Source organism: Polypterus senegalus, chromosome 8 (assembly GCF_016835505.1).
Source record: "Polypterus senegalus isolate Bchr_013 chromosome 8, ASM1683550v1, whole genome shotgun sequence".
Taxonomy (NCBI): Eukaryota; Metazoa; Chordata; class Cladistia; order Polypteriformes; family Polypteridae; genus Polypterus; species Polypterus senegalus.
In genome coordinates, this window is record NC_053161.1 from 162,079,386 (window position 1) to 162,151,474 (window position 72,089).

At 41.9% G+C, this 72,089-nt stretch overlaps 1 protein-coding gene across 1 annotated transcript; it reads left to right on the forward strand.

Annotated features, from left to right (window-relative positions):
• Positions 1-23,025: 23,025 nt before the first annotated feature.
• Positions 23,026-49,048, forward strand: LOC120533265 (zinc finger protein OZF-like). The gene is made up of 3 exons (XM_039760070.1): positions 23,026-23,231; positions 34,212-34,679; positions 46,724-49,048. The coding sequence occupies exons 2-3, from the start codon at positions 34,280-34,282 to the stop codon at positions 48,040-48,042; spliced, it is 1,719 nt and encodes a 572-aa protein (XP_039616004.1). The 5' UTR covers positions 23,026-23,231; positions 34,212-34,279; the 3' UTR covers positions 48,043-49,048.
• Positions 49,049-72,089: the final 23,041 nt, after the last annotated feature.

A 72,089-nucleotide genomic window follows, 5' to 3' on the forward strand; every position in this document is an offset into this window, starting at 1 on the left:
ACTCCGTGTGCCTTCTTTGAGCAGCTTTTTTTTGCAACAACATAAAACTAGGAGATCAACTGACATGATAGAAGAGGGCCTAGTGCTGATCTGAAGGCTGGGACGAGGGTCCAGGAAAACTCACAGACAGTGGCCACCTTAACAGAGGGTAAGCGATACTTTTTTGCTGTGAAAATGTTTGTATTGGTTCCACATAGATCTTGCCCCTTCTTCTTCTAAAAAGAACAGCATAGTGTGGAGCAGGGGACTGGAACATAGAATTGAGGTAAAGCTGGCTGGACTGTGTGCTGTGAGATCATGTGATTGACTGAGTGTGTATGTGTATGTTAAAAAGCTCAGGCTTTAGGGACTGATGGATACTGCACTTCCCTGGTGAGGCAGGGGGCTGATTTGTTCAGTCAAAGACCTACGGTTAAATGCTCCACTGAGACGACAGTGGGGGCCCGGACAGGTAGGCAAATAATTCCTGGAATATCGCTCTTGGTAAAATCGGGTTGCTCTCTCAATGAGAGCAGCTGCACACCATATATTTGATTGGGTCCGCCTGATTCGGACTTCCTGGTAGGAAATGATCGATATCCAAGTCTCAGACACCTGCACAGGGTAAGGAGTAATGTTGGAAAGTTTCAGTCAGATAATGGACATAGAGGCAGGTGATGGGCATTAGGTAATGGTGAAGATCTGCCAAGTGTGCTTGATGAGCAGGTCCAAAGCTACAAGAGTCAGATGAAGATAAGTAATGGGTTCCATGATAAGAACTGTAATAAAAATATGGTATGCCCATCCTTGGGGGCTCATCTCACTTGATTTGAGTCCATGTATGCATCATGCAATAAAGCTTGATTCTGATGCCTTCCTGACACTCCGTGTGCCTTCCTTGAGCAGCGTGTTTTTGCCACAACACACACTTGTTGATCACCCCTACTGAATCTGGGCACCTTGGACCACCAGGGGGGCCTTCAGCAGTTAAAACTAGATTAGGGTGGACATTACAAGGCCCAGCTTGACTGCTTAAGGAACAGCTTCAACCACAATAATGCCATCATATTGCTCACATGCCTTCAGTGTTTGAGCTTTTTAGAAATGTTTAAAGACTAGACAAGATCAAGAGGCCATTGGTATAATGCTGGCAAAAGTGATAAAGGTAATGGTAGATGGTGTAAACCATTACGCCACTCTGCTGCTGCGGAAGGACATTCCTTGTCTGCAAACGTATCCAGAAGCCGTAATGCCTAGTTTGAGAAAAATTGAAAAGCCTATGTCAAAGGACTCTACAAAGGCCATTGCCTACACTGAAGAAATTAAAAAGCGGGAGGTGGCTCAATATGCTATTAAGCTGCAAACAGGGACAAACACCTCCTCTGAAGAGCTGTGGTTTACTCCTCACCATATGGTTAAGCTTAATGGGAAGAACTGGGTCATATTCAATTGCTCCTTTAAATACCATGGCCACAGCTTGAATGAATACCTGCTTCTTGGGCCAGCTCTAGGCCTATCCCTTCTAGAAGAGCTATACATCTTCAGCAATGTTCTGTAGCAGTAAGAGATGACATTAAAGGAATGTTTCACCAACTCTGACGTTTACCTGAAAATAAATATCTTCTCTGTTTTGTGTGGTATGATTTGGAAATTGGCACCTCTCCCAGGATCTATGAATGAATGGCAGGTACTTCTCTTTGGTGCCACTTGCAGTCCTTGCTGTGCAATTTTTGCTCTTCAGTGACATGTAATGGACAATACCTAACCAGAGGATGAGATTTGATCTTCAGTAGACAGGACCTTATTTGTAGATAACTATCTGCAGAGTCTACCATCAACCCAGAAGGCTAAGCATCTGATAGACAAGTTAAGAGATTTTCTGTCTAGTGGTGGATTTGACCTTCATCAATGGGCTAGTAATTTCCAGGGATAATAGAACATCTGCTGCAGGAAACTCATTCAAGCAGCACAGAACCCTGTTCATCCCAGGAGCAGTCAGATTCTACAAAATCCACTTTAGGCTTAACATGTCACTGTTCTTCAGACGCTTTCAGGTATAAGTATTGTCCTTTACAGAAGACTGCCATCATAATGTGCAAAATATATATATATATACTCTTTATAATTTTACAATGCATGTAAGAACATAGCTTGGATGATAAATGCCAATGGGCTTTCTTTCGATGCATTTTGCTTTCTGGCAGTTTAAAGGGTCTATGCTAGGACAGGAGCCCACCAGGGTTGAGCTAAGAAGGTCTTGAAGTAAGTTAGTGCATATTTCAGACTCATCCTCACACTTCTCATCATCTTAACCTTAACCCACCTCAACATCTCAGTCAAAACACGGTCTGAGTGATCAGAAAAGGCTGGCAGACGAAGCTTAATTCTAAAATATTCTTAAAAAGTATTACTGTGTATGCGCAAAAATCAATTGATTAATTAATTGCCCATGCATGTAATAATCACGTCATTGCCTAAGTAATGAATTAATGACATGTGGCTAATGCAAAGAAAGACTGTTTCTCATCTGTTCCAGAGCCATAAAATGCATTATTTTTATTTTTTATATGTAATTTTTCATCAAACGTCTGTCCACACTCTCTCACTTTTGCCCTTTCAATCCCGCGTCCATGTGTGCCCCAGTCCGACGCACACCTTTAATGCACATGGGCACATGTAATGATGTTCTTCGATGTGCTTGCCAGAAAATCAGACTCCATGTATTCTCTCTTACAGGTAATGCCTCTGGCCAAACCCGTGATGGAGCCCCGTGGACAATAAAGGGTGTCTTTTGGTTGCTAATTGACATAGTCTACAACATCCTGAATGATATCCTAGACAACAAAATTTATTCCAAGCTTACTGCGAAGCAGCAGCACCACCAATGTAACCACAAACATAAAATGTATATGACAATCATCATCAGGACTATCCTCAATTGCAAAATAGTTTTAATTTTTAATATATAAGTTTTTTTTTAAAATAAAGAGGTCGAATGCAATTAATTATTGAGGTGTGCAGTTGAATATATTTCATATGTTACTCTTTATAATTTTACAATGCACGTAAGAAAACGGCTTGGATGATAAATGCCAATAGACTTTCTTTCGATTCATTATGTTTTCTGGCGGTTTAAAGGGTCTACGCAAGGACAGGTGCCCACCGGGGTTGAGCTAAGAAAGTCTTGAAGTACGTTAGTGCAGATTTCAGACTCATCCTCACCCTCCTCACCATCCTAACCTTAACCCTCCTCAACATCGCAGTCAAAACACGGTGTGCGTGATCGGAAAAGGCTAGCAGGCGATACTTAATTCTAAAATGTTCTTAAAATGTATTACTGCATATGCGCTAAAATCAATTGATTAATTAATTGCCCATGCATGTAATAATCACGTCATTGCTTAAGTAATGAATTAATGACATGTGGCTAATCCATGTGTGTCCCAGTCCCACGCACACCTTTAATGCACATGGGTACATGTAATGACGTTCTTCGATGTGCTTGCCAGAAAATCAGACTCCATGTATTCTCTATTACAGGTAATGCCTCTGGCCAAACCCATGATGGAGCCCCGTGGACAATAAAGGGTGTCTTTTGGTTGCTAATTGACATAGTCTACAACATCCTGAATGAAACCCTAGACAACCAGATTCATTCTAAAGGCGGAAAAGAAGAAGGAAGCATGTCTTCAGTAAGGCCTGCGGAGGGAAATAAAGATGCCAATGCTAAAGTTTTCTTGCTCGTCAGCAATCTCACAAATTTGACAGCTGGGGCTCTTCGATCATGTCACCAGGAAGAACTGGCACAATGGCTGGAGCAGAGGACTGGCACTCGAGGTGAGAGGACACCATGGGGTGATTTAAACACCAATGCATTTATTTATTTATTACATGTGCCGTATTTTTAGAATTTCTATGTCATTATTGATAACATCCTACTCTGGAAGGAGGGTGTGGGAAGCACTAGAGTGGAGCAGAGATGTGTGCTGTCAGCTTACAGCTTCACAGACTAGTTACTATAATTTTTTTTTTTAATTTTCAATCTTAATTTTCCAGGTGTTCCCTTTTCTCCCAAATCCCAAAGAATGTGAGTATCAGTTTAATCATGGACACTGTTTTCTTTGATATGAGTAAGTGTGGGAGAATCAGAGGGTGACCACTGCTGTGTTGGTTCCTTGACCATGTGTCATGTCACCAGGATACACTCTTAAAAATAAAGGTGTCAGAGTGGACCTCCAGTGCAATGCCACAGGGGATCCATTTTGCAGAAAGAACCTTTATTTATGTAGATCAGTAACAAGATTCAGTAAATAACCATGAGTAGATGGTACCAGATTTGTGAAAGACCAATAGGTTGTGATTTCCAAAGGAGCCTCGCTCCTGCATAAAATAATTCAGGCTAAGTGCAGGTTATCTTAATCTATTAGTGTTCTGCAAGATAGCCTAACATGCTATAAAGATTTTTTTTTTCTGCATATCGGGATGTTTTTCAAAGCAAAAAGAACCAACTTCATATACGGAGAACCCTTCCCAGAATGTAATGGTTCATTGTCATGCAATAGTTCAACGAGGAGTCAGGCAACCCAGTAAAGAACTGAAAAGTGTAATTAAAAAAACAGGATTTTTAAAAGTGTACATCTGGCTGTAGATAGATAGATAGATAGATAGATAGATAGATAGATAGATAGATAGATAGATAGATAGATAGATAGATAGATAGATGTGAAAGGCACTATATCGGATAGATAGGCTGAGAGAGTGGTGGTGTTCTGTTGTTGCAAGTAAATATTTTGAGGTACATTGGAGTTATTTCTTTTTAAGAGCCACGTGTGATCTAGAAAACAAAGTATTTCTACTTTTCTTTGTATTTTAATTCTTGATAGGTGATCATCTTCTTCCCGACCCCAATGGAGAAAGCAGGTCAATGAAGGTGAAGCTTCAGATTGTAATCACTCTCATCAAATGTGTCGCAATCGTCTGCATTTACTGCTTGGAGAAGCTGCAGCTGTGGCCTTCATCCTCCCTTGCAAATGAAAGACATAGTCAAGGACACAGAGCCATGTAGCTACATTAAATTGTTATCCTCCTTCAGAGGTGGCTCCAACAAATGTTTTTCACTTTCCTACTCATTTACTGATGAGGAAAAAAAGAAAAATGTAAAAATTCCCTGCATTAGAAAATTCTCATTCCATCTTGATTTCAGCTCCTCTAACCTTTAGTCCAGTTGAGGCATTGCAGTTTTGCCCCAAAAGGTTTAAGTGAAATCAAAACTAATCAGGACATCTCTGGAAAGTAAATCAACTACAGTAGACAAAGCACCCATTTTGTTAGTTATCTGTGTATTCCAGAATGCCTGGAGTGGCACCAGAAATGCTCACAACTCCTAGACATTTGACTCTATAGTAGAGCAATGCCAGGCCACACACACACATTTCTGTTGTCATCACAGCTGTCCCAAAGATTGAATGCTGGTGTGCAGGTGTAAACCCCGATCCCCCAGTGCCCCTTTGGGATGCCCATCATCTGGAGATGTGGCCCTCTGTGTCAGAGTGGGAGAGTGACAGAGAGGAGCAGAGTTGAAGGATCATCGCTGGTTCAGTGCCCAGACGTGTCAGGCAGAGGTGGTCACACATGATACTGAAGAGCAGCCAGATGTCTTCTCTGCACATCCACAGTTGTTTTCATCATTGGATTCTATTCAAATAGATTTTAAAGATATTCTCCTTTACTTATTGTTATCACAATTTTTTTTTCCTCATCAGTATAATGTTATTATTTTAGAACTGGGCACTGTGGTGCAGTGGTTAGCACTGTAGCCTCACAGTTCAGTGTCCTGGGTTCAGATGATAGCCTGGGGGGCTGCCTGTGTGGAGTTTGCACGTTCTCCTTGTGTCTGTGTGGGTTTTTCTCCGGGCACTCGGTTTTCCTCCCAAATTGCAAAGATGTGCACATCAGGTTAATTGGAAGCTTTCAGTCTACGGTGCATGCGTAGTGGGCTCCTGGGAAAGGCACCCGCTACCAGAAACTCTGAACTGCAACAATTTTGCTTGTTTTTCATTGTCTAAAATCAATAAAGCCAAATTCTTCAAGCATTACTTCACTGTCTTCTTCTTTATTTTTGTTCATTACTTCAACTGTCAGAATAAGAAATTCATTTCTGGTCCATTCTTAGGTGCCTGATTGAAAATCTTCACTTATTTAATCAATTAGTCCATAATTAATACATGGTTGTTTTTAAAATATTTTAGAAAAATAAGGATTTAATGTTTACATAATATGCTAATTCGTCTACAGAAGACTATGGATGAGCTGCTAAACCTCATTGACAACAATACATGTAAGCCTTGGGTGGGATTCTGGCTCAGTTCGTGGAGCTGGGAGAAGTGTATCAAGTGATGTTCTACTGACCTCAGATGAGTGGTTCATAGGCTGGGCTGGTGGTGATTGTGAAGACTTGAGATGAGGCAGAACTTGGCGTGTGGAGCCACACAGCGTTAGAGAGGCTGAAGGAGACCATGGGCTTAACCATAAGGATACCGATAATCCTTTAAGGACCACCTAACACCATCGTTGTCAGAGTGCTTAATATGTTAAACCATCTCTCACACTCCTGGGTTGTTACACTATTATCATTTTATTTTTTATTCATAAAGGACATAAAATATATCATATGGAACAATATATTGATTATTGGTTAAGGTGAGAAGCTCAGAGATATGGAAGATCCTTAGAGTAGTGTTGCTGTTCCTCCAAATCAAGAGGAACCAATTAAGGTGCATGGTTTGGACATAACGTAAGGATGCTCCCCCAGAGCTCTGCTGGGCCCATCTCACTGGGTGGAGAACCAGTAGCAGACTCAGGACATATGGAAAGATTGTATCTCTTTGCTGCCCTTTGAATGCTTGGGAATTCCCCAGGAAGAGCTGGACTCTCTAGCTGGGGACAGAGAGGTTTAGGATGACCCGCTTGGCCTGCTGCCACCGTAGTCCTCGTTAGGATCAAAATGGTTAAGAAAATGAGATGAGATGATTTGAGATATTAGATATTGAGACCAGTAAAGATTTGGATTTTTATTAAGTCATTCATTTTCCACCATTCATCAAAATTTGGGTCATGGGGACAACAGTCTTAAGCAGTGAGATCCATCCCTTTCCCCACCCACATTTGCCAATTCATACTGTGAGATATTAAGGCATTCCCAGGCCAAATCTGAGATAAATACTGTATTGTTATAAATTTCCATTTCATAAACTGCTATGCCTTAGACAGAACTTTACATCCACATGAATATTTGATTGCCTGTAAGTTAGAAATCTTGCCAAAGGAAGCTTGTCCAGCCTTCCCTAAGTTTTATTTTCTGTCTACAGTTGTTCTTTATAGTTGGAGACATTACAAATATGGCCACTTTGTATACCATTACAATCGACCCTCGATATACGACCGGCCTGACATGTGAACAACTTGGTTTGCGACCAAAATTTTTGTTTTGAATTACGACCAACGTCTTGCGTTACGACCCGAATGCGGTCACGTGTATCCGCTTGTGCGATTGTAAACAAACAGCCGAGAGCATTCGTAAGCGTCAGTCAGAGTCCAGATACATGTGTTTGTGGATGTAATTTCGGTCAGTGCAGTAATTTATATAACTTATTTTGATAATTGCTAAGTAAGGAAGAGAAGGTAACGAAGGTAAAGAAAGCGATTACAATTGAAACAAAGAAGGAAATTGTGCGGAAATATGAGAGTGGTGTTTGTGTGACCAATCTTGCTAATATGTACAGAATGTTGAAATCCACCATCTCAACAATTTTACAATGAAAAGATTGGAATAAGGAGGCTCCTTCTAAACAATAACCACCTTCCATTTCATTCTCCTCCTCCTCACTTCCTGCAGCCCAAAGATGTCAAATTAAATGGCGAGTACAGTATGAAATTGTTGTTTCTGGTAGGCTAGGCACTTTTTATAACTTTTTGGTTAGTACATTAGAAAAATTATTGGTGTTTTTGGTAAATTATACACATTATACAACCCTTTTTTATTATGAAAAGGTTAAGTAAATGTTGATGTGGGAGGTTCGGAACGCATTGTTGATATTTCCATTATTTCTTATGGGAAAAATAGTCTTGAGTTACAACCAGCCCTTGTGAACGAATTGAGTTCGTAAGTCAAGGGTCTACTGTACTTTCAAAAGAGTACATATCTAGATCACAGTGTTGCAGCGAAAGGAATGGGATCTTTCACTTTAAATGTTCAGTTAATGAACTGAATCAGTCTTCAATAAAATCCACTCTTCCTCTAATGGTGTGAAACACGGTCTAATTTAAAACCAATCATGAAAAACGCCTGTCATTGTAAAATGGCAACATAGAAGACATGGATTTAGGTACACAATACAGAATACTGCAGACCCTTAGAGGAGACACTGGAAAGACTTCTGGGAAGATAATAATTGCATACAAAATGCAGAAAAAATATATATAAAATAAACCAATTGACTGTAAAACATTCCTGCATATTGAATTAACGATGTATTTTCATAATAAAAACTTACATTTACCTATTAAAAGGTAACTTTAAACAGGTGAATTCTTCTATATTTAAATTTAAGCACTGGCTTTTATATGTTGTTCATTCGCACATATTTTGAGCTCTGTTCTTTCAAAATAATCCTGTGATTTCTGCTGTTTTGCTCACCTGTTACTATGAAATGTGTACTGTAAACTGCTACCGGCGCATGCGCCCACTTTTTACTCTTTGCCTTAATCTGAAAGAATTCAAAAATACTCTATTTTAATTTGATTCCAAAATTTTCATAGCCACACACTCACTCGACTCCTGCCTCCATTTTACACAAGATGTATTATGGGACGCGGTCACTACAGCAACCACGAAAACCAAGGGGCTCGCCCAGTCTTCAGTCCAAATGCGCATGCTCCGTTCACCAAACGCACATGGTGTCGAATTCTTATATCCTCATTAAAGGAGAAACGTGAGCTGTGAAAGGTGTTAAGACATTTTAAGGAACATAGTCTGATTTATTTTAGACGCCATAGATCTGACATTAACATATGCTCACAAAAATACTAAAGCTGTGAGTAACTTTACAAGTTGTGTTATACAGTATTCAGTGTCGATTACATGCGATCTTTTCAAGTAATTCATGTAGCCTCTGTAAAGCCTTTTTCTTCCTTTATAAAATTCCGCATACTTTTTAAAATCCAGAATAAATTCACAATATGTAGTTCTGTGCTCACATTTTGTTGCAGTGGCTTACGTTTCAGGCTTCGGAGAAAAGCGAATGTCAAAGGGATTTGGGCACCAATCTGTGCTCCAGTTAAACATTGTTCCTGTTTGAAGCTTTGTAGGATCACTGTAATATTCCGAATTCTAAGTGGGCTTTTGTTACCTGTGAATTCCCAGTTTTAAAGTGATTATTTTAAAATAGGAAGTGTTTTTGTTAGAAGGGTAGCACCACTCGGAAAGCACACCTCATATTTCAGGGTTCACGTTGCAGCATGCAGGAGAGCACGTAGTATTATGGGATGTTAGCCAAGAGAAAGAGATGTACGTGTACTAGTTATTTACGCGTAGAGTAAAAGTAATTTGTAATAACTATGAGCCCGTATTATACCGAATCAATCAGAAAGTGTGAGTTTCATGACCGGCAGTAAGTTTATTTGTATTTATCTTGCACTGCCTGTTTGTTATACAGTTAAGATATAACGCTGTGTAAAGTGTACTGTTTAGCGTTTACGTATTATGAATATCTGCTTCAGTTTTATTTATTTATTTTTATTTTATTTTATTTACATACGGCATCTCTATCTATCTATCTATCTATCTATCTATCTATTTCAATACTCAATTTCATAATGATGACAATTTAGTAACTAGACGTATTGATGAGGATAGTGGTGACATCTAGTGGATTTTTTGTGTAAGTTTCTAATGGGCTGTTTTGTATTCTTTATTATAGACCATCCAATAAATTAGCCATATTTTCTTTCTGATCTGCTCTGTGGAATGCCCTGAATCTTTTACCAGTGTTCTGTCAGACACTGCGGACTGAACACTGCATGTCCTGAACTCCTCACAGATATGCAGTCCTCCTTTGCTATAAATATTTGGTCCTTTGAGTGAGAAGAGTGTTTACAATGGAAGAAGGATGTCAGACTATCAGTCCCACAGAGACCGCCCTCAGTGCTTGACCCATCTGCCAGTCTATCCTAAAGAATCGGAGGTTCAGTATCCTGGTCAGGTTCCTTTCGTACCAGTGGTTCATACAGCATGGACTTCACCTGAACAGGAAAGGTATCAACAGCATGCCAGCACATGCTACATCCCAATGAATTCAACAAGTAACCCTGCAGCCTCATTTCTTACCAGTAAGTTTAGTTCCTATAGAGGAGAGGAGAGACTGCATACCACCATGGATCTGTACGATATACAAGATTTGAAACACCTTTACTTCACTCATAAGAAGCTGACATTTTGGCACTGAGATACAAGTTAGTTATTCATGACCTAGAAATTTAGAATTAACACTTAAGGCAGTCTACTCAGTCCATGAGAAATGATATTAGATGCTTATAGGAGATGGAGGCAGACATTTAAGAAAAATTAAAAGCAAATCAGCAACTACCTTCAATCCACAAGCAACTAATCCAAGAATAAGTTCCATGGTTCCAGAACCCCCAGCCAGTCAACACCTGTATGAAGAATCTTCTCCTATGTATACATCTCTAGATCATTGCTCTCCACAACCAAGTTAACTGTTGCATACGCCTACTAGAAACTATCAAGATCTCAGAGCCACAAGCCTATTCAGCACCAGATGTACAACACTGTTCTTATCCTCCCATGGTGCATTCTGCTCAAATAGGGCAGCAGAATAGTATTATTAACCAAGAAATAACCTACTGGGGTCCAAAGATGACAATTCCAAATTTCATCCATAGGGACCCAAGCAGGTTTGACAATCTCTGATTAGCTCTGGTCAACCTACAGCCAGAAGATGCCACTCAGCTGTTTAAATATCAGGTGTCGTTGGAACATCTGAAGCTACAAGAGGCACGTCTAATATCTGATTCATTCCTGAACTCTGTCAGTCCCTAAACAGATACCATGGCAACACTTAAATGAAGATTTGGACAACCTCATCAACTAGCCTTTACTAAAACAGATGCAGTTATGGACTCACCTGATATTCAACTTGGTGACGCAGCAGAATTGGAAAGTTTTACCCTTTAGATACAAGTATTATTAGGCCTACTCTAAACCTTAGCTCCAGTTGGTGATATCAAAATACGTTACGGTTCCCATGTTGCTCACCTGCTTACCAAACTACCTTCAGAATTGAATTCATCTTTTAGAAGACAAACGAGCCACCAACCAATGACTATTTACAATCTCTTAGACATGATAAAATGGTTCAAATTTGATTCATCGTGCCAAACCTATGAGGGTCAGAGCATAAGCAAATTGCAAAAAGATCGACTGACACACAGTCCAGACATAAGAAGAGATCCAGGAGTGAAAACCCAATGCACCTCTATATTTTCTAGCACAGAGCAGTGTTCAGTTCTTGTTACATCAAGATCATCAGGACTGGTGCCTCCTAGTAAGAAGACTGAGAAGAGCAAGTTTTTCCGCATCCATTGTGAGAGCACTGAGCATTACCTGAGTCAATGCTCTGAATTTCAACAGCACAATAAAGAGCAGATAATCATCTGGAGTAAACTTAAGAACAGGTGCTGGAGGTGTGGATGAGCCAATCAACCTGCTCAGTGCACATTGAAGAAAACACATCATCTATGTAATGACCTGAAGGCTCCAGCTGTGTCTTCTTTTAAATAATCAAAGTTCACATGAAATACCAAGATAGAGTTTTAGACACATCTGCTACTCTTGGTGATGAGTCTGAGAGGACTATCCATTCATCTGCAGCCACCCAGAAGTTAAACCTTGAAGGAGGGCCTGAGGACCCAATTCTAAGACCATTAGGCAAGGCGTGAATCCTTTACAGCTGAACAGTTGAGCCTGGCAGAAAACTTGTACCCAATGGCAGATCTGCAGCAACAGTACAACCACTCGAAAGGCCTTCTACTGCAGTCTGCTCATAAAGCACACCCCCTCTTGTTGATTGGAGTGGATCATCCACATATAGAAAAATATATTCTTAAAGTTGATGGTTTGCATACAGGGTATATTCAAAGAGAATCATAAGCATATATGAAAAGAAGTATTATATGATAATTTAGTATAGTAAGGGTTAAACCATAAAAAACCCTCACCTGCATATTTTATTATTTTCCTCTTTTCAGCTGCAAATCCCGATATCTTGCTGTTAAGCTAATAATCTTTAGTTAAGGACACTGTGTACTTTGAGAGAGCTAAACAGGCCATTGTTTTAAGAAATGTAGCTACTGAGGCCTTAACCATTAGAGACTAAACCAGATAAGCCATTTGCTTCCACTTGCAGCAGCTGGGCATCTCCCTCCCTGTTTGCCTGCATGGACAGGTAATGCCAAGCCAAGGAAAGTGTGCTCTATAAGAAACAGCACCATTGTCTTAGAGAAGAAGCTGCCTAGACCTCTAGCCTTGAGGGATGTTTGTGCAGCAAGAAACCATTTATTTGATTGGGTCCGTCTGATTCAGACTTGCTGGTGGAAACTGATCGATAAACAGCTCTCAGACACCTGCACAGGATAAGGAATGATGATGGTGAAGACCGGCCAAGTGGGCATGATAAGCAGGTCCAAAGCTACAAGATGATTGGGGTTCAGATGAGGATAAGTAATGGGTTCTATGACAAGAACTGTAATAAAAAATATGGTTTGCCTATTTTTGGGCGCTCATCTCACTTGATTTGTGTCCGTGTATGCGTCACACAATAAAGTTTGATTCTGCTGCCTTCCTGAGACTCCGTGTGCCTTCTTTGAGCAGCTTTTTTTTGCAACAACATAAAACTAGGAGATCAACTGACATGATAGAAGAGGGCCTAGTGCTGATCTGAAGGCTGGGACGAGGGTCCAGGAAAACTCACAGACAGTGGCCACCTTAACAGAGGGTAAGCGATACTTTTTTGCTGTGAAAATGTTTGTATTGGTTCCACATAGATCTTGCCCCTTCTTCTTCTAAAAAGAACAGCATAGTGTGGAGCAGGGGACTGGAACATAGAATTGAGGTAAAGCTGGCTGGACTGTGTGCTGTGAGATCATGTGATTGACTGAGTGTGTATGTGTATGTTAAAAAGCTCAGGCTTTAGGGACTGATGGATACTGCACTTCCCTGGTGAGGCAGGGGGCTGATTTGTTCAGTCAAAGACCTACGGTTAAATGCTCCACTGAGACGACAGTGGGGGCCCGGACAGGTAGGCAAATAATTCCTGGAATATCGCTCTTGGTAAAATCGGGTTGCTCTCTCAATGAGAGCAGCTGCACACCATATATTTGATTGGGTCCGCCTGATTCGGACTTCCTGGTAGGAAATGATCGATATCCAAGTCTCAGACACCTGCACAGGGTAAGGAGTAATGTTGGAAAGTTTCAGTCAGATAATGGACATAGAGGCAGGTGATGGGCATTAGGTAATGGTGAAGATCTGCCAAGTGTGCTTGATGAGCAGGTCCAAAGCTACAAGAGTCAGATGAAGATAAGTAATGGGTTCCATGATAAGAACTGTAATAAAAATATGGTATGCCCATCCTTGGGGGCTCATCTCACTTGATTTGAGTCCATGTATGCATCATGCAATAAAGCTTGATTCTGATGCCTTCCTGACACTCCGTGTGCCTTCCTTGAGCAGCGTGTTTTTGCCACAACACACACTTGTTGATCACCCCTACTGAATCTGGGCACCTTGGACCACCAGGGGGGCCTTCAGCAGTTAAAACTAGATTAGGGTGGACATTACAAGGCCCAGCTTGACTGCTTAAGGAACAGCTTCAACCACAATAATGCCATCATATTGCTCACATGCCTTCAGTGTTTGAGCTTTTTAGAAATGTTTAAAGACTAGACAAGATCAAGAGGCCATTGGTATAATGCTGGCAAAAGTGATAAAGGTAATGGTAGATGGTGTAAACCATTACGCCACTCTGCTGCTGCGGAAGGACATTCCTTGTCTGCAAACGTATCCAGAAGCCGTAATGCCTAGTTTGAGAAAAATTGAAAAGCCTATGTCAAAGGACTCTACAAAGGCCATTGCCTACACTGAAGAAATTAAAAAGCGGGAGGTGGCTCAATATGCTATTAAGCTGCAAACAGGGACAAACACCTCCTCTGAAGAGCTGTGGTTTACTCCTCACCATATGGTTAAGCTTAATGGGAAGAACTGGGTCATATTCAATTGCTCCTTTAAATACCATGGCCACAGCTTGAATGAATACCTGCTTCTTGGGCCAGCTCTAGGCCTATCCCTTCTAGAAGAGCTATACATCTTCAGCAATGTTCTGTAGCAGTAAGAGATGACATTAAAGGAATGTTTCACCAACTCTGACGTTTACCTGAAAATAAATATCTTCTCTGTTTTGTGTGGTATGATTTGGAAATTGGCACCTCTCCCAGGATCTATGAATGAATGGCAGGTACTTCTCTTTGGTGCCACTTGCAGTCCTTGCTGTGCAATTTTTGCTCTTCAGTGACATGTAATGGACAATACCTAACCAGAGGATGAGATTTGATCTTCAGTAGACAGGACCTTATTTGTAGATAACTATCTGCAGAGTCTACCATCAACCCAGAAGGCTAAGCATCTGATAGACAAGTTAAGAGATTTTCTGTCTAGTGGTGGATTTGACCTTCATCAATGGGCTAGTAATTTCCAGGGATAATAGAACATCTGCTGCAGGAAACTCATTCAAGCAGCACAGAACCCTGTTCATCCCAGGAGCAGTCAGATTCTACAAAATCCACTTTAGGCTTAACATGTCACTGTTCTTCAGACGCTTTCAGGTATAAGTATTGTCCTTTACAGAAGACTGCCATCATAATGTGCAAAATATACAAAGTACTCACCAGTCAGTTTGATTCCTTGGGGTGTATTCTTCCTTTTAATCATACATGCCAAGATCCTGATCCAAAGACTATGGGCTAAACAGAGAGACTGGGATGATCCTATGTTACCTGAAGAACTATTAAGAGGCAGGAATGATTGGGAGAGAGAACTCCCCACACTGACTAATATTAGTATCCCAAGATCTTATACACCAGTAGATGTGGATCTGTTTTCCCTTAACAGACAGAATCCCATATTCAGTGATGATTCTGAGCAAGCTTATGGGTCTGACTCCTAGCTAAGGACAGAAGACAAAAACAGCATCTTACCTTCATTATGGCCCAATCTAGAGTGGCATCAAACCATACCCATACTAGAGTTGCATCATCAGGTTATCCAATTGTTTCATATCTTCACCATTTAGTAACTAAATTAGTTATTCCAGAATATGATGTCAAACTTCGCCATCCAGGTCCTGAGAGAGAAACAGAGAAACTAATTGCAAATTACAACATAAATTGCATTGATTACTGTAAGTGAAAGACAAAGCCTTTTGGCCCTAAAATGGCTGACCTACCTCCAGCAAGATTGATGCTTCACAAACCAGCCTTTAACAGTACTGCCATGGACTGCTTTGGACCATTTCAGGTTAAAATAGGTAGGCGCTGTGAGAAGAGGTGAGGCATTATCTCTACTCGATGTGTCCATCTGGATGATCTCACTAGTATCAACATGAATTCCTTCATAATTCCTTCATAGTGCAGAGAAGGTTTATAGTTTGAAGGGGCACACCTTGTGAGCTACAGTCTGACCAAGGCATGAATTTCCGTAGTGGAGAAAGGGAGCTTTCAGCTTTAATTTAAGGGGTTTACCAAAAATATTCTATGAGCTGTTTAGGAACGACAGACATTTACAGTTAGGTCCATAAATATTTGGACAGAGAATATGTTTTTCTAATTTTGGTTCTGTACATTACCACAATGAATTTTAAATGAAACAACTCAGATGCAGTTGAAATGCAGACTTTCAGCTTTAATTCAGTGGGTTGAACAAAACGATTGCATAAAAATGTGAGGCAACTTAAGCATTTTTTAACACAATCCCTTCATTTCAGGGGCTCAAAAGTAATTGGACAATTGACTCAAAGGCTATTTCATGGGCAGGTGTGGGCAAGTCCGTCGTTACATCCTTATCAATTAAGCAGATAAAAGGCCTGGAGTTGATTTGAGGTGTGGTGCTTGCATGTGGAAGGTTTTGCTGTAAACAGACAACATGCGGTCAAAGGAGTTCTCCATGCAGGTGAAAGAAGCCATCCTTAAGCTGTGAAAACAGAAAAAAACCATCCAAGAAATTGCTACAATATTACGAGTGGCAAAATCTACAGTTTGGTACATCCTGAGAAAGAAAGCAAGCACTGGTGAACTCAGTAGCGCAAAAAGACCTGGACGTCCATGGAAGACAACAGTGGTGGATGATCGCAGAATCATTTCCATGGTGAAGAGAAACCCTTCACAACAGCCAACCAAGTGAACAACACTCTCCAGGGGGTCGGTGTATCGATATCCAAGTCTACCATCAAGAGAAGACTGCATGAAAGTAAATACAGAGGGTGCACTGCAAGGTACAAGCCACTCATAAGCCTCAAGAATTGAAAGGCTAGATTGGACTTTGCTAAAGAACATCTAAAAAAGCCAGCACAGTTCTGGAAAAACATTCTTTGGACAGATGAAACCAAAATCAACCTCTACCAGAATGAAGGCATGAAAAAAGTATGGAGAAGGCATGGAACAGCTTATTATCCAAAGCATACCACATCATCAGTAAAACACAATGGAGGCACAGTGTGATGGCTTGGGCGTGCATGGCTGCCAGTGGCACTGGGACACTAGTGTTTATTGATGATGTGACACAGGACAGAAGCAGCCGAATGAATTCTGAGGTGTTCAGAGACATACTGTCTGCTCAAATCCAGCTAAATACAGTCAGCTTGATTGGGCGGCGTTTCATGATACAGGTGGACAATAACCCAAAACATGCAGCCAAAGCAACCAAGGAGTTTATTAAAGCAACCCAATTGAGCATGCATTTCACTTGTTGAAGACTAAACTTCGGACAGAAAGGCCCACAAACAAACAGCAGCTGAAAGCTGCTGCAGTTAAAGGCCTGGCAGAGCATTAAAAAGGAGGAAACCCAGCATCTGGTGATGTCTATGAGTTCAAGACTTCAGGCTGTCATTGCCAGCAAAGGGTTTTCAACCAAGTATTAGAAATGAACATTTTATTTCCAGTTATTTAATTTAATTACTTTTGAGCCCCTGAAATGAAGGGATTGTGTTAAAAAAAATGCTTTAGTTGCCTCACATTTTTATGCAATCGTTTTGTTCAACCCACTGAATTGAAGCTGAAAGTCTGCACTTCAACTGCATCTGAGTTGTTTCTTTTAAAATTCATTGTGGTAATGTACAGAACCAAAATTAGAAAAAACTTGTCTCTGTCCAAATATTTATGGACCTAACAGTGTATACATGACCCCCCTATTTTCTGGGGCTCAAACGTATTTGTTCAAACTAACAATCATAAGCATAACAATCATTTTCAATATTTGGTCAAACCTCCTTTACATTCAATGACTGTGTGATGTCTGAACCCACGGCCATCTCTAAATATTGAGTTTCCACCCTACTGATGTTGTGCCAGGCCTTTACTGCTGCTGTCTTCAGGTGCTGCTTGTTTGTTGGACTTTCTGCCATCAGTTTTGTCTTCAGCAAGTGAAATGAATGTCCAGTTAGGTTGAGGTCAGTGGATTGAGTTTGTCATTGAAGAATATTCCACTTCTTTGCATTGAAAAGCACTTGGTTTGCTTTCGTAGTATGCTCTGGTTCATTGTCTATCTGTACTGTGAAATGTCGTCCTATCAGTTTTATCTGAGTCTGAGCTGACAGTACAGCCCTGTGCACTTCAGAATGTATCCTGCTACCTCTGGAGTCATATCATCAACAAACACCAGTGACCCATTGGAGGTCATGCATGCCCATGCCATAACCCAGCCTCTACCCTGTTTCACAGTGATGTGGTATTCTTTAGATCATGAGACATTTCTTCTCTTCTCCATACTGTTATCTTGCCATCATTCTGGTTCAAATTGATCTTTGTTTCCTTTGTCCTAAATGTTGTGAAGGTGTTCTTCTGCACCAAGTACAGAATTCTACGATCATTGAGTACAGTTGTCTTCTGTGGTTTACCAGACCTTCTAGTGTTGTTGAGCTCACCAGTGTGCTCCTTCCTTTTTATTTATTTTATTGATTTTATTGAAATCGCACAACATTCCATACAAATAGATCAATTTTGCAAGAATAGAATTGAAAACAAATCAACCACCACCCCTGAGAAAGAGAGCATGTGCAGCAGAATGAAACTTAAACCTAGTAAAAATAAGTAAATAGATAAATTAATAAGTGAATGTAGATGAATGGAGAAGAAAAAGAAAGAACAGGGAGAGAATCTGCTTCCTCAGTGCTTTAAAAGCTTATTCTAAAATGTTATTGATTAGATCCTGCCAAGTTTTGAAACATTTCTGCACAGATCCTCTAAGTGAGAGTTAGATTTTTTCCAATTTCAAATAGTATAAAACATCAGTTACCCACTGACTTAGAATAGGAGAGTTAGGATTCTTCCAGTTGAGCAGGATAAGTCTGTGTGCCAATAGTGAAGTAAAGGCAATTACAGTTTGTTTGTACTTCTCAGTCCAGGCCTCTCTGAATCCTGTCCTCTCTTCGGAGCCTTCACTCCTCTCCTCCGAGCTTTGTCCTCTTCCACCCGACTCCAGTGACAAATGGAGGGAGGCGGCCCCTTTTATGGTCACCAGGACGTGCTCCAGGTGCCTCCTGATGAGCTTTCTATGGCACTTCCTGGTGTAGCAGAAGAGCCACATGAGCACCTGGAAGCACTTCGGGTGTCCCTGGTAATCCTTCCACCAGCACCTCCAGGTGTGGCGGAAGTGCTGACGTCCAGGGCTGCAAAGTGTTCAGGGAACCCACTGGTGGTGGCCACAGGTCCGTATAGGGTTGAGCTTCCATGCTCAATTCCCGTGGCCCCCATACAAACCAGGGTGGCTGCCCTCTCGTGCTCCGGGGGAGGCATAGTCCCTCTCCCAGTCCTTCTTGGCGTCCCAGCTGGGCACAGCGCCCAGCCACCTGCCACTATATATATATTTATTGTCACACATGTGAAAATAGGAGGCAGCTGAAGGGCTTAAAGACTAATGGCAACAAATCTGCCCAGGGGGAGGCGGGGTACACTAACTCTCTTTCTAAGTCACCTGCAGACCTTTCCCGGGAAATCCCACCAGGAACCAAGGTAATTCCAAATATTGTTTTTACTGAAGTGTTACGGTAAAAGTTTAAAAAAGTATTTGTGTGTTAATTTCAAAGCCAAAATAAAAAACAAAAACATGTAACGCAATGAATACCTCTAACGTAACATGAAACGTAAATCCAGAGCAGGTTAGAGATTATGAAAGTACTAAAATTCAAGTCTCAAAAAACTGACAGAAAAATCTCATTAGCACTAACAAATAGAAATTATTACTCAGTGAAATAACAGAACAGCGAAAAGAGATTGAATATATAGACACGTGACATGACAGAAGTATGCAGATATTGTTTGGCTTTAAACTTTAGGTCAGAGACTTGTAGATCATCTAATTCATGTCGCCATCAAGGAAAAATAGTGTTTCTTCCCAATAAAGAGGCGTATCCACGAGAATTAAAAGATTTGTTGTTTGGTGAAAGTGAAATCCACATACGCAAGCGGCAGAGATGCAAAGCAGCTGGAGTGAGCACAGGCAGGGGGGTTGGCAAACGAAACGAGCAGGGGGAAAAGCCCCCTAGTATATATATATATAAATGTCTATGCGTGGAAGTGTGTCTGTCTGTCCGGCCTGGAAGTGAGGGGTGGAGTCGGGGTAAGGGCTCCAACTCTGAGGATACACAAGCAAGGTGAACACATTGACAAAACGAAACCTCTGAAGAAAGAGTCACTCGCTTACCGGTTAATACGGAAGTGAGGTGAGCACATCGGCAAAAAAAAACATCTGAAGAAAGACATTGGCTTAGTTGCTAATACACAAGCTAGGTGAGCATGTCAGCACAACGAAACCTAGGAGAGAGATGCCCAGAGGAGTTCCTTCCAATTACCTGACATCTCGATATTTCAATTTTTGTTTCTAACGATTTCAATAGTTTCTAGGACCCTGGGCTTTTTATAGCACAGGCTTACACACACATAAACATATATATATATATATATATATATATATATATATATATATATATATATATATATATATATATATATATATATATATATATATATATATACAGTGGTGTGAAAAACTATTTGCCCCCTTCCTGATTTCTTATTCTTTTGCATGTTTGTCACATAAAATGTTTCTAATCATCAAACACATTTAACCATTAGTCAAATATAACACAAGTAAACACAAAATGCAGTTTTTAAATGATGGTTTTTATTGTTTAGGGAGAAAAAAAATCCAAACCTGTCCTGTGCCTCTCTTTCTCCTGGCTGCCTCCAGTCCTCACTCCAGCTCCGTCCTCTTCCACCCGACTTCCGCTCATGACTGGAGGGAGGCGGCCCCTTTTATAGGAACCCGGATGGGCTCCAGCTGCTTTCCGGCAATCTCCCGCGGACACACCCCCGTGTGGCGGAAGTGCCGGGCTCCCGGGATAATCAGGCACTGGGGCGCCACCTGGCGGTGGCCACGGGTCCCTACAGGGCTGGGCTTCCAAGCCCTCTACCCGAGGCCTCCAGCATAACCAGGACGGACGCCCCCTCTTGGTCTGGAGGAGGCACAAGCCCTCTCTCGTCCTCCTGGGGTATATATATATATATATATAAAGCATCTATACACATATCCAATGTAATTTTACAACCATGTAAAAAATCTAATTTACATAATTGGTAAGTTACTTCCTTTATCAGAAATCACCAGAAATAATAGCAAATTTACATGGAGTCACAGAAATATAAAATTTCTTCAAAAATTCTGTGTAAAAAATATACTGCATCATCTTTATCTTTATTTAACAGTTGTAGTATTTTGCAAAATAATATCACTACCATTTCAAATATAGTATCTGGTGAAAAGCATATGAGTTCAAAGAAATAAGTACAGTATATGTTTATAAAAGCTAGACAGCTTTAAATATTCTTTTACTAGTGATGATATTTTTAATACAATATATGATAAAAAAATAAACAATTGGTTTAACTTTGTTTTATTTGTAATAGCATGGGTTTTTATTTTGTCAAAATAAAATTATACAGTATTTTGTGAAAATTGTTTACAATAAAATTAGAAACATTCAAAATGAGGCATATGCAGTGCAGCACATAACAAATCAAACAATGGCCTCTGCTTTTGATGCTGCATCAGCAATTTATTTTTTCCTAATTTTCCTTAAATTGGAATAACATTCAATCCAGTTGTTTTCTTTCTGATATTAGCATAATGTTATCAATTTATTTACAGGGAAACCACATGCTAGGACTGTTCTATCGCAAAATCAGAACCTTTGATTGAAAACAATTCAGGCTAATTTGTGCTTATGGTCTAAACTCATTAAGTTAAAAAGTATATTTATAAAATTAATGGCTGTAGCAATCCGTAATATTAGAGGCAGCTGCCTTTGAATGTAAATGTAAATCACACAAAAGCGTGTGCACAATAAATTTTGATTTATAAGCTTAGTAGGCTGACCAAAACATTTTTTTATGTTTCTGACCTTCTTGACGAGCAAAAAATTCTTTACACATTTTAATGATTTTTGTAGTTTTACTTTTTAAAAAAAAAAAAAAAAGATTACATAAGATTGACAAAGAGCATTCCTGCTCGATTAAGAGTGTTATTTAAAGCCCTCTTGAGTTGTAACACTTTGTCTAATGAAACTCCACAACTTTTCACTAATGGCGTTAATATTATGGACCAGAAATGTAATAATGTAATATAAATGTAATAATTCTGACTTTATCAGAAAAGTTTTAATCTCAAATCACAGCACCTCAAGAGGGTGTTTTAAGAGGAAAGTAATATGTGGATTATCTCACACAAATTTCTTGCTCCCAACAAAATCAAGGAAGTGAATTTCAAAATCATTTGCTCTTGTAATCCTTGTAACAGGTGGCTGAATATACGTTGTCACGCTGTGTCTCCTTTGTGTTCATTTCTGTTAAAAAAGACGATGAAACCATTAATCATTTATTTTACAGCTGTGCCCACTCAAAAGCATTTTGGTCAGAAGTTGCTTCTCTGTTGTTTGTATTTTTTGTAAGATAAATATTTTGGATACTCAAAAGAGTTATATTAAATGACATTTTAAGCAGCTTTGCCTCCTGGGGAAATGTATAGGGTTGTCCAGATCTAACTATGCAATTTTCATTACGCTATAACTTATTAAGTTTATTACATAGAAAATCACCCGAAAAATGCAGGGCCATCGAGAAGTGTGCGAACTGACGACATGAAGAATCGTCTTTGCGCCGAACTGGAATCGTCCTCTCAAAAATTAAAGTCATCCAGACGATCTGGATCTGCATAATTAGATCTGGACCACTCTGTATTCACAAAGCAAGAGCCATAAACTCAAAACCTAACTTTAAATTGTTTTCCCATGATGTGGAATCTCTTTTTAGGTCTATAAAAAGAATTTCAAGGCCAGTAAACAGCAAAGCTGTTAAAACGTATCAATTACTTAATCGCTGCTGATAAGTTAGTTATTTGAATTTTAAATAATGTATTTCTTTGTATACATAATGTCTATGCATCATTCAGTCTAGGTTCATTTGTGTTTAATTATTTTTTTCGATAACTGGTAGTTAATTCTTATTATATATATATACACTTACATAATTGTCAATAAAGAATTAATGGGGGAAAAGCGCGTGCCTGTTAATGCCTACGTAGTTTGCGTCGGGTACGCGCCTAATCCAACGGCTAGAGCGCGCGCGAGGTCGACGAGGCCTGACGCTGGCGGTTCAAATCTCGATTCACTGTAAACAGTGCGACGTCATCAAGAGAGGCAGAAACTGGAGTTGAGGTGTGAAAGTGTGGCTGCTGTCACTGTCGAGTTCCGGATTGTGCCCGACTTTTCAGCTCTTATGACCGTTGGTTGCGTCTGCGTGAGCGGAGGTCGTAGCGCGGGGGTCCTAACGGAGAGTTACGTCGCCGAGACAGAGCAGTAAGTGACCGAGTTTGGACTGTTTGCTTTGTTAACGTAACGGCGAAGCACACGCGAGACGCATCTTCTTGTTCATCGCCCGCCCCTTCGCTCTGTCGGCACAGGCCTCTTTTGCAGCTTTCGGACTGCGATATCTGAAGACTCTGAACTCGCGCTTTAGACAAATCCTCACAGAAAGTGTGTTGTAGCGTCGAGCCCAGCACCGTTAGCGGTGTTTGTCCATTTCACATAACGCCCGCTACAGAGCGCAGCACCATAAGCCGAATTATCATTTTTTTTTTTTTTTGGTTAATATTTTATTGGTAAATCATCCTGTAGAGCTTGCTGTATACGTCAGAAGTTTTTTGTTCATTTTATATAGCGCCTGCCACAGATCACAGCATCATTCACCGTATTATCACGTCTTGTGTTTTTTCTTCCTGCTTAATTTAATTATCGCAAAACTGTCCTGTAAAAGTTATTACTTTTTGTGTGGAGCATAACCCGAAAAATAAGAATATGTATATTGAAACTGCCAAAGCAGTCTGAACTCTATTTTAAAATGTTATTAAAGCGACATAACAGCCTGGAAAAAATTGCCTTTTCCTTTGGGTAAAATGCATAATTACAAGCATTTGATTTTTAATGTCCTAATTTATTTAAGATGCAGCAATTATAACATAGCTTGTATTTATTTTCCTTTTAATCTGCTCTGCATCTATAATGTTTGGGACAAAGGCACATTTTTCCTTGATGAACCCCTCAGCTCTACAATTTAAAATTATAAATCAAACAATTCAGACATGATTAAAGTTCACATTGCGGACTTTCATTTAAGGGTATTTACATACATTTTGGTCACACTATGTAGAAACAACAATACTTTTTTTCCACGGTCCCCCCATTTCAGGACACCATAATGTTCGGACACAGCAATGGCAGGTCTATTAAAGCTGTTATCATATTTGGCACTTTGTTTCATATCCCTTGCATGCAATGATTGCTTGAAAGCTCCAATTCATAGACATCATCAGGTGCTGGTCTGCCAGTTCTCTAATGCTGCCATCTTCAGCTCCTGCTTATTTCGGGAGCTCTTAAGTTTTCTACTCTGTATATAGAAGGCCTGCTCAAGTGAATTTAAATCAGGTGACTGGTTTTGTTATTAAAGAATTTTCTATATTTTAACTCCTGTGTTGCCTTAGCAGAATATTTGGATCACTGTCTTGTAAGATGAAGTGCCATCCAGTGTGTTTGAAGGCCTTTACTGGAACTTGATCAGATGTTTCTACACAGCTCAGAATTCATTGTGCCACTGCCATCAGCAGTTCCTTCATCAATGAAGAGAAGTATGCCAGGACCTGTGGCAGTCATACATGCCCAAGTCATAACACCCACACCACCATGTTTAACAGTTGAGGTGGTCTGCTTTGGATCTTGAGCATTTCCTTTTCATCTCCCCGCTTTGCTCCTGCCATCACTCTGATCAGGTTCATCTTTGTCTCATCTGTTCACAAGACCTTTTCCCAGAATTCTGCAGGCTCCTTCAAGTACTTTTTCACAAACTGATTTAGGTCATCCTAAGGTTTTATTGATGTCTGTAATGGTTTTATTCTTGTTTTCAGCGTCATAATGGCTTCTTTGTCTTTCATTGGCATAGCTCTTGTCCTCATGTTGAACAATGACAACAACAGACTGCAATGGGTAGAGGCGAGCCGAGGTATCTTTTGAATTAATGAAACCCACCCGAGGAGTCACAAACATCTGTGATGCCAGTTTTCCTCAACGTTATGGTGCCCTAAAATAGGGGACCATGTATAGAAAATGTTGTAGTTTCTACACGGTGTGATGGAAATGTAGTACAGTGCATCCCGAAAGTATTCACAGCGCATCACTGTTTCCACATTTTGTTATGTTACAGCCTTATTCCAAAATGGATTAAATTAAAGTTTTTCCTCAGAATTCTACACACAGCACCCCATAATGACAATGTGAAAAAAGTTTACTTGAGGTTTTTGCAAATTTATTAAAAACAAAAAAAAACTGAGAAAGCACATGTACGTAAGTATTCACAGCCTTTGCTCAATACTTTGTCGATGCACCTTTGGCAGCAATTCCAGCCTCAAGTCTTTTTGAATATGATGCCACAAGCTTGGCACACCTATCCTTGGCCAGTTTCGCCCATTCCGCTTTGCAGCACCTCTCAAGCTCCATCAGGTTGAATGGGAAGCATCGGTGCACAGCCATTTTAAGATCTCTCCAGAGATGTTCAATCAGGTTCAAGTCTGGGCTCTGGCTGGGCCACTCAAGGACATTCACAGAGTTGTCCTGAAGCCACTCCTTTGATATCTTGGCTGTGTCCTTAGGGTTGTTGTCCTGCTGAAAGATGAACCATCGCCCCAGTCTGAGGTCAAGAGCGCTCTGGAGCAGGTTTTCATCCAGGATGTCTCTGTACGTTGCTGCAGTCATCTTTCCCTTTATCCTGACTAGTCTCCCAGTTCCTGCCCTGAAAAACACCCCCACAACATTATGCTGCCACCACCATGCTTCACTGTAGGGATGGTATTGGCCTGCTGATGAGCGGTACCTGGTTTCCTCCAAACGTGACGCCTGGCATTCACACCAAAGAGTTCAATCTTTGTCTCATCAGACCAGAGAATTTTGTTTCTCATGATCTGAGAGTCCTTCAGGTGCCTTTTGGCAAACTCCAGGCGGGCTGCCATGTGCCTTTTACTAAGGAGTGGCTTCCATCTGGCCACTCTACCATACAGACCTGATTGGTGGATTGTGCAGAGATGGTTGTCCTCTCCACAGAGGACCACTGGAGCTCTGACAGAGTGACCATCGGGTTCTTGGTCACCTCCCTGACTAAGGCCCTTCTCCCCCGATCACTCAATTTAGATGGCCGGCCAGCTCTAGAAAGAGTCCTGATGGTTTCAAACTTCTTCCACTTACAGATGATGGAGGCCACTGTGCTCATTGGGATCTTCAAAGCAGCAGAAATGTTTCTGTAACCTTCCCCAGATTTGTGCCTCAAGACAATCCCGTCTCGGAGGTCTACAGACAATTCCTTTGACTTCATGCTTGGTTTGTGCTCTGACATGAACTGTCAACTGTGGGACCTTCTATAGACAGGTGTGTGCCTTTCCAAATCAGGTCCAATCAACTGAATTCACCACAGGTGGACTTCAATTAAGCTGCAGAAACATCTCAAGGATGATCAGGGGAAACAGGATGCACCTGAGCTCAATTTGGAGCTTAATGGCAAAGGCTGTGAATACTTATGTACATGTGCTTTCTGTTTTTTTATTTTCAATAAATTTACAAAAACCTCAAGTAAACTTTCTTCACGTTGTCATTATGGGGTGTTGTGTGTAGAATTCTGAGGAAAAAAATGAATTTAATCAATTTTGGAATAAGGCTGTAACATAACAAAATGTGGAAAAAGTGATGCGCTGTGAATACTTTCCGGATGCACTGTAAATCCCATTATGTGAAAGTCTGCAATGTGCACTTTAATCACGATGTCTGAATTGTTTGATTTATAAATTTAAACAGTGGAGCACAGGGGTTAATCAATGACAAAGGGATCTTTGTCCCAAATGTTATGGTGCGCGCTTTATAACCTCTTTTCCAGAAGTATAGGTTTCTATGCTGAAGTGAAAAGTGCTTGTGAAGGAACATTTCAGCTGTGCTAACCTGGCGGTGCACTGATAATTGCTCCAGGAGATTGAATTTGAATCCTGACCTGATTGCCGTCTGGGAGGAATTTGCAGTTCCCTCCATATCTCATATTGGTGCATTTTCTCTTTTATATTGTGCTCTCTGTTAAGTCGTGTTTCAGGTACCTGCCCTCCATGCGGCAGCAGTAGTGGGATTTGAACTCCGGTGTTCTGAGCTAGTGGAACTAAAGGAGAACTGCCTTTGGTCCAGTGGTCTGCCAGCTTTCTAACTGTTAGGTTGCCTCTTGCCCAACAGCTGTGTTTTGCCTTCCCAATACACAGAGAAGATTAAACCACATGTCATTTGCACACAAACTAGGTTGCCACACCACAAAAACTGAGTAATTTCAATTTGATTAACATGAATGAATTCTCCAATAAGAGGTCATGAGAATTATAATTGAGATCTCGGGGTGAATGTCTCCCTTATGTTTCATTCTCCCATATCTAAAAGACATGCAGTGCATCATGGGTTGATGGTGATCTGCATCTTCCCTTTTTGTTAGTGAGAGTGTCCTCCTGAGGTTTGCTCCTGCCCGGATAGGTTTTGATTTCCGGCAGCTCTGTTCCGGCCTGAGTGTATTCCATAAAGTTTAATGGACTTTCATGCAGTATTCTATCTGGATGATGTGTTCCCCTGTGAAACAACACCTGCCTCTATTTTGCCACAATGTAAAATTCTCAAATTTTGGTTCCTTTTTTTGTTAAATACTAAAATTCTAGTTAATGTTAGGCCTTGTTAGGACCAGTAAATATTTTGAACGTGTTGTAGGTTTTTTAGTAGGCAGAAGTTGTATTTCATGATATGAAGTTGATAAACAGGAAACCTTGGTTTGGGTTTTGAATTTTATTTACAGGCAATAATAAATGTATTAACCTTAAACCTAAACAAAATGGTTGTAATTTTTGGGTATATCATAACATTGACTTAATGCAACAGGCATTTTAAATGTTTGTGCTTGACATTATGAATCATTCAATATTTTGTATTGAAATATGAAAAAATATAGCCCAGTGTGGTAAATATACAGTGGAGGAAATAACTATTTGATCCCAGGCTGAATGTGTAAGTTTGCTCACTTACAAAGAAACAAACAGCCTCTAATTGTTATGTTATTTTCATTTTAATGGAAAGAGACAGAATATCAACCAAAAATCCAGAAAAAAAACACATTACATAAAAGTTCTAAATTGATTTGCATGTTATTGAGTGAAATAAGTATTTGATCCCCCTATAACCCAGCCAGAATTCTGGCTCCCACGGATTGGCTGCGTGCACAGATTACAATCAATCAATTGATCAATTCCAGATACTGATCTTAACTGGTTATGTATATAAAGCACACTTGTCCACAGAATCAATTTCTTCCATTGCAACCTCTTCACCACCATGGACAAGACCAAAGAGTGGTCAAAGGATATCAAGAACAAGACCTGCACAAGGCTGGAATGGGCTACAAGACCATCAGCAAGAAGCTTGGTGAGAAGGTGACAACTGTTGATGCCCGTCTTAAGTTTTCCAGTGAGCTTCTGAATCATCATGGGCCTGTATTTCAGCCTTCTTGAGCAGGGGGGCCTAGCGGGCGCTGCATGATTTCAATCCATTACAGTGTAGTGTGTTACCAATGGTGTTCTTGGTTACTGTGGTTGTCCCAACTGCCTTCAGATCATTAACAAGCTCCTCCCATGTAGTTTTGGGCTGATCCCTCACCTTTCTCATGATCTTCCTCACCCTTGAGGCAATATCTTGCATGGAGCTCCAGACCGAGGGCGCTTGACAGCCATTCTATATTTCTTCCATTTCTGAATAATCGCACCAACAGTTGTCACCTTCTCAACAAGCTTCTTGCTGATGATCTTGTAACCCATTCCAGCCTTGTGCAGGTCTTGTTCCTGATGTCCTTTGACCACTCTTTGGTCTTACCCATGGTGGTGGAGAGGTTGGAATATAAGAAATTGATCCTGTGGACAAGTGTGCTTTATGCACATAATAATAATAATAATAATAATAATAATTTTTATTTATATTGCTTTTTATATTTAACAATCTCAAAGTGCTACAAAATAAGAATAAATTAACAAACACATAACAACTTGAGATCAGGAGTATCTTGAATTGTTCGATTGATTGAAGTCTGTGTGCCACATGAGCACAGAGCCAATCTGTGGGAGCCAGGATTCTGGCTGGGTTGTAAGTGTTCAAATACTTATTTCTCTCAATGACATGCAAATCAATTTATAACTTTTATGTAATGTGGTTTTTCTGGATTTTAGTTTGATATTCTGCCTCTCTCCAATAAAATGAAACTACCATAACAATTAAAGACTGATTATTTCTTTGTAAATGAGCAAACGTACACATTCAGCATGGGATCAAATACTTCTACCCCCACTGTATGTAAGTTAATGCTGATAAGTAGGTAGTATCGCACCTCGGTGTACTTGGTATACGGAACTCTTTCTGTGCCAGTCAAGTACTTCAGACGTTCACCTTCATATGATTTGTTTTCTTGCTCCGTTGTTATATGATAGCTTGAAACGTTTGTTGAAAATATTGATCCCATCTGTGAATCTGGATTAACCCATTTGTTTTCTGTCAGGGTCAAAAGGAGCCAGTATCATTTTCAGACTGGCAGCAAGCCTGGACAGGGTGTCAGGTCATCATGCACACAGGTCTGGTCACTAATATTTGGAGTCGCCACCTAACCTTACCTGTACATTTTTAAAATGTGGTAGGAAGATTCTCACAGATGTGGCGGGAATGTGAAAATTCCACTGTGCTGCTGTCTGGACTGGTAAAGGAAGCCAAAACTCTGGCATTTTTGAAGGAGCAAACTTGGACAAATTGCCACTATGCTGGCCTCACAGCTGGAATACCAAGTCAAAATCTTTGTCCTTGAAATTGTACTAAAGGATTTTAGGCCATCACAGGACTGGCACCATCACTTTTTAAGAGTACTGGGACTTTCTTTTAAAATATGTATCATTTAGCTCAGGGGTGCCCACACTTTTTCGGCTTGCGAGCTACTTTCAAAATAACCAGGTTGAAATGATCTATCCATCCATTTTCTAACCCGCTGAATCCGAACAGGGTCACGGGGGTCTGCCGGAGCCAATCCCAGCCAACACAGGGCACAAGGCAGGAACCAATCCTGGGCAGGGTGCCAACCCACCGCAGGACACACACAAACACACCCACACACCAAGCACACACTATGGCCAATTTAGAATCACCAATCCACCCAACCTGCACGTCTTTGGATTGTGGGAGGAAACCGGAGCGCCCGGAGGAAACCCACGCAGACACGGGAGAACATGCAAACTCCACGCAGGGAGGACCCGGGAAGCGAACCCGGGTCTCCTAACTGCGAGGCAGCAGCGCTACCACTGCGCCACCGTGCCGCCCTGAAATGATCTACATGCATTAAAAATTATATAATTATATATCATTCGAAGTCTGAATCACAATCTGATTTTATGGGTGTTTACCTATCAGGTAACGCGTGTGTTTGGTCTGCAAGTCGGCAGACATGCGTCACAGGTGCCCTCTCAGTTGAGAGAAGCAGATCATAGAATGTTACATAGTTTACTGTCAAATAATACAAAGAGTACGCGACACGTGTTTCGCCCTATTTTGGGCTCATCAGGCATACACACTCCACTGCACCCCTCATCGGGGATTGAACCTCGGATGTCAGACAAATGCACTTCGATTGTGAAATTGTGAGAAAAAAAATCCTCTTCCAATTCCACATCCTGCCCATACCCTCCCTAAAATTTTTTTTTAATCCCTTCTTTAGTCGATAGAAATTGGAAGGCTAACTAGATCACAGCCGGAGTTTTGCAGTAGCTCACACGTTTGATTGTGCGTGAGGCATGACCAGTATGTGAGAAGAAGAGAGATCTCAGACTGGCCTGTATGTCAGTCAATTGTCAAATAGCATAGGGAGGATATATGATAAACTAACGTTTAAAAAAAACATTTTTTTTAATGCAACGCGATCTACTTGCACTACCTTTGCGATCTACCGGTCGATCGCGATCGACGCATTGGGCACCCCTGATTTAGCTGCTGTACCCTTTCCAGTAGGTAAAACCTTCTTGTGACCTCTAAGGTCTCTACTCTACTCCATGTAAAATGTGCTAGGGGTTATAAGGTTAAAGCTGCTGGCATCACTGCAGAAGCCACCAACTCATATTTAAGATGAGAATGAGGCAGAAGTTCAAAATGTCTTATTTTTGGCAGTTTCTGTATAATATTTAGTCTCATCTTTGGTGATGGGGAGGTGGGGTGGCTGGTCATTTGTCAGGGATAAACTTTTAATTATTGGTGATAAAGTGCAAGTGCACTTTATCCTTGTTTTACTTCCCAGATACTGAAAACACTGTTTGTGGACTGTTGAGTGGGACCTTATTTTAAAATGTTTGCTTTATGGGACCATAAGCCACTCTTCAAAGTTTAGCAAAGTAGAGTCTGCAGTGCTTTTAAGTGCTTATCTTAAATTGCATAGTCATAGCAGTTGTCAACGCCCATGTAGTAGGTGAGCAGCCACATCATTAATGTGTTAGGTGAACGCGACACAGATATTCAAAATGCCAGTCCCTCTGTTGGTTTGATTTGTAAAATTCCTTTGGATGTTCATGTGATCTGGCACCACTTTGGTCAGTCTGTCTGTCTGTCTAGACCAGAGGTGTCAAACTCCAGTCCTGGAGGGCCGCAGTGGCTGCAGGTTTTCATTCTGACCATCTTCATCATTAGTGACCAGTTTTGGCTGCTAATTAACTTCTTTTGCTTTAGTTTTAATTAACTTGACTCGGGCCTCTTAGTTGTCTGTTTTTCCTTAATTAGCAGCCAAACAATAATGAGACACAAAACGAGCCACCATATGACCAGCTCACCTGTGCCCATCACACAATATCTAAAAATAAAGAAAGGTGAAGGTCTCGGTAAGGTTGATCTCTCAGGTCACCAAAACATCTTGACAGTGTTCTTAGAAAAAACAGAAAAATCAACAGCTTTGGAAATGTCTGCAGTGGCAGAATGAGAGCAGCAACAAAGTGTGGAATTAAATAACAGGTCTAATTAACTGCAAGAATCAGTTTCTCATTAAGAGATTGGTTGAAGTTTGAAATCCCAGTTTAGCTGGTCATCTGTTTGGCTGTCATTTAATGAAGAAAGAAATCAATTCAGAGAATCCTCCAAAACAGGGCTATTAAAATTAAGGAGTGAATTAGCAGTGAAAACTGCTCGCTGATTAGGAAATGGGTTAGAATGAAAACCATCCACTGCGGCCTTCCAGACCTGGAGCTCGACACCTCTGGTCTAGAATGTACAAGTGCACAGCAGCTTGTCAGAACTACCAACCCACTTTAATGTTATAGCATTTTTCTGTTATGTTTTACCTAAATATTTAACACATAACAAATAATTTATACAAAGCAATGTTCTCAGATCTACGTATACCACATGTATATAATCTATATTGACCAGCGGTGCCCAAACTTTTGCTGTTCACAGCACACTTAATGTTTCAAGATTTTTCCATGGTGCCCCATGCTAAAACGTAGCATAGACATAGTGATTAATAAACGAGTACAAACACCAATAACAAAACACAGATTTCGACCATGTGACTCCTTTCACACACATTGATTGGCCCTGACTAGTTAATGCACCACAAATGGAATTAGCCTGTTATATTTCCATGATTCATACACATCTATGCTTGTTGCCTGACATCTGGATGAGTTCATTCGGGTCTGTCCTCAATGCAATACTGTTCTGTCTCCTCAGCGGACGTTTATTATGATTAAACCGATCATAGCACTGGAGAAACACTTAACTTATAAAATGGGTTGGATATTGTTACTATAACGGTGTTATGATTTCAATATGCTGTATTTTGAATTATTTTTGGATTTGCTATGGTTGCAGAAGGTGTCTAATACTGGAATATTTTACAGCACCCATGTAGGACAGTTGGGCACTGCGGCGCACATTTTGGGAACTGCTGATATAGACAATGTTGGTGGTTGGTGGCTCTTTCACAGGTTTGATTATTTGAACCCACGTTTGACCAGAGCCCTCGCCAGGTTCCTGCTGTTGCGGTCTACAGAGACACCAAGTCCCAGTACTACTCCCCTTGTTGAAGTTTGGGAGATGCCTTACTGATAATACTTCTCTGATTGTTGTGGCCTCAGGTAACATAGTTACTTATGGAGTCTCCCTTCAGTGGCACTGCTTCCCAACATTTGCAACGCTCCTTCTCTCCCATTGCTCTTTTTCATCCACTCTCTAGTCCCACCTTGCCACACGGTTTACTGTAGCTCCTTCATTTGCCAGTCTCTCTTCATGACTCTGCTCCTCTTTGCCAGTCGCTTGATGTTATTTGAGTGGCTTCCACTCAGATCCAGATGACCAGATAACATTTAATCATTTAATTCCATCCATTAATGTTAATCTGTGTGCTTCTTAATCAGGTCCAAGTAGTGATATCAAGTGTGTATAAACTGTAAAGAACAAATGACAGAACTCCTCACCAATTCATTTTTAAATTTCCAAAGTATCATTCAACACATTTTTACAGCTATTTGACGTGTTGCCTCTATAAACGGTTTTCCAGGTATGGCGAGTTTTTGCCTTTCTCCATTCTGTCCTAGAACAACAAGCACCAAACACTGGACAGACAAGCCTCGGTTCTGTTGGTGCAGTCCAAAACTCCCATGTTGACCACAGATAAAGAAAACTGCACGCATCACACTTCCATCTGATCACTTATTGCTTTTCAGCTCTCACACACACTTAAGCCTACCTAAATGATGAAGTTGGACCTGTTTAATTTGACTTGGCCTATCACAGGAGCTATGACTGAGGTTACTGGGATGGTACACTCACTACATGACTGCAGACCATGACTGTTATTCTTGGCCTTCACAAAGTAAACAAGATAATATATTAACTGTATATCTGAGAAAGTAAAAAACTAAAGAAACACTCCTACACATTTTGTAACATGCTTCAAAAAAAGAAAACAAACAAAAAAAAAACCGAATATGTATTGTGGTTGTGGTAATGTTGTGAATGTGCACCATATGCTTGCTGATTTAAAACTTGCTAAACTCTTTGTGATTTGATGTCAGGAGTAATGAGTTGCTCTCAACCTGCTGATACTGTAAACTGTTTAACTTCACTTACACATTAACTGAAGAGTGTCTGTCCTATAAAGACATGTGTTTGAATGTTTCGATGTTCTCATGAAACTGAATCTTGTTCTTTCTACAGGGAGGAAGTCGGAACCTACCTTTCATTGTAAAGCTTAGGTGGATGCCGCAAAGAAGTGCCAAGCTGACATGAATACCTTGGAGGAAAGGGCCGTATATATTAAACAGGAGGACTGTGAGTGGGAGTGTGCCCGCCCTGAACTCGTTAAAGGGGAGGATTGTGAACTGGGATCCATAGCTATTAAAGAGGAGCCTGAAGAGAGGTCTTTCATTAAAATTACAGACCACATCAAGGAAGAAGAGCTCCATTCAGAGTTTGTCTTTCATTATGGGTGTCAAGATACAGCAGTGACTGGGTTAATGTCCTCTTTCAGTGGACCCTCCTCATTTCAAGAGTCCTCCATCAATGTCAAGTCTGAATCATTAGTAGCTGGTACAATTGGGAATGTGGATATATTGAAGAATACAACTGAAGATCAGCCATCATCTGTGAATTGCTCTGAAGAAAGTAAATATAAAGTAAAATTAAGTAAGTGTAAAAATGAAATTCAAGTAGGTACGGGGGCAAGTGGTATTTAACAGACAAAGAGAGCTTATTATTTCTTTTTATCCTCTTCCACTTATCCGAGGTCGGGTCATGGGGGCAGCAGCTTAAGCAGAGAGGCCCAGACTTCCCTCTCCCCGGCCACTTTTTCCAGCTCTTCCCTCGGGAATCCCGAGGCGTTCCCAGACCAACTGGGAGACATAGTCCCACCAGCGTGTCCTGGGTCTTCCCCGGGGCCTCCTCCCGGTTTGACGTGCCTGGAACACCTCACCAGGGAGGCGTCCAGGAGGCATCCTGATCAGTTGCCCGAGCCACCTCATCTGACTCCTCGAGATGCGGAGGAGCAGCGGCTCTACTCTGAGCCCGTCCCGGATGACTGAGCTTCTCACCCTATCTTTAAGGGAAAGTCCAGACACCCTGCGGAGGAAACTCATTTCAGCCGCTTGTATTCGCGATCTCGTTCTTTCGGTCACTACCCATAGCTCATGACCATAGGTGAGGGTAGGAGCGTAGATCGACTGGTAAATTGAGAGCTTTGCCTTACGGCTCAACTCCTTTTTCACCACGACAGACCGATGCAGAGCCCGCATCACTGCGGATGCCACACCGATTTCTTTTTAGCGAAATTAATTATTTTGGGCAATTTAAACTCATTACATGTAAAGTATTACACATGGAAAGTTAAAGTGTTAGGTTTGAATACGCAATGGGAGGTCTGAAAATCGAGAGCACACATTATGAGAAGAATTTAGGAGTCATAGTGGACTCTAAGCTATTGACTTCCCGATAGTGTTCAGAAGCCATTAAGAAAGCTAACAGAATGTCAGGTTATATAGTGTTCTGATGTGTGGAGAACAAATCACAGGAGGTTCTGCTCCAGCTTTATAACACACTGGTGAGGCCTCATCTGGAGTACTAGGTGCAGTTGTGGTCTCCAGGCTACAAAAAGGACATAGCAGCACTGGAAAAGGTCCAGAGAAGAGCGACTAGGCTGATACAGGGCTACAAGGGAAGAGTTATGAGGAAAGATTAAAAGAGCTGAGCCTTTACAGTTTAAGCAAAAGAATAATAAGAGGTGACATGACTGGAGTGTTTAAAATTAAGAGGGGAATTAGTCCAGTGGATCGAGACTTTAAAATGAGTTCATCAAGAACAAGAGGACACACATTCAGAAACTTAAGGATAACTTGCTACGAAGTTTGTCTTTGCACAGAGAACCACAGACAGTTGGAATAAGTGACCGAGTGGTGTGGTAGACAGGAGGACTTTAGGGACTTCAGCTTTGTTGGGCTGAATGGCCTGTTCTCATCTAGATTGTTCTAATGTTCTAATTCCCTTTTATTTCCCCCAAATGCTGCATCTGGCACATTGTTTACCACAATGAAGCACTAGTAGTAACAATAGTAGCAGCAGTACTAAAGTGCCAGCAGTTCTTCAGACAGAGTTTAATTTTTCCTTTACTGTCTAACTGTTGTGTTGATGAAGTTAACTAGTCAAGTGTATTGCCGTGTATACTCAGTTCTGTGATATTCTTTCTTGCTTGTCTCATCAGAACACTTGGCAATAAGACAATTCTAACAGAAGACACACATGCAGTATGCGTAGCATGCAACATACTTCCTAGAGTAAAAAAAAACGGCCACAGTGCATTGGATAGGCAGCCATTTTTGTTCCAGTAAATTTTGTGTTCAGTCATCTGAATTGAAAATGGAAACTCAACTGTTTAATCCAAACAAGCTTTAATAGTTTAAATATTAAAAAAAAATGCTAATGGCCACTTGAATGATTCAGGGGCAGATCTTACCAGGCTGTAAAACAGTGAGAGAGTTTAAGAGAAAGGGGAGACTGAAATACTGGCTTTCACATTAAAGAAAGTGCAATAATAAAGTGAAAACTAGGACTTTAAGGAAGGGCAGATGAATACGTTGTGTGTCTGAACTGTGTTGTGTGTTGGTGCGGGGAGCGCTGACAGAAAGATGCGTCGTCTTTTAAAATTTAAAGAGAAGCTGCTTTCATGAGGTCAAACCTTTTCATTTTACCCTTCAACTTTTAACAGGCACTCCTTGTGGGAATGTGGATAGCGAGTGAACTTCTAATCAGTACCGCAGCTCACATTTTGAATTAGAGGAACAGAGAGACTTCAAAAGTACAGACGCTTGTGTTGACGAGTTAGTATCTGCCATCACTGCCTCGCTGGCTGTAGGCTTGTTAGTTCAAGAGCCAAGTGTGGCTGGTTTACTTGAGAAACTTAATACATAACTAGACTAGCACCCTATGATTTCAGCGATGTGGAAAACACGGACGGAATCACGGAATTATCGTATAAAAATGGTTTTCAGATTTAAAAACGGAAATGTGTGGAATTTAGAGGCTGAAGAGGTGACTCTCATATAATTCGTCTATAATTCACATATATATTGTAGGTATATTAAATTTAAATTTTGCGAAGTCAAAATTATGTTTAGACAATGCAAACGGAAGATAAAAAAATGGATGAAAAGAGTTGGAAATCCAAGCATGAGGACCCACGTAATGTTGATGGTTGTCAGTGAGATAAATGGAATTGGCCCACCCTCTGCTAGCACGACTTTAGAATTACAAGAATTTTAGAGTTGCTGGAACTTCATCCTTTCACTTGTCAGTTCTTGTGAGCAAAGAAGATTGTTTGTGCCAAACTGAAGTGTAATCCAACTTGTTACTTACATTGCAATGTAATGCTTATGCACGTGGTTTTTTTTCTCATTGTCATGGGTTTTATCGTGTCATAATTAAAAACATAGCCACCAAATACATGATCTGTTGCTTTTCATGTCTGTTTGAAGTTAATCAAATTGCATTTTAATCCATGACCATACATTACAGGTCATAAGTAAAGGTTAAGCAAACATATTGCATGTCCCTTAGTGGCTGCTCTGAGTGAACTGCATTTCGAATTGAAAACTATGCATTAATCGTGCCAACACTGAATGTAATTACCAAGGGGGGTCAACATTTGGAGTAAGGGGCATTTCACTTCTAAACATTTCTGTGTTGTGGAGGCTATCATAAGCTTCGTCGATGTGGATTGATTAACTGAGATGGTGAGAAGTCTGTTTTAGGTCTCATTGAAAAAACATACTCTTATGCTAAGTTGTCTAAATAACGTGTATGCTTGTCTTATAACATATTGCTCTATTCTACTTCTTATAGTCCTGACCGATACGTCAAGACGTTTAGCAATAGCTGGTAGAGTCATCCCTATCTGCAGGCACTTATATACCATATTCGGGAAAATATTAGTGTATGGATGCCCCAGGTGATGATCGTATGCTGCAGCTTTTCAGGATATTCGCTCTTGAATGCATTTGAAGGATGTTACTGTAGCAGCTGGAAATTCTTCTCCTGTTGCCACTTTTATGACGCCGTCCATTTTCCACAACCAGTAAACATAGAAGAGAATGATATCGTCATTTACATCACCAGCTTCCATCTGTTCAATGAGATGGTGGTTCCCCTGCCTTATCTTTAGTACTGGGTGAACACGCTTGTGATTGACGAAACGTATGCTTACCACCAGAAAACAGAAATGTGGAGAAGGGAAAGCCTCTGACCTCAACTGTTGACGCAAATTATCACACCTTTGGATGCTGACTGATCGTTTGATGACATTTAGTTTTGGCTTGATTTAATGTGGGGTCTTAAATCGAAATGCAGTACACTTGGAGAAGCTGCTAAGAGAAATTCAACGTGTTTGCTTTGCTTTTAGTGATGACACACAATGAATTAAAAGGCCATACAGTTTGAAACGGACATGAACATTGCGTGCCGTTGTGAAAATCAATCATTTGGTTGATATGTTTTTGATTATGGAACAATAAACCCATTCTAATCAAGTTCACCACATACATCTGCATTGCATTGCAATATAGCTACCACTTTGATTTGGGTGTGAATGATCTTCCACAAAATGTCATCCACTTGCTTTAATCTTGCAAAAGTCGGAGGAGGAGCAGAAGTGACGCCAACAACATTTATTTCTATAGCACATTTTCATACAAAAGATGTAGCTCAAAGTGCTTTACAAGATGAAGAAAGAAAAAAAAGACAAAATATAAAAATAAAATTAGGCAATAGCAATCAACATGGAATAACAGTAAGAGAGGACAGAAAAAAACAAAATCTGCAGGGGTCCCGAGGCCACGAGACCGCCCTGTTAGGCATTCTACCCAACATAATTGATCTCAAGGCTTCTTCTTGATTCTGCTCCTCCATTCCATAGAGGGAACATAAAAAACATGTGAATAATCCATTCCACTCCCCTCCTACAACATGGGTGCACTATTAAAAAATGGTCTCCATATGAACCTCGACAGCCTTACTTGTTCAATAACACCTAAGGTGCCACCATGCTGGCGATGCACTTCACTTTTTATTTTGTGGATGACATTCCCACAGCAAGGTATGGAGGAAGTTTCTAGGGTCTGGGAGGCTTGAGATTCAAATGTTGTATAGTCACAAAGTAATTATTGAGGACTGGAGGCTGGTCAGTGAGTGGGTCGCTAGTGAACTTCTTTTTAGTACCCACAAGGTTTCTTTTTTTTTTTTTTTTTTTTAAACTGTCAAAACTCAGGGCCTGTTAAAGCCTACTGAGGCATTCCTTGTGTGATTTTTGGGCTTGTATGAATTAAATTAAATGTAGTGATTTTTTTGAGTACGTATAAGTCTAATTAGGTTAAAGGTATACAGTATCTTAAAGTGCCATACCATAAGAATAGAAATAGTGAAAGTGCAAGCATCCTTAGAAAGAGACAACAGTTAAGGGTGGCAGCTGATAGTAAAGGTGAGGACTGCTGTAACGACAATGAATGCAGTGGGAGAAAATTAAAATCCGCGGTCTGCCGACCTCAAAGCAGATTGAATCAAACCCTTCACTTAAACGTTCGTCAACAGTCTATGGCTTCTTTGTTTTCATCTTCCTAGAAATGTCAAATTTGATTACCAGTTTGGTTGGAAGAGCAACAATTTCTTCACTGTACTAACATTTTATGTTATTTCTTTTAACATTTTCCTGTTGCTGTGATCCACCATATTAATCTCCTTCATGATTCCGAACACTTCACAATCATGTTTGTCTCTTCTTCTTATTTACTTTTATTTGTATGAAGATCGTTTACTTAAAAAGTAGAATTCACAACCGTATTCCTCAATTTTTAAAAATACAGTCTTGAACTGATTTATGACCGACTAAACAGGCTTCACTCCCTCTACCCAAAGAGATAACAACAACAACATCTCCATCCATCCATTCATCCATTTTCCAACCTACTGAAGCCGAACATAGGGTCACGGGGGGTCTGCTGGAGCCAATCCCAGCCAACACAGGGCACAAGGCAGGAACCAATCTCGGGCAGGGTGCCAACCCACTGCAGACAACATCTCTCTATTATAAAAAAAAAAAAAATCCTGGGATGAGACGTGACTTTTTCAGAGAGATACTTTCACATCCCGCGAGATGAGATTTTGTGCCAAGAGATTTAACCATGCCTGGGGCCGGAAATAAAAGACAAAGAGTAGATGACAAAGTAGAAGGTTGTAAAGAATTCAAAACCGTTGGCACGATACACATGCAGAGCAGGTTAGAGATAATTAAAGTACGAAAATTCGAAAGTCTCAAAAAAGTGCTAGTAAAGATCACATTGGTGCAAACAAACGGAGATTATTACTCTGTGAAAGTACGGAACAGCAAAAAGAGATTGAATATATTGTACGGATTTAAACTTGAAGTCAGAGACTTGTAGATCGTCTAATTCGTGTTGCCATCGGGGAAAAGTAGTGTTTCTTCCCAATGAGGAGGCGTATCCGCGAGAATTAAAAGATTTGTTGTTTGGTGAAAGTGAAATCCACATACGCGAGCAGCAGAGATGCGAAATGTAGCCCAGGCCAGGGGGTTGGCGAGCAAAGCGAGCAGGGGGCAAACCCCCCTAGTTATTTATATAGCACATTTTCATACAAATGATGTAGCTCAAAGTGCTTTACAACATGAAGAAAGAAAAATATATATATATATATATAAAAATAAGATTAGGCAATACTAAGTAATAAAGAATAAAGTTAGGTCCAATGGCCAGGAGGACAGAAAAAACAATAACAACAAAAAAAAAAAACCTCTGGAGGGCTGTAGAAATAAAATTAAAATAAAATTTGCAGGGGTTCCGTGGCCCATTGTTCAGCAAAGGTGCAATCCTGCAGCAGAGCATTTGACCTTGGCTTCAACCCGACTAACAGCAGAGCGCCATGCTGTGCTTGTTCCAGCTACCCATAAGCCATCACACAAGCGTTCTGTTGCGTCAGCTTCTATCCATCGTGCTAACTCTGTACTTCTCAAATTGCCTTTATTTTCTGATGTAATCATTAGGTTTATAGTGGAAAATATGCCACGCATGGCACCTGGGAAGGATATCATGATTGGGTCAAAAAAGCCCCGTAAGGTAAGGTAGAGCATTGAGTCGGAATTTGTAAGGGATAAAATTAAGACAAAGGAGAGACATTTCTTCAAGTTGTAAAGCGTATGCTAGAGCACTTTAGTGCATTCAAAATAAGAGAAGCAAATATTCCAGCTAATTAAACAAACAGATTTATGAAACTGGTTGGAAAAAAAAAAACAGCAGCCGCAGGATTACCTCAGGCCTCAACTTGTGAAGCACTCAGATTAATCTTACAATTTAGTACCAAGACCTGTTGCTTTTTAGGAAAATATAATTTTAGAGCTCATTTTTGTAGGATATCATAGTGAAGTAAATAAATGTTTTCACTTTTTCACTTTTCAAAAAACAACGATTAATCAAAATAGTAATTGACCGACTAATCAAATGACTAGGAAACCATTTGTTAGTTTCAGCCCTAGTGCAGAATTCTTTTAAAGAATGAAAATGGGGTGTTGTGTGAGGATATGTGGGTAGTGAATACAGTGCATTTATGTAATAACTAATTATATAATGCAAAGTTGACTCACTCACTCATCGTCAGAAACATTATTTCATTTTTAGTTAAAAATCTGACATGTGGCAGGACTGAACATCTAGGGTAGTAGGCATCCTCTAAGAAAGACCTTTCAATATACCAATATTAAGGTGTTACAAAGCTTACAATAGGACAACTAAATACCCCCAAAATCTCAAAAATGCTTTGACTGATTTGATTAAGACTTGGTGACATTATACAAAAGGGACACTTTGTTTTTATTTGTTGATATTTATTAATTTAATGTGAACTTCCAAGCTCTGTTCTGCCCTTCGAGGTGGCTTTATGCAAGCTAAGGATGCAGCAGAAGTGATTGACAGCAGCACTAACCAATAAGGTGGACAGATGACTGAAGAGGAGGCGGTGTTCTATGCAAGAAAGAGAGACGTAATCACGTATGCCGTCAGGTGTGAAATGGAAAGTGAGAGTTTAGTGACGCTCAATGGTTAGCCAGCACTATAAAGCTCATGTGCGAGTGTCAGGTGCTTTGCCTGTGAGTGTTATTGTTGATTCACTAAAATCAAAAAGGGGCAGATAGAATAGCAGAGGCAGAAGTGACATCCTTGGATTCAAGACAAGGTAGACAGATGACATATTGGTTTCCCCAGGATCTACACTATTGTAATATACAGTCACATCTATGTAACTTGAAAGAGTTCCCCCACCTGCCCTCTGAAATGGTTTACATTTATATGTGTGTCAGCTTAGTTTGAGCAGCGCTGCTCCACCTCCCACCACCACTGTCCAAAACTCGACATCGTTTAAGAGGCCTCCAAAATATAGTACCATTCATTATTTTCTTCTCATTCAAACACTAGAGAAAACAACAACAACATTTATTTATATAGCACATTTTCATACAAAAAGTACCTCAAGGTGCTTTACATAATGAAGAATAGAAAAATAAAAATAAAATAAGTCAACATTAATTAACATAGAATAAGTCCAATGGCCAGGGTGGACAGAAAAAACAAAACAAAAAAAAAACTCCAGATGGCTGGAGAAAAAAAATAAAATCTGTAGGGATTCCAGACCATGAGACCACCCAGTCCCCTCTGGGCGAACAAGTCCAAAGGTAAAAACATTCAATTCATTGAGAGAAAGTATTTGCCCCATTCCTAATATCTCGTTTTTGCCTACAAAATAACAAATGGTCTCAGACCCAGAATGTAGTATTAGAGAACAGGAGATGTGAGTGAATACACAAATTGGTGGCAAAATTGTTAATTTCTTTATTCTTTAACCAACACCCTTATCTCTCATGTAAAAAAGTAATCACCACTGAAGATTCAGTACTTGGCTGCAGCATCTTTAACAGTAAAAATTACAACTAAATGTGTCCTATAATTTGATTTCAGTGCACAACATGTTTCTCATCATGCCTGCGATCCCCAAACTGCTCTTTGCATTCTTGATGATTTAACTCTTTCCGGGCTGATGTCGACTTTTGTCAAAATTCAGGAGTAGAGGATGGTAATCAGCTGTAAACTGCAACGAAACTCACCCTTATGTTTTAGTTCGACTCTCTTTACCAGAAGGAAAATGACGAGCTTTGTTGATTGAACCTCGATTCCCTACACGTGCCTGAGTAGCGAAGAGCAAACAACTTCTAAAATGGCGCCGACATCTGGCAAGAGACCAAAGCAAATGTGCACAGCAAAATACTCCATGGATGTTTTACGTAATTCCGGTGAACAGGATTCTGACTTGTCAGACTCCGAGTTTGATGCAAGTGATCTGGAGATTGATATCAAAAATGATAGTGAGGTACCAGCATCATCTGATTGGTCCCCAGCTGAACACTTTCGTGTAGCTGATGTGCCTACAACAGCGTTTGCCTGGGAGGACCACCACTTATGATGACAAGAGGTACAAACCTTATTGTGTCACACTGAGACCACTACTGCCACTCACTTGCTGTGCGAAGACAGCCAGGCAGCTGGTTCACCGTGCATTCCTACTGACTATCGAGGTGCCCCCATGCAGGCACTGCCACCAGAAATGCCGAACATGTGCCAACAGCAGCCACAACAAATAGCAACAGACATTTTATGTTGACTTATGTGTGAAACCATCGCTTTGTGTGCTTCTCAGAAAACTGAGTTTTTTGGAAAAGATATTCAGCCCTCAAAGAGTTAATTCTGATACATTGATAGGCTTGCCAGTGCCAACTGGCGCTTCCAAAGCACAGAGGTTCAAATACTTATGCAAGCACTAACTATAGAGTTTTTCTTCTTCAGTTCAATGACCACAGAAAATGGTTTTATTTTGACTTTGGAAATGTATTGTTACATCATAAGAGTTCACATAAAAAAAAAACGGAATGGATAAATGTATATACAGTTCGTTGGTCATGCAGAACATTAGAACAATCTAGATGAGAACAGGCCATTCAGGACAACAAACCTTGCCACTTAATTCTTCTAAAATAACATCAAGTGGAGTTTTTAAAAGTCCCTGAAAGTCTTACTGTCTACCTCACTACTTGGTCACTTATTCAAAGTGTCTGTGGCTCTCTGTGTAAGGAAAACTTCCTAATGTTTGTGCAAAATGTACCCTTCTTCTTTATGCTGCCTCCCCAGCACACCTCCGCGTAGAAGAGGGCACTCGCCACAACCGTCTGGTAGAACATCTGCAGCATCTTATTGCAGATGTTGAAGGACGCCAACCTTCTCAGAAAGTATAGTCGGCTCTGACCTTTCTGACACAGAGCATCAGTATTGGCAGTCCAGTCCAATTTGTCATCCAGCTGCACTCCCAGATATTTAAAAGTCTGCACCCTCTGCACACAGTCACCTCTGATGATCACAGGGTCCATGAGGGGTCTGGGCCTCCTAAAATCCACCACCAGCTCCTTGGCCTTGCTGGTGTTAAGGTGTAAGTGGTTTGAGTCGCACCATTTAACAAAGTCTTTTATTAGCTTCCTGTACTCCTCCTCCTGCCCACACCTGATGCAGCCCACAACAGCAGTGTCATCAGCGAACTTTTGCACGTGGCAGGACTCCGAGTCATATTGGAAGTCTGATGTATATAGATTGAACAGGACCGGAGAAAGTACAGTCCCCTGCGGCGCCCCTGTATTGCTGCACACAATGTCAGACCTGCAATTCCCAAGACACACATATTGAGGTCTGTCTGTAAGATAGTCCACGATAGTCTTCTTAGCCCCAGTAGTTTAAGTTGGAGGTAACTGTAATTCAGAAGGCAAAATTGGAAGGTTGTGTGACTTTTTCATACAGTGGGTATAGAAAAGAACCCCCCCCCCTTCAGAATATTCCCATTTTTATTGTTTTACAGCCTTAAATTAAAACAAACAAACCAATATTTTTTCCAGCTTTACTTTCTCAATGCAATCTATAACATCCAAGTGAAAGATATCACACCTACAGCTCAGAAGAATTATAAAAAATCAAAAACAAGAAATCCTGAGATGAATAAAGGATTAGCCCCTCCTAAACTCTATCAGGTGTAAGTGCCCACCATTTCTATTGCAGACCCTGGTTACTGGTGTCCTTCCACCTGTGATCAATTGTAATGAGTGTGATCAGTGAAGCTGTTCCTGGAGCATTCATTCCCTTGCTTGGTAGTGCAACTGACAGCAAACAACTGACTATGGGTGGCAAGCCAACTTCAAAAGATCTCGGGGGTAGAGTTGTGGACAGACATAAGGCAGGAGATGGATACAAACAAATCTCAAAGGCTTTATCAATCCCATGGATCACAGTAAAGTCCATAATAAAGAAGTGGCAAGTTTTTGATACTACTAAGACCCTCCCTGGATCCGGCCATCCCTCCAAACTGGATGGAAGAACAAGGAGGAAACTGGTAAGAATGGCCACCAAGAGGCCAAGGGCCACTTTGAATTAGTTACAGGATTTGATGGCAGCGAGTGATCATTGTGTGCATGTGACAACAATTTCACAAGCGCTCCACAATTGTGGCTTGTTCAGGAAGGTCGCAAGGAAAAAGCCACTTCTTAAGAAAGGCTACATTAAGGTTCGTTTGAGCTTTGCCAGAATGCACCCTGAAGATTCTGATGCCAAGTGGAAAAAGGTCTTATGGTCAGATGAGACCAAAATCGAACTATTTGATCCAAATACCAAATGGTACACCTGGCAGAAATCCAATGCAGCTCACCGTCCACAACACACCATACCTACAGTAAAGCATGGAGGGGGCAGCATCCTGTTGTTGGGGTGTTTCTCTGCCACAGGGCCTGGGGCAGAATGTTCACCCTTCTACGCAAGAACGACCCAAAGCACACAGCAAAATTGACCACACAGTGGCTGAAGGAGATAAAAGTGAATGTCCTGGTGTGGCCCAGTCAGAGCCCAGACCTAAATCCCATTGAAAATCTGTGGAAAGATTTGAAGATGGCAGTCCACCAACGCTCACCATCCAATTTGACAAACTTGAACAGTTAAGACTGTTAGACAGACTTAAGGCTGTCATTAAAGCAAAAGGAGGGTCAACAAAATATTGACATGGGGGTGATCCTTTATTAATATAAGTACGTCTTATTTTTAATTTTTTTTATAATTCTTCAGAACTGTAGCTGTGATATCTTTCACTTGATTTTACAGGTTGCATTGAGTAAGTAAAGCTGGGAAGAAATATTGGTTTGTGTGTGTTTTCATTTAAGGCTGTAAAGCAAAAAAAAAAATGGGAATATTTTGAAGAGGGCGATTCTTTTCTATACCCACTGTATATACATTTGTTCTCTGATTATTTTAACCATTTAAGAGATTTATATAATTTGAAAAAGCATTTTATTTTCATTAAGGATTGGAAAGCAATGGACAGGAAGTTGAATCCAAAACATCGTTCCCCACATTTTTGTTTAGTTCTCACTGTCACCTTAATGCATTCCAATTTTCTTTGTCTCTTAAGATTTTTCTGTGAAGCAGAAAAGTAGCGACACTGTCACCACCCAAATAAAAATTAGTATTGGCTTAGAGCATTGGTGTGAATTTGGTTTGTTTTGTTTTAGTCGGATTTCTTTCTAAAATTAATTTTGTGTCTTTCTGTAGATGTCCAAGAAAGCTGCAGTTTCTCCACACCTTTCTTTATCCAGACTTCCCTTCAGGACAGACTAGAACAGACTTCCTATGGTGACAAGTCAACACCACCTTTTCTGACACCGGAGTCTGTGCACCTTACCTCTCTCCCTGTTGTGAAACTGATAAGGATTGATGCTACTAACACTCAAAAAGAGTGCAATTCCGATTCAGAGGTTCTGCAAGTCTCCCAAGGGCAGGGAAAAAGTTTCAAGTGCAAATTTAAGGGCAAGGGTAATCAACAGAACCATTCCAACCAGACACCACACAGCTGTCCTGAATGTGGAAAATGCTTCTTAAAAGCAGCCCAACTTCAGAACCACAAGAGAGTACACAATGAAGTGAAGCCATATTCTTGTCCTGACTGTGAAATGAAATTTGCTCAGATGTGCCATCTTCAAATACACCGAAGAGCTCATACTGGTGAGAGACCGTATTGCTGTTCTGAATGTGGCAAACGATTCTCTTATAGTAATGATCTTCAGAACCATATAAGAATCCACACCGGTGAGAAGCCATACTGTTGTTTTGAATGTGGAAAAAGATTTTCGCAAAGTAGTCATTATAAAAGGCACACGCGAATTCACACTGAAGAGAAGCCATATGGTTGTTCTAAATGTGGCAAGCGATTCTCTGAAAAGAGCTGCCTTCATATCCACATAAGAATTCACACTGGAGAGAAGCCGTATTGCTGTACAGAATGTGGGAAACGATTCTCACAACTGAGTCATCTTAAAAAGCATATGAGGATTCACACTGAAGAAAAGCCATATTGTTGTTGTAAATGTGGCAAACAATTTTCTGACAGTAGCACTCTTCAGGTACACATGCGAATTCACACTGGAGAGAAGCCATATTCCTGTTCTGAATGTGGAAAACAGTTCTCACAAAGTAGCCATCTTAAAACGCACAGAAGAATTCACACTGATGAAAGGCCATACTGTTGTACCGAATGTGACAAGCGATTCTCTGACAGTAGCAGTCTTCAAGTGCACATGCGAATTCACACTGGGGAGAAGCCGTACAGCTGTGCAGACTGTGGTAGGCGATTCTCACAAATCAGCCATCTTCCGATACACCGCAGAATTCACACAGGAGAGAAGCCATACCGTTGCTCCGAATGTGGCAAGGGATTTTCTGACAAGGGCTCACTTCGGAGACATTGTAGAATTCACACTGGAGAGAAGCCATATTGCTGTTCTGAATGTGGCCAGCAGTTTTCTGACAAGGGCAAACTTCAGAGACACTCTAAAGTTCACACTGAAGAAAAGTCAACTTCCTGTTCTCAGTGAGGTGAAGGGTCTTCTGACAAGAAGAGTCTACAGAGTCTTACAGAAATTTGCTTTAAAGAGAAGGGTGTTGCAGATCAGACTGTGGGTTACAATTCTGTACTGAGGGTAGTTTGAGAAACCCAGGAATTCACACTGGAGAGTAACTGGATTGTACTCTGAAGGATTATATACCAAAAGGTGTGACGAAGTTGCTAAATCTATTGACTGTAAAATCTGACACCTATCAGCATCAGAGAGACATGCAATGAGGAGATAATGTTCACACCATTTCCAATGGGTAGAAAAATAACTGTCAGAAAATTGGACATTGTTTTTAAAGAGAACAAAAGAAAGAATGTTTCAGTCTCCAGTGATTACTCAGTAAGAAGAATGGAGAGACAAAATCAAATAATGGGAAATGCAGTCAGAGCTATACCACGCCTGGAGCAAACCACCACACGTGTACCAGTTTCTGGGATCCATATAACTCATTAAAAGGAACTTTCACATATCCATCTAGACACCCTGTGAGTCAATATCCCTATAAAAGGAATTGTGACTAAAGAGTGAAGTTCACAGCAGCCATTTTGGAGAATTCAACCCCAAAAGAAACAAGTAGACATAATCCACATAGCTAATCGGGTGGAACAAAGCCGCTCTGGATGGTACTCCAATTACCATCATCTCTTACAAGCAACTGGAGACAACATAGGGATTTTGCCAGACAATAAAGTTCATGACTCCTGAAGTGAAAGCACAAAGGAAATGAAAGTCAAGAAACCTCTATGCAACAAGAGGTTACGTTCATTAAAGCCTAAATTGAAGTAGTCCGATCTTATAAAGTGGCCATCCGTATGCAACAAGTGAAATCGCAATATTAACACAAAACCACAAAAATGAGCTGAAGTTCACAACAGCAAAAACATCCTGCCTGGAGAACACAAGAGAAGTGATTCAAGACTTTTCCCGAGACAGTCCACATAAGTTCTGTCAATCATTGGTAGGAGCCAGCTTGGATGAAACTGAAGCTTTCTGGAAAAAGACATACAGAGCACATTATAAAGATGCTGGGAGGCAAATACAGAAAATGAATTGTAACCTAAAGAAGGGTCATCAGAGCTAACTGGCTATGAATTTGACCATCTTAAAAGAATTTGGGTCCAACTGTCAAATCCTGAGCTCTGTGAAATGACCACAGCTCCAGTACTTTGACCTTTTTGCTCATGCCAAGGAAGTGAGGACAGATGATGGCAAGACAAATGTAAGTTACTGGAGGGCTCTGTTCCTGGTGGACACCAGAGTGGCAAAACATAGAAGTTGTTAGTGATCTGTCCTAGCACATGCTTTGGTTTTTGACCCCAAATTGTAAGGAATGGCACAGACAGACAAGCAGAGAAAACATACCATGAAGAAATGGAATAGCCTAAGGTAACAGCTTAATAAGACAAACCAATCTTTGAACCATTGCTAATTGAAAGACAGGATGTCATAATTAACTTTTTGATTGAACATCTAACACCCCTCCTCCAGGATATGGCTAAATGTAAGAGAATGTGAAAGTGTGTCAAACTACTCATTGTAGCATTTTGGTCCTCAGTGTTGCACGAATAACACCAAGACACCATTTTTTGGCAATCAAGGTTTTATTTCAGACAAAAACCAAGGAGAACATCTCCAGGATGGCTTAAAAGTGCCCTTCACAGCCCAGTAATTCTTCAGATGCAGGGAAGCACCACCAGAGTTTAACCACACAGTAGCCATCATCAGAATTGCTGTTCTGTAACGGAAAGGGTTGACTTAAATCACTGTCCATGGTATTTTGTAAGACATTATTCATTTCAGTAGCAGTGACTTTTACTGAGCCAAGACTTCATATAGCAGTGGATCTCATAAAAAGTTCAAAACAAGGTATGTTTTCTGAAAAGATGGTTTCCAAAAGGCAGTGTGGAGCTGTGTGACATTCACCAAAGCTTCCCAGAGCAAAAGCATTGGCCATCCAGTCGCAAAAGAGACAAATTACATACTTGATCCATCCCCTAGATCAACATGTGGCTATGGCACACCACCATGAAGAGAAAGGTCCCAAACCTCCTCTCTGTTGTACATAACTAAGAGTTGTTTTATACGATCTTTCAGTGATGTTTGTAGGCACTAGTTGTATTGTTAATGGCTCGGACTCTTTAAAGGCTTAGGTGACCTCAGTCTGCCTGTAGGGTCCTTGTCCATTCAGCATTTATCACTAGACCCATCTTTTTAATGGTTTATAATTTGTTTTGAGCATTTAAAACTAGTGCTAAACGCACATATTTCTAAACGTCTTTATCACTGTAAAAATGAGACTGTGCTTTTCTGAATACAGAACAAAAAATAGAAGGTGGTGGCCAACTAATTAAAGAAGAATCAGAGATAAAATGACCAACTTTGAATCGAGAGGATTATAAAGTGTTCAGGCCTGAATTGGAGAATCGTTTACTGCTGTGAAAGAAAAAAGGGGTTGACAGCACAACCTCATTTTAAGGCACTAATATATGTATAGGGTGGTCCAGATCTAATTATGCAATTTTCATTACGCTATAACTTATTAAGTTTATTACATAGAAAATCACCTGAAAAATCCTGGACCATTGAGAAGTGTGCGAACTGATGACATGAAGAATCGTCTTCGCGCCGAACTGGAATTGTCACCGCATAAATCAAAGTCATCCAGACGATCTGGATCTGCATAATTAGATCTGGACCACCCTGTGTATATATATACACTCACCTAAAGGATTATTAGGAGCACCATACTAATACGGTGTTTGACCCCCTTTCGCCTTCAGAACTGCCTTAATTCTACGTGGCATTGATTCAACAAGGTGCTGAAAGCATTCTTTAGAAATGTTGGCCCATATTAATAGGATAGCATCTTGCAGTTGATGGAGATTTGTGGGATGCACATCCAGGGCACGAAGCTCCTGTTCCACCACATCCCAAAGATGCTCTATTGGGTTGAGATCTGGTGACTGTGGGGGCCATTTTAGTACAGTGAAATCATTGTCATGTTCAAGAAACCAATTTGAAATGATTCGAGCTTTGTGACATGGTGCATTATCCTGCTGGAAGTAGCCATCAGAGGATGGGTACATGGTGGTCATGAAGGGATGGACATGGTCAGAAACAATGCTCAGGTAGCCCGTGGCATTTAAACAATGCCCAATTGGCACTAAGGGGCCTAAAGTGTGCCAAGAAAACATCCCCCACACCATTACACCACCACCACCAGCCTGCACAGTGGCAACAAGGCATGATGGATCCATGTTCTCATTCTGTTTACGCCAAATTCTGACTCTACCATTTGAATGTCTCAACAGAAATCGAGACTCATCAGACCAGGCAACATTTTTCCAGTCTTCAACTGTCCAATTTTGGTGAGCTCGTGCAAATTGTAGCCTCTTTTTCCTATTTGTAGTGAAGATGAGTGGTACCCGTGGGGTCTTCTGCTGTTGTAGCCCATCCGCCTCAAGGTTGTGCGTGTTGTGGCTTCACAAATGCTTTGCTGCATACCTCGGTTGTAGCGAGTGGTTATTTCAGTCAAAGTTACTCTTCTATCAGCTTGAATCAGTCGGCCCATTCTCCTCTGACCTCTAGCATCAACAAGGCATTTTCGCCCACAGGACTGCCGCATACTGGATGTTTTTCCCTTTTCACACCATTCTTTGTAAACCCTAGAAATGGTTGTGCGTGAAAATCCCAGTAACTGAGCAGATTGTGAAATACTCAGACCGCCCGTCTCGCACCAACAACCATACCACACTCAAAATTGCTTAAATCACCTTTCTTTCCCATTCTGACATTCAGTTTGGAGTTCAGGAGATTGTCTTGACCAGGACCACACCCCTAAATGCATTGAAGCAACTGCCATGTGATTGGTTGATTAGATAATTGCATTAATGAGAAATTGAACAGGTGTTCCTAATAATCCTTTAGGTGAGTGTATTGTAAAGGACCGAGAGAGACAGTAGCAAGGGTTGGGGTTTTTCCGGCCCCGTATATTGTACAGACAAAAAAAAAACAGGTCAAAATCATAAACTAAACAGTTCATAATGCGCGACGCCGACTCCTGGCGTCGCGGCCATTTTATTGGGGAGGAGCCGGAAGTGGAGGAATGTCGGGAAGGACCGCAAGGGAGGATGGGAAGGATGACGTCAGGGCAAGATGGCGGAGGAAGGGCGGAAGTATCGCACTGCGGTCATCCATGCCTATGGTGCAGGAAGGTCTTTTTCCTATGAGGAAGCAGAGGGAGAAAGTTAATACCCCACCATTCCCTGGCGAGTGGTTTCCCAGGTGCTGTCGAATCAATCCGCTGCCTCCTACTGCGCGCGTGACACGATCCCCCTTAGCCCAGGACCGTCAGGTCGGGCGGACCTAACCGAGAGGTCGTGAATACGAGAGAGGGCATCGGCATTGGCCTGAAGGGTGCCCGCCGATAAGTGACAGTGAACTTATACGGCTGTAAGTCCAGGAACCACCTGGTGACCCGCGGATTCGACTCTTTGTGCAGGGACATCCACTGAAGTGCAGCGTGATCAGTCACCAGAGCGAACTTCGCGACCCAGCAGGTAGTACCGGAGGTGGGTCACTGCCCACTTAATGGCCAAGGTCTCCCGGTCCATCAGTTTCCGGCTAAGGTACATCACAGGGTGCTCGACACCATCGACGCTTTGGCTCAGCACGGCACCCAGGCCTGTGTCCGAAGCGTCGGTCTGGAGAATAAACGGGAGCCCAAAATCGGGCGTCCGTAACACAGGTGCCGGCGTTAGGGCCTTCTTTAGGTCACTGAGCGCTGTTCTGCTTTGTCGGTCCACACCACGTATAGGGGCGCCCTTTTGTCAGGTCAGTCAAGGGTGCTGCTCTTCGGAGAAACGGGAACAAACCGGCGGTAGTAACCCGCAAGCCCCAAGAAAGCCTGCACCTGTTTCTTGGTACTCGGACGGGCCATTCTAAGATGTCTTTCACTTTGGAGCTCTGTGGCGCACCTGTCCTTGTCCCACGAGGTAGCCTAAATATTTGGCCTCCTTTAATCCAAAAACACTTCCGGGGTTTATGCGGAGGCGGCTTTAGCCAGTGTTCGGAGGACAGCTGCGACCTGCAGTAGATGCTCCTCCCAGGTGCCGGAATAGATGACAACGCCATCCAGGTAGGCGGCGCTATAGGACTGGTGGGCTTCAGCACTCTATCTACCAGACGTTGGAAGGTCGCCGGGCCCGTGCAGCCCAAATGGGAGGCCCTTGTACTTCCAGTGCCCGCTAGGGGTGCTAAAGGCCGTTTTCTCCTTTGCGGATGCCGTTAAAGGAATTTGCCAATACCCTTTTGTCATGTCAAGGGTAGTCAGATATCGAGCCGCACTCCAGCCGCCAAGGAGGTCGCCAATGCGGGCATGGGGTAGGCATCGAACTTGGAGATCTGATTCAGACGCCTAAAGTCATTACAGAACCTCCAGGAGCCGCCTGGCTTGGAGACGAGGACAATAGGGCTGGACCAGGGACTATGGCTCTCTTCAATTATGTCCATGTCCAACATACGTTTCACCTCCAGTTCGACCTCTGCGCGCTTTGCCTCCGGAGTCGGTAGGGCCTCCCGGACGATACCCCGGCCGTGACTATATCGTGCTCAATCAGCGGTCCGCCGGGTGACTCGCTCACTACCTCGGGATGGCTCGGAGTGTTTGGGCTAACTCCTGCCGCTGCTTGGGGTCAGCTCTTCGCCGAGGTTAAGGGCAGTTGTGCTTGCGAAAGGGAGAGTGACCTACGGGAGCTGGGAGCTCCTCTCTATCTCTCAGGGCTTTAACAGGTTGACATGATAGATCCTCTCACTTTCGGTCGACGTTGGGCTGTTTTACCAAATAGTCGACGAGTCCTTTCTCTCCTTAACCTCGTAAGGCCCTTGCCAGTGAGCGAGCAGCTTCGAGTGGGAGGTCGGGGCGAGCACCATAACTTCGGTCCCCGGCGGAACTCCCTGAGGACGGAGTTGCGGTTGTAACACCGGCCTGCGCTGCTTGCGCACGAGTCACGTGCTCTTTTAGGAGGGGCCTGATCTTTGTGAGTCGGTCGCGCAGTTGCGCCACGCATCAAAATATTAGAGGAGGGAAGAGCCTCGGCCTCCCAGCCTTCTTTTAGGATGTCGAGGATTCCCGGGGTTGTCGCCCGTATAGTAATTCAAAGGGGAGAAGCCCGTAGAGGCCTGGGGTACCTCCCGTAGGCAAAAGCACGGCGGGAGGAGCTGGTCCCAGTTCCTGCCGTCAGCGCTGACTACCTTGCGGAGCATCTGCTTAAGCGTCTGATTAAATCGTTCACCAACCCGTCAGTTTGCGGGTGATAGACTGACGCTTTCAGGTGCTTTATCTGCAGTAATTTGGCCACCTCCTTGAGCGTATCCGAAGTGAAGGGCGCACCTGGTCCGTGAGGACCTCCTTGGGTATGCCCAGCGTGAAAAAAGTTAACCAGTTCCGTGCGATGCTTTTAGTATTAGCGGGCGCAGGGGAACCGCCTCTGGGTACCGGGTGGCATAGTCCACCATGACTAGGATATACTTGTGGCCACGGGTTGAGGGCTCCAGGGTCCCACCAAATCGACCCCTATCCTTTCAAAGGGGATGTCCACGAGGGGAATAGGGACTAGAGGAGCACGGTCCCTCCTAGGAATCTGGCGGGTCTGGCACTCCGACAGGATTGACAGAACCGCCGGACCTCCTCATTGATCCCAGGCCAGTAAAAGCGGGCTTAATCCTCTCCAGTGTTTTTCGGCCCGAGGTGGGCCTAGGAGGTGAGCATGTGCCAACTCGCATATCTCCGCCCGGAAGGTACGCTGAATTAGCAACAACTTCCGCACCTCGCCCTCATGGGTAGCCACCGGTACAACAGATCATTTCAAGGACAAAGAAGGGTTCCCGCGTGTGGATCCGTCCGCTGTCGAGCTGTTAGGCAGAACAATCGCGTTCCGGGCAAAGCGCAGGGAGTCATCATTCCACTGCTCCCTCTTAAAGGAGGCGGTCGTGGACCGAAATTGATGGTCCGGGCCGCCGAGAGGGTCTTGGGGCCTGGGCCCGGGAAGAGTTCCTGGCTAGTCCCTTCTCCGCGGAATCTTCGGGTCAAGGTCCGTAGCCACGAAAGGTCCCCGAGACACCAGCGCCCATAGGGCCTGCCCTTGTGCACGGCGTGGAGGCCGCGGGAGGGTGCCTTTTCCCCTCATGACAAGATCCAACGAGGCCCCGGGCGCGAATGGCTTACCGCTGATTCTTTTAGACCAGTCTTGTCCCAGGATCACTGGGAAGGGGGTCAGGTAACACAGCGACCGTCATTTGATTGGTTCCCCTTCCAGGTAAGATAGCAGTGAGCGAACGATATGACCTAGTCCCCCATGTACACAGGTAACCAACAAATGTTGCTTTAACCACTGTTGCGGTAAGACAAACGGCGAGCAACAATGGTAATGTTGCTGCGGAATCAAACAAAGCCACCACGGCGTGCCCATTTAGCAACACCACTCCCGTGTTCGACTCGCCAAGGGATGCGGCGGGTACAATACCTCTCCGTGATGTCCAGCTGCAGTCCATAGGCTCCGGGCGATGTGATGGGGGCAGTTTGGCAGCAGGTGGCGGTCTCGCCACACTTGAAACAGCGCGCGGACCCGCCTCTCTTTGGCTCTGGCTGGCGCTTCTGCAGCGCGTCGAGGGGCTCGGGGTGCCGCCCGTCCCTGCGGTTCCCGCGAGCAGGCTTTTCTGACCCCCAAGTCGGAGGACCGCCAACTGACGCTCCAGGACGTCGAGGAGGCCCGACATGTTTTGATAGGCGTGCCCCCGGACCTGCTGGGCGAGGGAACTGGGCATTGCATTGACCAGGCCTTCACAGGCCACCCGCTCGACGACTTTCCGCCCGCCGGGCTCTCTGGCCGTAGCCAGCGCCCATCTTGCCCCAGAACTCAACGCCTGGGCGCGACGGGCTTTTCGGGGTCAAAGACCCAGTTCCGCCATTCGCCGCCTGCTGGCCCGGCTAATGCCGTAGCGGGCCAATATTTCGGGCTTGAGGAGGTCGTAATTAGCGGCCTCCTCCTCAGGGAGGTCATAATAGGCCCGCAGCGCGGGTCCCTTTAGGTATGGCGCCAAGATGGACGCCCACTGGACCGCTGCCACTCGTTCCGGGTGGCCGTCCTCTCAAACATGCCCAGGTAGGCATCGACGTCCTCCGAAGGGCCCATCGGTACCATAGGAGGAGGCGGCTGCCTGGGCGGGTCTGGTCTCGCCCGTTGGGCTTCCACTAACCTGGCCTTCGTGGCCTCCAGCTCCCGGTTGGTAGCGGCTTGCGCTTGCTGCAGGGCCTGGAGCTGGCGTTCATTCCCTGCAGCACGGTGTTCAGGTCCTGTCCCTCCGTCATTCCGGGATCTCTATCCTGCCGACTACGCCACTTGTAAAGGACCGAGAGAGACAGTAGCAAGGGTTGGGGTTTTTCCGGCCCCGTATATTGTACAGACAAAAAAAACAGGTCAAAATCATAAACTAAACAGTTCATATGCGCGCGCCGACTCCTGGCGTCGCGCCCATTTTATTGGGGAGGAGCGGAAGTGGAGGAATGTCGGGAAGGACCGCAAGGGAGGATGGGAAGGATGACGTCAGGGCAAGATGGCGGAGGAAGGGCGGAAGTATCGCACTGCGGTCATCCATGCCTATGGTGCAGGACGGTCTTTTTTCCTATGAGGAAGCAGAGGGAGAAAGTTAATACCCCACCATTCCCTGGCGGCGAGTGGTTTCCCAGGTGCTGTCGAATCAATCCATGCCTCCTACTCGCGTGCGTGACAGTATATATATATATATATATATACACTCAGCAAAAAAAGAAACGTCCTCTGACTTTCAGTAAACTTAATGTGTAAATATTTGTATGAACACTAAAAGAGTCAACACCATAAGACATAAACTCAAAATGTTTCACAATGTGTCCCTGAATGAAGGGAGGCTCAAAATCAAAAGTACCAGTCAGTATCTGGTGTGGCCACCAGCTGCTTGAAGTACTGCAGTGCATCTCCTCCTCATGGACTGGACCAGATTTGTCCGTTCTTGCTGTGAGATGTTACCCCACTCTTCCACCAAGGCACCTGCAAGTTTCTGGACATTTCTGGGGGGGAATGGCCCTAGCCATCGATCCAAATCGATCCCGGTCAAGGGTACAGGCCTCGGTGTAACGCCATTCCTTCGACGATAAACACGAATCCGGCCCATCACCCCTGGTGAGACAAAACCGTGACTCATCAGTGAAGAGCACTTTTTGCCACTCCTGTCTGGTCCAGCGAAGGTGGGTTTGTGCCCATAGGCGGCGTTGTTGCTGGTGATGTTTGGTAAGGACCTGCCTTACAACATCCCTACAAGCCCTCAGTCCAGCCTCTCTCAGCCTATTGCGGACAGTCTGAGCACTGATGGAGGGATTGTGTGTTCCTGGTGTGACTCGGGCAGTTGTTGTGGCCATCCTGTACCTGTCACGCAGGTGTGATATTCAGATGTACCGATCCTGTGCAGGTGTTGTTACATCGTGGTCTTCCACTGCGAGGATGATCAGCTGTCCTTCCTGTCTCCCTGTAGCGCTGTCTTAGGCGTCTCACAGTGCGGACATGGCAATTTATTGCCCTAGCCACATCAGCAGTCCTCATGCCTCCCTGCAGCATGCCTAATGCACGCTCACGAGATGAGCAGGGACCCTGGGCATCTTTCTTTGGGTGTTTTTCACAGTCGGTAGACAAGTCTCTTTAGTGTCCTGCGTTTTTAGAACTGTGACCTTAAATGCCTACTTTCTGTAAGCTGTTAAGGTCTTAACGACTATTCCACAGGTGCATGTTAATTAATTGATTATGGTTAATTGAACATGCATGGAAAACATTGTTTAAACCCTTTACAATGAAGATCTGTAAAGTTATTTGGATTTTTAAAACATTATTGTTGAAATACACAGTCCTGAAAAGGGACGTTTCTTTTTTTGCTGAGTATATATATATATATATATATATATATATACGAGGTGTGGCAGAAAAGTAATGAGACTGATTTTTTAAGTTTTTATTTTTTTCAAACATCAATGTTATCCCCTTCAAAGTAGTTCCCTTGGGCAGCTACACACCGATGGAGACGTTGTTCCCACTGTTGGTAGCAGCGCTGGAAGTCTTCAACCAGTATGGTCTTCAGCATGTCCGTTACACTCTTTTGGATGTTTTCTAAAGTCCAAATGACGTCCTTTGAGGACATTTTTCAGTTTAGGAAAAAGGAAAAGTCACACGGACTGAGGTCAGGTGAATAAGGGGGCTGGGGAACCACAGGAATGCCTTTTGAGGTCAAAAATTCTGTTATGGAGAGGGCAGTGTGACATGGGGCGTTGTCATGATGGAGCATCCATTAGTCTGCAATGTTTGGTCTCACGCGAATGACCCTTTTTCTGAGACTTTCAAGGACATCTTTATAAAAAACTTGGTTGACAGTTTGTCCTGGAGGAACAAATTCTTTGTGGACGATTCCCCTTTTGTCAAAAAAACAAATCAGCATTGATTTGATCTTCGATTTGCTCATTCGAGCTTTCTTTGGTCGAGGAGAGTTTGTAGTGTGCCACTCCTGACTTTGCCTCTTGGTCTCAGGATCGTATTCAAAAATCCATGATTCATCACCTGTGATCACACGACTAAAGAAATCTTGCTCATTAGCGATTCTGTCAAGAAGATCAAGACACTTGTTTTTTCGATTGTCCTTCTGCTCAATTGTGAGGTTTTTCGGCACCATTTTGGCATGGACCTTTCGCATGTGCAAATGTTCAATCAAAATTTGATGGAACGGTAAATCTGTTCAAATTTAATTGTTCACTCAACATTCTTAATGTTAAACGACGGTCTGACCTCACAAGAGTGTTCACACGTTCGATGTTTTCATTGGTTTTCGAAGTTGAAGGCCTCCCTGAAAAACTTGAGCTCGGGATAAAGAATGTTCCCCATAAGCCTGTTTTAACTTTTCAAACGTCACACTTGCCGATTCTCCAAGCTTAACACAAAATTTAATGGCACAACGTTGCTCCAAATTCCGCTGTTCCATTTTGCGTGACGCACAACCAAAAACACAACTTCGCTAATAGCAGTCACAAAAATCACGTAGTTAACGGAAGGAGTTGAAACTCGCACTGAGCTATGGGAGGGTACTTATGCACGTGCTCTATCAAGGACAACAGCGCAGCGTTGACAGATCGCTTGCAGTGTTGCCAGTCTCATTTCTTTTCTGCCACACCTCGTATATGTGTGTGTGTATGTCTATGTCAGTTATCGAACTTTACTTATGCCTCACAGTTTTTGATAGAATTTTTAGCAGTTACAAGAGAGGAGCCTCTTCAGCTGTTAGTGACGTCTCCACTTGAGTACGTTTATTGTGTATTCGTATCAGGGATACAGTAAATCGTCATTATTGTGATTGAGCTTTTATTATTTAATACATTTGTTACTGGTTTTATACAGTATTTGACTCGGTGCTTCATGTACTCAGTGGTGCTTGGTGCTAAAGGAAGGGATCAGCAAGGATGGGGTACATCACCTTACCTTAGACATGTTTCTTTTACTTCTCTTTCTCTTTTTTTTCCTCTTCTTGTGTGTTCCATTGAACAACACTTTGAGATCTGACGGGGAAATACTTGTAATTGCGAGGCTTGGATGATTTTTTTATTTTTAATTTATTGTGCAGACACCTTTATCCAAAGCGACTTACAAAGTAAATTACAATACTTACAAGAATCATTAAAAGGGGCAAGAATCATTAGCAACAGAGAACAAGATAAAATCCAAGTGAGAGGGGAGTACCACTGTTACTACTACGACTCATCTTATATATAAGCATCTTTGTGTGGAAGTGTGTGTCTGTCTGTCTGTCTGTCCAGCCTGGAAGTGAGAGGTGGAGTCGGGGTAAGGGCTCCATCTCTGAGGATACACAAGCGAGGCGAGCACGACAGCCAAACGAAACCTCCGATGAAAGACAAAGTCGCTTAGCTGCTAACACAGAAATGAGGCAAGCACATCGGCAAATGGTATCCCTTTTACTTTTCCTCCCGCCGCCAATGCACGAGCGATGTGAGAACATCGGCAAAATGAATCCTCCTAGGGGAGAGATGCCCAGAGTTGTTCCTTTCAATTACCTGACATATCTACATTTCAGTTTTTGTTTTTCTGATGATTTCAACAGTTTCTAGGACTCCAGGCTTTTTACAGCACAAGCTTACACAGCTTACTATATAATTGTAGTTCATTGTGAAACTATTCATCACGCCTCACTGTTTGTCCTGTTTTGTCACATTACAACCTAAATTAAAATGGGTTGTTGAGAGATTAGGACCATTTGATTTACACAATATGCCTACAACTTTGAAGGTGCAAAATATTTTTTTATTGGAACATAAACAATGCTTAAGACCATAAAACTGAACTCCTGAGTGGCTATTGGTATTCATCTCCCAAAATCAATACTTTGTAGAGCCGATATTTTCTGCAATTCCAGCTACTGTCGATTAGCTTAGCACATCTTGCCACTGGGATTTAGATAGATAGATACTTTATTATTCCCCTAGGGGAAATTCACATAGTCCAGCAGCAGCATATTTTCACCCACTCCTCAAAGTAAAACCCTTCCAACTCTTTCAAGTTTGATGGGTGGTGTTGGTGTCCGGCCATCTTCAAGTCATGCCACCGGATTTCCATTGGATTGAGGCCTGGGCTTTGACACGGCCATTCCAAGACATTTCCAGTGTTGCTTTAGCAGTGTGCTGAGGGTCATTCATAGCCCTGCTGGAAGGTGAACCTTCATCCCAGTCTCAAATCTCTGGCAGACTGAAACAGGTTTCTTCAAGAATTGCCCTCCATTTACTGCCATCCATCTTTCCTTCAATCCTGACTGGTTTTCCTGTCCCCACAGTATGATGTCACCACCACCACCTTCATGCTTCACTTTGAGAATGGTGTTCACCGGGTGATGGAAAGTGTTGGGTTTACACCACATGTGGTGTTTCCAATACTGCCCCAGACGTTCAATTTTAGTCTCATCTGGCCAGGAAACCTTCCATGTGTTTAGGGAGTCCACCACATGCTGTTGGGCAGACTCCAAATGTGTTTTCTTATTTTTGTTCTTTAAGCAATAGCTTTTTTTTCTGGCCACTCTTCCACTCACAAGCTTAAATGGTCCTATGGATAGATAATCCCATCTCCACTGTGAATCTCTGAAGATCCTTCAGCGTTATCCTTGGTGTCTTTGTTGCATCTTTAATTAATGCCCTCCTTGCCCCGTCTGTGCACCTTGGTGGGTGGCCTTCTCTTGTCAGATTTGTAGTTCCATTGTTCCAACAAAAACAATCTGTGGTTTCCCTAATCGGAAACTGTGGGTGGGCAAAACCACCCGGGACACGGTGTGTACCCACGGGTTACAATATGGGCTGGCAGACTGGAGACTACAGTGAGTGCAAGGTTGCCTGCTACTCTCTAAGGAAGGGTGTGAAGAAGGCAAAGAGATGGTACAAGGAGACTGTAGAGTCTGACATTCATCTGGGGGACAGCAGCCCATTATGGACTTTAGAGGTAAACCCACTGTGTATGTTGACTCTTGTCTGGTTCACAACCTGAATGCTTTTATGCACAGTTTGACATTAACGGAGCTAATATTAACTTGCCAGTTATTGAGGATAATAGCCCTGGCACTAGCACGGAGAAATGTAAAACTGCCAGAAAGGATCAGGTCCGGATGGAATCTCCGGGCAAATTCTTAAATCATGTGCCGATCAGCTAGCTGGAGTGTTTGCATCCATCCTCAATGACTCTTTAGCTCAGTCTGTGACTCCTACCCTTTTTTTTTAAATGGTCATTGTACCCATACAAAGAACAATAAATCCACATGCCTTAATGATTACCACCCTGGAGAACTCACATCTCTTCTCATGAAGTGCTTCGTGGGGATTATGAAAGACTCCTCCATCTGCTCTTTTCTTCCAAGGGACTTTGATTCACTCCAACCCTGATGTGTACATCTCCACAACTTTGTCTCTGACCTGTTTTCACTGCTCCTTAGTCTTCATGTCACCTGGTAGAGTCAGGGACCTTTCAGAACAGGTCTAGTTATACAGATATCAGGTGACAGATCACGTGACACTTCGACGACACACAGGTGGACCCTAATCAACTAATTATGTGACGTCTGAAGTTGCTTCATTGGAGCAGATCTTATTTAGGGGATGTGTGGGAAAGGGGATTAATACATATGAACTTACAACTTTTTAGTTTATATTTAAAAAAAAATATATATATATATATATATATATATATATATATATATATATATATACAACGTCAGTATGTCTCCTCACTTACGCGTCTGCCTGGGGGCGTAACTTAACTCGGCTTAGTTACTTCACGGATTTAGATCGGGAAAGACGCAGTGGGTCGAGGCCCTCCTCACTCACTTAGCGAATGAGGGAACTACTTAACGGATTTAGATCGGGCTTTTTTCTGTAAGTTGCTTGAATATTCCGTTTGATTTTGCGACTTCTCTAGTCGCGCTAAGTATCATAGTTCGTTTGCAGGAGCAATATAGTCACGCTATTCCGAGACAGACGCTGAGCGCCGAGGTGAGGGGAAAGAGTGACGTCAGGAGTGGGGAGTCGAGCAGATCCCTCCTCGCTGTCACGTTTCACTACTATGTGGACGGAGCCACGGGGGACGGATAGTAAAATCTAAATGAAAATTAATTTCAGATTGTAATGCAGTAGAACAGGACAAACACCGAGGGGAATGAATACTTTCACAAAGCTCTGTGAGTTTTTAAAAGAGAGCTGTAGACAAAATGATAAAGAACAGATGATCGGAAGCATTCCAGACTTGTTTGTTAAAGAGAGCGGCTCATTAGAGGCCCAGCAGTTAACAATGGGAAATATTTTCTACAAAAATAGGAAATGAAAATTAAGATTATAAAATGAAAATGCAATCTCTCTTTTGCCATTTTTTTTTGCAAAATGCATACGCAAGGATGATGCAAACATTTTAAAACAAAAGGAAATGACACTTATGAAAATTTTTAAAATAAAATTAAATCACCCTTTTCATCTTTTCATTTTCCATTTCATCTTTCCAATATTTCCATACCCGCCTTGCTGTGTCAGTGTCACAGGTAAAATGAAGATGCATTTCCCACTTTCGATTGGATTTTTTTTTCATGACATGCATAATAACCATCAGTCAGTCAGTCAGTCAGTCATTGTCCAACCCGCTATATTCCAACCCAGGGTCACAGGGTCTGCTGGAGTCAATCCCAGCCAGCACAGGGCGCAAGGCAGACATAAACCTCGGGCATGATGCCAACCCACCGCAGTGCATAATATCTGCTAAAATGAAAATTAAATTTTTCATTCATATATTTTTTTCCATTGAGTTTGCAGTATGTACGTAATAAAATTAAACTAAATACTCAAAATCAATAAATTAGTCATAAACTCCCCATTTTGATATTAATTTTCTGCCTGAACAGCGATGAAGCTGCAAAAATGAAAAGCCAAACGCAAATAAGCACTGGCGGCACCGGCTGCTCATTGATTTGTCATTTTCCACTTTCCTCTTTCATGCTGAAGTTCTCAACAGGCAAAAAATATTTCAATTACCGTGGGTCAGTGGGCGTGGCTATGACTCCAATATATGACTGACGCGTTTTTGGAAGGTACTGACGGAAAGTGATAGTCAAGAAACGACGAGAGAGTTCCTGGCGTTGGTAGGCTGTGTAAGATGTACATTTTACATTACTTCGATGCGAAGTGATTTTAGATGGCCTTGGAGATGACGACGTTTTCACCCACACGGAGGTAAATGATGTAGTGTGGTGGAATTTACGTGAGGCTGTACATCGCTTAAGCTCCGCATTAGCGGACACGGCAAACCGCGCAGGAGCATGTCGGCATTACCATAGAAGTTTTAAAGACTTGTCTGCTCCATGGAATAAAGGCCGAAGAACCGCCTCATCGAAAGTTCCGAAAGAATGAGAGAGTTTGGTCTCCGTTAAGAAAGAGCTTTTTTATAACTTTTATTTTTTTTCTCAACGCCTAACAAAAACAACAGCCGTTTTTCCTTTGACGACTGGGACTCAAACTTTGTTACAAGCGCTCCTAAACGGGCAAAGGGAAAGTGCATGGGGATTGCGTTTATCTCGCGGTCTTTATCGCCATCTAGCGGTTAAAATGAAACAATACCGTCTTGGTACTTCCAAACCCTCCAGCTTTTGTCAACGTCCGCCTTATTAAATTTTAAGATTATTACCAATATTAACGCGGTACTAACTAAAGGCAAGGTATAAGGGGAAATATCTAGCAAGGTGCAAAAACAGGCACTATTAACTAAAAACTGTTTAATGAGTGATGAGCTTGTTATAATACATTTTGCTTTAATATTTAGGTCACTATATCTGGACAACACGGTTAAAGTATCCATTCAGATGTGCATGCTAAGTTTGGCACACAGGGGCTCAGCATTTAGAATTGCTAGCCAAGCATAGACTAGATAGCCAAAGACAACTGGAGGATTGTATAGTCCGCTTAAACACAGTACAGTATTTCTGTCCTCTGTCAGTATAAAATCTTCTTTCTTTGTTGGGAGAATGAGAACCGGCATGTAAGCATTATGATATTTCTGTATTTTGTGGAGGAGTTCAGTCCCTACCTGCCCTTTTTTGAAGACAGAGAAGACCAGCACGTGAAGCAGACAGTATTAAAAGGCTTGGACAACAGCCAAACCCTTCGAAGCTGTGTCAGACCTTCGTCTGAAAACCCTCTCAGCGTGGTGACGAAAAAATGGCAGGCTGTGTAGATCCAGATTCCCATCTGGATAAAAGTCTGTCATATGCTTCCCGTCTGTAACCATGTCAACCGTCAGTAAATGTAAGCTAAAGTATATTTTTCTCATGTGATTTTTATACCGCCGTAATCACGATGGGAGGGATATCGCCTTTTCTGTGATATTACTATATTGTTTAGTTACTTAATGTGCAGCAATTTCAAAAGAACACATTTCCGGAGAGCTAATGCCTCTTAAGGAAACAGGGCTGTGGTATAGCAGAGAATATAGTCGAAGGATTTGAAAGGACAGAGAACCTAGGGATTACACAACTGCCTGAATCAGAAGATGCAGATGGAAGTATAAAGACAAAAAATCTAAATGATCTTAAAAAAACAAATAAATATCAAGTAGAAGAGTAGCGTCCTTATATACAATGTCATGATGTAAGTTTCTAAAAACGAGTGTAGTGATAAGGTCAGAAAAAACAACTCAGTTTAGACTGGAGGTTAAAAAACAAAATCTACAGGGGCTCCAAGGCCAAAAGCCCACCTAGCACTCCACTGAGAATTCTACCTAACATAAATGTTCTTAATTCATTCCTCTTTGTTTTCAGGATTAGATGAAGTCGGTCTTGTGGACAGCTGGGGCACCCGCCTTTATTCTTTCATTACAGGCGGCTGCATGTTTCCAATGAAGACATACAGACATGGACATACAACCATTTGAAAAGCATCATGCGTGGTCTGATGGATACATCTACTTATATCAACAGCCTTAACAGTGATAGCAGTACTTGTGGACTTTACACTGACCTGTGGTGCAGTCCACCATGAGGCCAAACCTGGCTTGGCTCAGAGTAGCTTCACCATCTCCATTTGTAGTAGACATCAGGACTTAAGGGACTTTGAAAATTCAACTTGATGTTATTTTGGAAGAATTAAGTTGATAGGACTAGTGAGCTTTGTTAGGCTGAATGGCCTGAATGGTCTGTTCTCATTAGAACAATCTAGACGAGAACAGTCCTATTCACTTAATTCTTCTAAAATAACATCAAGTCAAGTTTTGAAAGTCCCTAAAGTCCTACTGTCTACCACACTACTTGATCAGAACTAGAGGTTCTCTGTGTGAAGAAAATTTTTCTAATGTTTGTGTGAAATTTCCCCTTAAGTTTCCAACTGTGCCCCCATGTTCTTGATGAACTCATTTTAAAGTCACAGTCTTGATCCACTGGACTTATTCCCTTCATAATTTTAAACACTTCAGTCACGTCTCCTCTTAATCTTCTTTAGCTTAAACTTTATAGGCTCAGTTCTTTTAATCCTTCCTCATAACTCATCCCCTGTAGCCCTGGAATCGACCTAGTTGCTCTTCTGTGGACCTTTTCTGGTGCTGCTTGTAGCCTGGAGACCAAAACTGCACACAGCACTCCAGATGAGACCTCACCAGTGTGTTATAAAGGTTGAGCTGAACCTCCTGTGACTTGTACTCCTCACATCAAGGCGCTATATAACCTGACATTCTGTTAGCCTTCTTAATGACTTCTCAACACTGTCTGGTAGTCAATAGCTTAGAGTCCACTATGACTCCTAAATCCTTCTCATAAGGTGTACTCTCGATTTTCCGACCTCCCACTGTGTATTCAAACCTAACATTTTTACTTCCTATGTGTAATACTTTACATTTACTGACATTAAATTTCATCTGCCACAAATCTGCCCAAGCCAGTATGCTATCCAAGTCCTTCTGTAATGATATATAACGGATTCCAAATTATCTGCTAATCCACCTATCTTGGTATCATCTGCAAACCAGCTTGTTACTTATATTCGTATCTAAATCATTTATATTTATTAAAAACATCAGCGGCAACAGCACTGACCCCTGTGAACACCACTCTTAACATCGGCCAGTTCTGATGAGGTTCCTCGCACCATCACCCTCTGCTTCCTGTGTCTGCACCTGTCTAAAGACATCACCCTGTACTCCCAATTCTTTTAGTTTGATGCCCAACCTCTCACGTGGCACCTTATCAAATGCTTTCTGAAAGTCCAGATAAATATCATAAAGATCTAGATAGATGTAGATTGTTGTCATTTTCCTATCATCTCCTCAACTGGTTTTCAAGGTGAGTCTGGTGTTTAGTCCTCTCAACAAATTTCCCCTGAACTTTGTGTTCTTGTGCCACTCACTGAGCTGTGTGCGCAGTTCAATGTTTAGCTTAAGTGTGGTTGCTGAAGTGTTCTCTGGAAATCCAAGTTACCTCCTTAGACCCTGTTATGACTGGAAGTCCCAAAGCACTTCCAAAAATACCTACTAGAGGAGGAAATCCCATTAAAAACCCCAGCTCAATACAAAAGGGCCACACAGAAATACTCACACAAAAATAGAGCAAAATGGTCAGGAATCCAGACAAAAATCACAACAGTAAAGTAGAACACAAGAAAACTCGCCAACTCTCTAGCACATTCAAAATGAACTGCCAAGAAGTGTGAAAGATCCTCCTGATTTAAAGCATGAAGGGCAATTCCTGGACCACCCACAATACACATGGAACATAACACAGACATAGAAAAGAAAGCGGACAGTAAACAAAAGTAACATTAAGTTACCTCAGCGACTCAGAATTGAACAAAACAGCATAAAACAAGACTGTGTACGCCACCCTGGCTGAGAAATAACAGAGCGAGTCCTAAGCCTCTCCCAGTAGGCCTGTAGGACACCTACGTTGAGGCCTCTCCCATTATCTCACAAAAAATATAAAATAGCTTGTCAATCTATGGTTTGTGCTCTGAACGAAGTCACTGCAGATGGACTCGGCTATTGCCCTCAGAACCTCGTCATTGATCCACCAATATCGCTCTTCCTTTTCTCCCAGGGCCTTTGGACAGTAGAGGAGGATGTGTTTCAGTGCACCACTCCACTGGCATGCTGGTGATTCAGCCTTACCCTAGCAAAGAAAAAAAGAGGTTAGATGGACTGGAGGACATATCACAACCTGACTCGATTAAGAACTTAATCTGATTGGTTTCATCCCACCACAAATATTCTCATCTTTTACCGTATGCCTTTCTGCCACATTCCTCTACCTTTCTCCTCCTCTCCTACTTGCTCTCCATCCTTCACTAACTTGTGTCTCTCCTTGCCTTGGGTTTTGTCATACTAAGGTGTTGAGATGCTACCCAAGGCTTCTCTGCCAGATGCCACTTCTCCCACCAAAGCTTTGCACCGTAGTCATGCCTCTGCCTGCCCTCCACTTTCTTCCAGTTCTTACTGCGATACCCTCTTGAGAAATCTTAGGGTCTGTTGAGTCCCTGTATGTAACATTATTAATAATAAATAATAATTCATTACATTTATATAGCGCTTTTCTCAGTACTCAAAGCACTATCCACACAGGGAGGAACCGAGAAGCAAACCCACAATCTTCTTACTGCAAAGCAGCAGCACTACCACTGCTCCAACTGTGAGGACATTAAGACTACAAAGTCCTTATTAAGTCAAAAAGTCAAAACAAAGGAGGTTTGATGATTCCTTCTGAGGGTACAGTCAAGGTGGTCAAAGTAGCTGAGCGTGTTATCCGACAGTCGATATTAGGGCAAGCTGTCAGTGTATCTTTGATCAATCTGTTTGTTCGGGCTGAGATTGGTTCAAATGATGTGTTTCTTCTCAAGGAGCACATTGAGGAAACACAGTTTGAAATTGACAACCATCATTTTATATTCACATTTTTAGTTGTGTCTGTCTTCTACAAACTAAGACTGCACCATATTGCCAGACTGAATACCCTGAAATTACAGAGTGGCAACACACGGAAAAAGAAATGTAAGATAGTTCTGTTTGAAGGATTTTAGATCCTATCCTGTATATTTAAGTAACCACATTGTGTGTGTGCGTGCATGTGTGTAAGAGAGAGAGACTGAGAGAGGAATGAGTGAAATGTTTTCAGAAATTATTAAGCCAAATTGTATACAATAAAATTGTTTATTTTTGTCATTGACTTGAGTGTATCGTCTCACTGTGCAGTCTTACTACTTTGACTTTCAGACATTGGTCAAGTTTACGTCTCAATAATAATAATAATAATACATTTTATTTAATAGGCGCCTTTCTTAGCACTCAAGGTCACCTTACAATAAAATTAAACAACATTAGTAAAATTAAAACAGGAGAATGATAAATCAAAGAGCAATAATTAGCAAACAAACAAAGATAACTGGCAGTAACAGTGCAAAATTCACAATTGGTATGCCAGTTTGAAAACATAAGTTTTGAGGGCAGTTTTAAAATGTGTTATTAAATCGAACTGACGTATATGAGAGGGAAGAGCATTCCCGAGTTGAGGAGCACAATGAGAGACGCTCGAGCTCCCATAGCACTGAGTCTGACGTGTGGTACAGAAAGTCGAGCTGCAGATGAGGATCTGAGTAAACGAGAGGAGTGTCAGTCTGTAGGAGATGAGTGAGGTAGGGGGGAGCTTTAAATGTTAAGATATTATTTTGTATTTTGTATTGTATTCTGTAGTTAATGGGGAGCCAGTGAAGTTGAGAGAGAATAGGTGTAATAAGTTCAGTGGATTTAGAACAGCAGGTTATTATCCTGGCAGCAGAATTTTGGAGAAGTTGTAAGTGATGGATACGTTTTTGTGGGATGCCAGATAGAATAGCATTACAGTAATCTATACGTGAGGTGACTCGGGCATTAACCAATACTTCAGTACTGTGTTGCATAAGAACAGGACGAAGTTTAGAAATGTTTCGGAGATGGAAGAAGGCAGTCCGAGAAATGTTACTTATATGGGAGGAATTATTTAATAATGATTATTATTAATTATTATTATTATTTTATTTAATAATTGCCATTATTAGTGTATAAATGGATATAAATAATGACATTTAAACGATTCGCCAAAATCTGTTGAATGTAAATGATACTGTTTTAAACGTTATTGTTTTTTCATCAGAAAACCCGGATTCCACTGTATTAGTTTTAATGGCACTTTTGCCACTCGCAATGTGCCAGATGCACTGACGTATCGTGTCGACTGGGCAGCACAGTGAATACGGCGTCTATCTATATATGTCTATGCAGAGGCGGCCTTTGGGGGTGGCGACTAGGGCAATCGCCCCAGGCCCTGCACCTGAGGGGGGCCCCGCGATAGAAGATTCTTTTGTCACCGTCAGCTCATCATACAAATATGCGAGCGCGGAAAGAAGCTTTTCAAAGTTGAAAGTCACAAAAATTAAATACGATCAACAATGTCGCAAAACAGACTGTGCAGTTTAGCTATTTTGTCAGTCGAAAAGGAACTTGCCTGAACATTGGACTACGAGGATCTTATCAACGATTTTGCTCAGCGAAAAGCCAGAAAAGTGGACTTCCGTCTGTGACTGTCAAAGCAGCTGTTTGGTAAGTGTTCGTTTTATTACAAGTGTTCTAGTTCTCCGTAATTCAATAAATTTGCCGACTCCAGCGGGTCCGGCAGAAAAAACTGTTATCTAGTTTGTTAATTTTGCGTGCAAAATGTTTCTGAATCATTAATTAAGTTGGTTAAAGGCCACTAAACCAATATAAGAACAATTACAATACGTAATGTAATCAAACGGCCAATGGTACCTACATAAGGCACCATGTTTTTTAACAATAATAAGGTGTACAGCATTAGAGGCGGACAAGCCCGTGAGCGTGGTGGTACGGTATATAACCTACACTTAAAGCTCTCGGCCCCGCATATGACACTCGCCCAAGGCTCCGCGTACTCCTGAGGCCACCTCTGGTCTATGGTGAAACCGTGAAACGTAGTTGATTTTGAGGTTTGATTGACATTTTTGCTCAGTCGGGGGGACAAGGGAGACTGAATTGGATGGAACACATACTGTTTATACTCAGTCTCTGCTGTTGCTGGTCCTGGTAGAAGTGCAACAATTATAACTGTGCAGTGCATCTGATTTTAAACTGCCGTGCACGCGCATATCGGAGGACAAAGCTCGTTAACTGTGTTTCACTGTTTAGCAGTGCATGCAACAACAACAACATTTATTTATATAGCACATTTTCATACAAAAAGTAGCTCAAAGTGCTTTACATAATAAAGAATAGAAAAATAAAAGACACAATAAGAAAACAAAATAAATCAACATTAATTAACATCGAATAAGAGTAAGGTCCAATGGCCAGGGGGGACAGAAAAAAAAAACTCCAGACGGCTGGAGAAAAAATAAAATCTGTAGGGATTCCAGACCATGAGACCGCCCAGTCCCCTCTGGGCAATCTACCTAACATAAATGAAACAGCCCTCTTTGGATTTAGGGTTCTCACGGAAGGACATGATGATGACGGTCACGTAGACTTCTGCCTTTTAATCCGTCCATCATTGTTGGAGCATCATGAAGCTTTGAGCAGGTGGTGGTGGCGCAGGCCACCACCACAAAGAAACCGGAAAAAGAAACAGAAAAGAGAGTAGGGGTCAGTACCGATTTTAGAGTCACCATGAATAGTTATTATGAGGAAATTGAACATATAGAGTATCAGGATTAAGTTAAATTAAGATTAAAATGAAGTTATAAAAAGGCCATGTTAAAGTAATGTGTTTTCAGCAGTGTTTTAAAGTGCTCCACTGTATCAGCCTGGCGAATTCCTATTGGCAGGCTATTCCAGATTTTAGGTGCATAGCAGCAGAAGGCCACCTCACCACTTCTTTTAAGTTTTGTTCTTGGAATTCTAAGGAGACACTCATTTGAGAATCTGAGGTTACGATTTGGAATATAAGGTGTCAGACATTCCGATATATAAGATGGGGCGAGATTATTTAAGGCTTTATAAACCATAAGCAGAATTTTAAAGTCAATCCTGAATGACACAGGTAACCAGTGTAGTGACATTAAAACTGGAGAAATGTGTTCGGATTTTCTTTTCCTAGTTAGGATTCTAGCAGCTGCATTCTGCACTCGTTGTAAACGATTTATGTCTTTTTTGGGTAGTCCTGAGAGGAGTGCGTTACAGTAATCTAGTCGACTGAAAACAAACACGTGAACTAATTTCTCAGCGTCTTTCAGTGATATAAGCGGTCTAACTTCTGCTATGTTTAAGTGAAAAAATGCTGTCCTAGTGATCTGATTAATATGCGATTTAAAATTCAGATTACAGTCAACAATCACCCCTAAGCTTTTTACCTCCGTCTTGACTTTTAATTCTAATGTATCTAGTTTATTTCTAATAGCCTCATTG

Coding starts and splice junctions, on each gene's coding strand:
- LOC120533265 (XM_039760070.1), top strand. CDS start 34,280: ATGAATACCTTGGAGGAAAGGGCCGTATATATTAAACAGGAGGACTGT. Junction 34,680..46,723: donor TAAATATAAAGTAAAATTAA/GTAAGTGTAAAA, acceptor GTCTTTCTGTAG/ATGTCCAAGAAAGCTGCAGT.